The sequence below is a fragment of the Camellia sinensis genome, chromosome 1, assembly GCF_055761805.1.
Source record: "Camellia sinensis isolate YWXY chromosome 1, ASM5576180v1, whole genome shotgun sequence".
NCBI lineage: Eukaryota > Viridiplantae > Streptophyta > Magnoliopsida > Ericales > Theaceae > Camellia > Camellia sinensis.
The window spans coordinates 200,583,557-200,655,094 of NC_138961.1; the positions used below are offsets into that span (position 1 = coordinate 200,583,557).

Sequence of the window (71,538 nt, forward strand, 5' to 3'; positions counted from 1 at the left end):
ATAAATTTTTTTTGTTGGTTTTTTAATTTTGTTGGTTTTTTCGTTATTTTAATTTGAGACTAAAAGTTTATTTGGTTTGATTTTTTTGCCCTTTTTTTAAGATAAAAAGTAAAATTATTATAATTTGAATATAATATTTTATGTTATTAACTTATTTAATTTATTTAATTTTTATATTTTTTAATCAAACAATAAATTGCCAAGCAAAGCCTACATGGCTTTCCACCTAATTTATAGGTCACTTTAAACGGAACTCCTGAAGTCCGCTGTGAATAATTGAGATACTATTATGCGAAACGAAGTTATGGTGTGGGCCATAAAACCGGCCATTTGGTAGAGGCCTCATTTAATGGATTCCACGCAGTAAGAGCATCCCATTCGATTTAAAGGGATAAAAAATAGAAGAAAAAAAATTAATTGCGAAATTAATAAAACGGCTTGTTTTTATTTATCCACAAGCCAAATAAATAAAAAATAATCGTAAATTAATAAAATGCAAGTGAGAGATATTAGGAAACATAATTATCTCAGGCCTCGTTTAGGAAGTGGCTATTTTAGTAGGTTATCTAACTTTTTAGTTATTTTAGTTTTTGTATTTGAGAAGATGAGATAGATTTTATTTGAGTTGTTGTATTGAAAAATGTGTTGAAATGATGTTTGAAGTTAAAATGATAAATTTGTCCATAAAATTATAATTTTTTAAATTGATGTGAAGGGGCAAAATTGTAATTTCTCACGTGATGCAGTAATTTGATACTTTGACAGTGTAGGCTGTGCCTACACTGTCACGACAGCTAAGGCTATTTATTTATTTTTTTTTTTAGTAAAAAGGGGTGAATAGTAAAGCTTTTTGGCTTATTTTTCATTTTAGGTTATAATAGCCTCCAATGGCTCTTCCCAAACAGCGCCTTAATATCACTTGCATTTTTATTAGAAAAATACAAAACAACAAATAAAAAAGATAAAAACAACTCGAACAGTCAATTGATAAAATAAATAACTAAAATTATAATTTAACAATGAACAGTGCAAAAAATTATAAAATAACAATATTGCTACAACAGTGAAATTGTTATTTTTTAGCTTAACCGAACGACTAATCAGCGACTAGCGAGCTTAAAAATTCTACAATGCATTGCACCAAGTGGTCAAGCACCCAATCATCCACCCCGTCGATTACTGACCTCCCCAAATTATTGCATTGACAGCTTTAACTAGGTAAAATTGGTGCCAAAATTTATGAAAGATATATCAAAAGTATAATTTAATAGCTCTGATAACTCATTGTTAAAGATGAAAAAGTAAGCTTTATGCTACTTTATAGCAATAGCAACTCCAATGTCTCACCATTGGAGTTGTTCTAATATGTAACAAACAACTCGTACGAACAACTATATTATGGCTATTGTTGAAACAATGCACCCTTTTTCTTTTTATGAATATAGAATTAGTGCAACACAAAGGAAAAAAAAATTATCAAGGTAGCTATTGGACCCATGACAATACTTGTCACGGTGCAAAAAACGTAGCAAGAGTTGTATGGTGCAATAACATAATTATCACATGCACCATGTACTTTTTTAACGGAAAAATTACAATTTTTAAAAAAATATTTGATCCTTAAAACAGAATATGTATATTTTTTAAAATTATATCAATTTAAATCATAGTCTTTTAATTTGCTTTTAATTTAAACAATGAACCTAATTTGATTAAGTAAAACTAATGAAATTTTGTCAAACTTTGAATTTTATTGTGAGGGCTAAATTTTGAATTTTAAAAAATATATGTTTTCTTATTTTTTTCCGTCCCTCTTCTATTGGTAATGATAAAACTCAAGACTTTTGCAATATTTTATTTTTTTTGTTTCGTATCCGAACGATGCATCCTCCAAAAAGGGATATTTTGCAAGCCATTCAGGCTCCGTTTGGCAAGTTAGGTTGGGTTTTTTTTGGCTATTTTAGCCACAAAAGACAAAATAGGCTATTTTAGTCACAAAAAACAAAACATCACATCTAATCCATAATCATTACACTCTTCTCTCACAAAAAAAGTCAAAAAAGTCAAAAAGCCAAAAAGCCCTTCCCAAACCAATTTTTTTAGCCCAGGCTAAAATAGCCAAAAAAGCCAAAAAGCCAAAAAGCCAACCCACTTCCCAAACCAAGCCTCAGATAATTATCACAACTTCTACACTAATTGAAAATAAAATTTTCAAACCCAATTTGTTGTCAACTTTTTATCGAATCCTAATAATTTTTAAAATTGTATGTTTAAAACAAAATTTTAAATTTGAAGTTATATTTAAATTGGATAAATAATAACACGTCACTTCACTACTTAAAGTTGTTTTTAAAAATGACTATTTTAATTGGTGTCTTAACTTTTTACAAAAAATAAATATAAAAAAAATAAAGAGAAGAGTTGAGTTTTTGATAATAAATTATTATTTTTTTAGCTATTTTATGTGCTTCTCAAAAACACCCATTAATTGATCAAACATAAAGAGTAATTTTCTTTCTACCAGTAAAAAAAATTAAATTTAAGTCTTATTTGTCATGATTTAAAAAAATTAAAAAGTCACTATCTTCTTTAAGTCACATCATCTTATTTAAGTCACATCACTTTTCTAACACATCACATCACTTCAAATCTAATCCATATTTCATAAAAAATCAAAAAATATATTTGGGAAATGTGTTATTTTTTAAATCACAAAAGTCTGGTAAAAAAAATAATAATAATGGTGATTACATCTTATCATGTTGGTCACCGAACTGTCCTTTGGCAAAAGATGGGGGTCGAGGACCACCTCTTTTTCATCCCCCACATTACTAATTACAAATGGCAGAAATCCAAGGGCACTTGCAGCCAAATGCGAAACTACTTCATAGGGTCCCCTCCTGCCCACTGCCTGGCTAACCCCAAGATTGAAGTTTGTTTAGAAGTTATCTTTCAGTTTTTAATTTATTTTAAATTATGTTTATTTTTTTTATATATTTTATATATTTAAAAAAAATAAAAAACCAAATTTTAATCATAGTTCCAAGGCAATCCCGAGTCAATCCCTCTCATTCACAGGGGCAACAGAGTCCTTTGCTTGTCTGTCTCTCACATCTCATATGTTATGCGTGAATTGTGACGACTCTCTCTCTCACTCTCTTTTATGTTTCTCTCTCTAGAGCGAGCGACTCTTGACTCTGACTCCTCCCACTGCTAAATGCCAATCACGTGTTGGTAAAACTCGGAATCTCATTCCCCATTCCCATTCAATTCAATCCCGCAACTACGAGAGCCGCGTTTGACGCTCTCATCCCGCGAGTCTTCGTCTCTTCCACAATACCTGAATTGAATTACAGCTCACCTCCTCAATCGGAATCTCTCTCTCTCTCTCTCTCTGTGCTGTTGTTGTGGTTTCGTCTCCCTCTGAGCTACCTATATCCCCCACTCCAAAAACCACGCCGGACGCCCCACCTCAATGTTTCCGCGATCACACACAGGAAATCTAGGGTTTTTGCGATAGTCTCCGCCTCTCCTGATTCGATTCTTTTCATGAAAGGAGAAGATTCTTCTGGTCCGGCTCTATACAGGTCTTGTAACCAAAGCTGTGACGGAATTGCGACTGAGCCGATTGATGAAGTGGACGACTCGCGGCTCGTAGGAGTTCCGGCGATGGTTGACGATGCCGGCGGTGGGGGGGCTTCTGCTGTCGTGGATGTGGAGTTGAAGGCAGAGGTCAACGGCGACGGCTGCGGGGGGAATCGGAAGCGAGGCCGACCGCCAAGGGGTCAGGCCAAACAGCCGCCGGTCAAGAAGAAGAAGGAAGAGGAGGATGTCTGTTTTATATGCTTTGACGGTGGGAGTCTCGTGCTATGCGATCGCCGGTGAGTCGATTGCTTCAATTGTGTTTTGGTACCGTTTACCTAACACATTTCAAGAAGTACTAGCTGTTTTTCTTCGAAAATTGATACAAAAATCTACTGGTTTATACTAACAAAAACAACAAAATGCTTTAGAAATGAAAGCAGAAGACTACTTTTATCTACTTATTTATTCATTCATTTTTTTGTTGTTGAATGTTAGGGGCTGCCCTAAGGCATACCATCCAGCTTGTATTAAGCGGGATGAGGCATTCTTTCGATCGAAGGCTAAATGGAATTGCGGTATGTTGATATATATATATATATATGCATACTACTTGTAAAAGTATTTACTTTTATATCTGTTGGTGTTTGGTTTGAATTTGTTTGATTTCTCTTGCATGATATACTGAGAGTTTAAGCCATTAAGTACTCGTGACGTTGCCGCATTATCTGACTTGAGTTATATGGAAAACAAGACTTCAAAAAGTAATATAGAGGTCTGATAAATAATGTTCATCTTCTTTTGTTCCCTTAGGCAGTATAGGCATGATTAAGGCTTTAATTTCTGAACTTATACAAATGTAAGTTATTTAAAATATCATTAGTAAACTGGATCAGAGGCAATGATTGTGTGCTGGACTGCTATGCGGAAAATGTCAAGGAGACCAATTTAGTTTTGACCTTGTGATGTTTTGATGAGTTTGATATGCAGCAACAGATGGTTGAATGTTCCTTACTCTTTGTGGTGCTATATGTATATATATATATATGTATCTTCTGTTAGTTGTACAAAAAGAGAGGGAAACAAGAGAAACGCTAGCCCAATTTAGTTTCATATGATACACGTGTCTAAGTGGCAACTAAAGAGTGGTTTTGCTATTTGTTGTATCTGTATGAGTCTTCTATAGGGCGTTATAAGTATTTTCTATGAATTAATGGATGATGTCAGAAAAATTCATGCATGTCTATAATGGATTATCAACGGATTTGGGAATCTGTTACCAATAATTAAACTAGAAGAGATGTCAGTGTCTTTTCAAAAATCTAAGGGGAGGTCCTGAAATTGTCAGAAACCTCAGGAGAGGTCAGTGTAATTTACCTTTGTTATTGTTATTATTATTTGTCAATGACTGTATTCTTGTGTATAAGAAACTTTTGACTTACGAAGGTGTAGTGGTTTTTGTGTGTTATGTTGTTGTGCATGTTATTTAGAAGTTTCAGCTCAGGATGTGAGTTATTTCTTTATATGCATGTCCAGTGTTTTAAAAAGCTCAAGCCGCATTGAGGTGCTAAGGTCTCCTGGAGCTTAAGCGTGAGGCGCAAGTTGTTGAAGAAAACCAAAATATTAATATAGGCAAAGTTTTTAACATAAAACAAATATTCTAAGAATTTCAAAAAAGAAAAAAAAAAGAACGACGTTCAATATTTCAAAAATCATGAAAAATAACATTCAACGTTTCAAAATTTTCTCAAAAATAACATTCAATCTTACTTTACCCTATACTATTTATCTTTCTTTATCAATTTATTAACGTGATTTATTTATTTATTTTATATAAGGAACTCACACCATACCTTAGTGGTATTAAATTTTAAATCGGGACCAAATTGCCTGATAGCTTCAATCATTGGCCTAAAGCTATTGTAATTTACTACATTGAAAGGAATCCCAAAGCAATGTATCCATCTTGTAAACCCAAAGCTTTTGCTTAATGCCTAAAGCTTTTTTTGATATGAAAAGTGGGGCTCAAAGCATGTATTTACATTTTATATTAAAGGGGTTGTAATTCCATATGGTTACACACACAAAGAATGTGGAGTGAAAATTTAAATGAAGCGCATAAGGCGTGCACCTCAAGTGCCTCAAATGCACCTCGCCTCAAGCTGTCTGAGGCGCCTCGGTGCGCCTTGCGCCTAAGCGCGCGCCTTTTAAAACATTGTGCATGTCCACTTCAACTTCCCCTTGTTGAATGCCTACATTTATTGATCATTTTTCTATCTTTATGTTGGTTGATGCATGAGTGTGTCACAACTTTCACACATATTTGTTACTACTCAATGAACTGGCATTCTAATGAATTTATTTCTGTAGCTAGACATGCTTATTGCTGCACCTCAGTATTGAGTTACTATTTCTTACTTGGATGTCACATTATCAACACGAGTGCTAATCCTAAGGTTGCATAATTTTTTAAAATTCTTGTCGGTGTTATGCATTTCAGGTTGGCATATATGCAGTATCTGCCATAAGGCTGCTCATTATATGTGCTACACTTGCACATATTCATTGTGCAAGGCATGCACTAAAGATGCTGATTACTTGCGTGTGCGAGAGAACAAAGGATTTTGTACAACATGTATGAGAACTATTATGTTGATTGAAAACAATGACCAAGGAAATAAGGAAATGGTAGGCATAATTTCTGTCTCTTTGCGTACTTTTAAGCTTTTCACGTAGTTGCTTATATGAAATATGCTCTCTGAGCCTGGTTCAAGCTCGTCATTCGGATGAACGTAGGCTTAATGTTGGTCTTTTTCTATTCTCATGATTTCTTTCTCATCCCATGTATTTGAAATTTGGCCCAATCAGGTTTAGCTTTGACCCGCCGTAGTTTCAAAACCGAAAATAGAAGGATGGTTAAACTGCCTGAATAATCAACTGGTACTGTGATCTTAAAGCCAAATATTGAGCATTTTTCTCTGATTGTTCCGAAGGGAGAATAGTTTGATGTACTTGCATTCCTAATTCAAACTAGATTTTCCATTCCGGTTATCTCAACACAAAAGGTTTACTTTTGTTCTTTGGGGTTTTGTGCTTTTTGGGCCACCCAATTGAATTCGATGCTGAAGTGATATAGTTTGACTGCCAATCAAGGTCTTAAAACGTTGCTAATTAAGGCAGTTGTGTTGTTGGCATGCTTTTGCCACAAATTTGCAGGCTGCTGATCCAATTTAATAACTAGAATTAATCAAAAATGCTTATGCTCTAGCAATTTATGTTTTGGAATGCACATTCTGACACAAAATGTAGCTATTAAAATAACCTTTCCCTTATTTTTGTTTTTGATTATTTTGGTTGTACAAAATACACAAAAAAATTATTTATTATTGTAATCACAAGTAAGGTAAAATGATGTAGCACTGAGAACAATATGTAAGAAGCACAAAGGAGAGAAAGCAGGGAACCAATTCCAAATTGATCTCGTTAATCAATATCCAAAGTCATAGTCTTTTAATCCTATTACATATCAATGTATTTATGGGCAACTAAGCTAAAGAGCAATCCCACAACGAAACAAAATCCCACTATAACTATAATTCTTAAATAAAACTACCTTAATGAAGAAACTTATAAATTAATTAAAATTCCTGAAGATAATCATAATCTTCAATCATTTATCCATATAATGGCTTTTATGAACCCAGTGATAAAGTTTCTAACGAAAATTGAGGAAAGGGGCATGTCGCATCAAACACCAATATCCCTTAGGGCACACTTAATTCAATGTTTTGGAAATTCACTTGTTTCTCCACCTACTATTCTCACGCCATCATGCTCTAATGCAAATTAGATCAATTTATCTTAATGATACTTTTTTCTTTTCCAAAACTCTCCATATTATCTCTGTAGGAACCCTATCATATGCTTTTGTAGGTCAATAAACACATACAGAGGTCTTTATTTTTTTCACTATATTTTTCCATTAGTTGCCTAAGTAGAAAAATAGATTCCATAGTAGATTCCCCTACCATAAAACCAATTAATTAAATTTTTTTTTTTTTTTTTGAAAATGTTGTAGAAGCACAAACAAAAGGAGAGAGGAAAAGTGTAAAGAGGGGGAGAAGTCTAGTGCCAGTTTTTACTGAAACTTCTTTGTCTAACTTTCAATTTTGAACAAAAAAACACTACAGAGAGGCTGCTGAGAAATGAAGTGACCAACAAGTGCTGTAAATTAGCAACTAAGCCATAGCATAAAGGAGAGAATTCCAAGTAATGCATAATTTTAGGGTTTTGTTAAGAGTGCTCTTAGGGCACTGGTTAAGAAGCTTAAAATGCTTGTACATAACACATAAGAGTCCGTGCAATAAGAATGTACAACTATTTAAAACTTTGTTAACCAACGCCCTTAGAGCACTCGTTAACTAAACCCATGATTTATTAGCCGAAAGATTTATTCATATATAAATCTATTGAGTTACTAGGCACATAGTCAATAGTCTACTAATACTTATTGACCATATTATTACTATGCAGGTTTCTAAAACAGGTTGGTATAAAACACTACTTAACTTTCCAATTGACTGATTATCTAAATATACTCTATCTATCCAAGTAAAATTTATCCTTTACCACTAATTAATTTTCTGATGAACAAATGCATCAATTACTACCTCCCAAAGTTTCTTTCTATAATTCCTAAGTTTAATACTACAATGGTTAGTGCAGTTTTGAATATATTAGAACTAATGCATTTTCCTTCCATTCATTAGGCATTTTTGTAGGATTCAAAATTTTATCAAACGAATTAGTTAACCAAACCGTCCCTTCGTTACCTTGAAACTTCCAAACTTCAGTAAGAATTACATTTGGTCCTATAGCTTTTCCCACTTTCATCTTCTTCATAGCCTTTTTTCTCTTTGCTATTCTGATGTTGCACAGGATTTATAGGAAAAACACAGGAGGGCTCTTGTCATATTGAGGGCTATTCTTGTTTGTCCATTTACAGAAAATAGCAAAAGAAAGACACAATAGAGCAAAATGAAGAAATAATACTCTTTGTTTTTTTAGGGACTGTAAGGCCGTTTGTCACTTGTAGTTACATTGCTCATCTTTTCATCTTTCTCTTCTTGGTGGACTTTCTTTATTATCCTTTTTAATAATATATATATTTTTTGGTTGCGGGTAAAGAAAAAAGTAGTACTCTTTTACAGAGAATTTGAGTTGGTGATTGGACGATACTTATTGTTTGAATCAGTAGTATCTGCCTTAAATCACCATCTCCCCCAAATATGCATCTTGTTTTGTTTCTAGTTCTTTGCATCTCTGTTAGCCATTTTAACATTCTGTTTATGTTTATAGCTTGGGCAGGCTCAAGTAGATTTTGATGACAAGAGTAGTTGGGAATATCTTTTCAAGGTGTACTGGATTTACTTGAAGGAGAATCTATCTTTAACACTAGATGAGCTTACTCAAGCTAAAAATCCGTGGAAAGCAGCTGGTACTGTAGCTTGTAAGGAGCAATCTTTGGATATGCATTATGGTGGTGGTGATGGCAAATGTTCTATTTTGGATAGCCCTTCTGGACACCTGGAGGCAAATGATTCCAAAAGGAGGAGGACAAGACAACAGCCAAAGTTACCTAACTATGAGGACTCCCTAAGCACTGATAAATCAAGTAGTGACAAAGTCACAACTTCAACTGGATCCACAGAATGGGCATCTAAAGAACTCTTGGATCTTGTTGCACACATGAAGAATGGTGATACGTCTGTGTTATCTCAGTTTGATGTACAGGGTCTTTTGCTAGACTATATAAAGAGAAACAATCTTCGTGATCCCCACCAGAAAAGTCAAATCATTTGTGATTTGAGGCTTAAAACTCTGTTTGGAAAGCCACGTGTGGGTCACATTGAAATGTTGAAGCTTCTTGAGTTTCATTTTCTTATAAAAGAGGATTCTCAGAAAGATGTTATTCAAGGCAACGTTGTTGATGCTGTTTTGAGCCAGGTGGAGGGTGGTGGGAACAATGAGAACCTACTGATGATTGGAAAAGATAAAAAACGAAAAACTCGGAGAAAGGGAGAAGAGAGAGGGTTACAAACAAATCTTGATGAATATGCTGCAATTGATGTTCACAACATTAACTTGATTTATTTGCGTCGTAATTTGATGGAAAGTTTGTTTGCGGATAAGGAGAAATTCCACGATAAGGTCGTTGGCTCAATTGTACGAATAAGAATTTCCAGTAGTGATCAAAAGCAAGATATGTATAGGCTTGTCCAAGTTGTAGGTATGCATGCATAACCTTCTATAACTAGACTTTATATGCACTGTAAATTAGAGGAGAAAAGGTTGAAAAATCATGCATTATCAGATTCTAAAATGTGGATATTTTTCTTTCAGGTACATGCAAGGCAGCTGTACCTTATAAAACGGGTGAAAAGACGGCAGATGTCATGCTGAAAATATTAAACTTGGACAAGAAAGAGACCATATCAATTGATGGGATTTCGAACCAAGAGTTCTCTGAGGTGATTAAGCATCTTATTTTGATCTCATGTTCATTCTCTGATTTCTTATCTCTTTGACTCACAACAATATTTAGACAACAACAAATTGCTACTATTTTTGCTTCTTTTTTTTTTTTATAAAAAAAAAAAAAAACTTCTAAAGAAAAGGTCCCCCCACTGATAATATGCAGATAACAAAAGGCCCTCCCCAAGGTAACAAACAACATCACTTTATGGTATCTTTTGGTTTTTAATATCATTATATCACATATTCTTTGGTGGGAAGGAATGAAATTTTGGGATTCACATTCTATTGCTGGGAAATGAAACCAGAGATTGTCACCTTAAAGAATAAAAGAACGAAACCCCATGGGGTTTGGCTTAGTGGGAGGAGAAGGTGGCAACCAAAGGGCTTACCACCCAAGAGATCGCAGGTTTGAATCTCACGAAGGCCAAACATCCCAAACCTTGCGGCCACTGGAGGTTTGCCCGGTCGTTAACTTCAGAGCCCCGGGATTGGTCAGTATGCATAAGTTGGATCGGGCACCCAGTTATAAAAAAAAAAAAAAATTAAAATAAATAATTAAAGAACGAAACGACTCAGTGAGAGCATGATATTGATTTTAATTTTAAAGATTTATTCGTATGTGTTAGAAAGTGGTTTTTGTTTCTTAAGGACAACTTCAGAGGCTTCTTTTTTTGCTAAAAAATAAGCTGAAAAAGTTCATTCAAAGTATGTTACAGACGTGAAATTTAAACTTGGTCTTGAACAACAATTATACTTGGTCCGTCTAATCCCAAAGCTAAGATGTTGATTATATTTGGTAACAAATGCCTTACAACTTTTACTTGTTTCATGGTTGACTAGTCCGGGATATATGAATCTAGACTCTGTTCAAGTGTGTTAATTTGAAGTTTTGTTAAGTTACAGTTCTGTGGTGTTATGCATGAATTGTTTGTATTTGTCATAAAATTTAATTTTGATCTCTGCTTTCTCCAGGATGAATGCAGACGTCTACGTCAAAGCATAAAATGTGGGCTTGTTAAACTGTTGACAGTAGTACGTATACATCTTAATGTTACGTCATATTCATCAAAATATGCATGTAACTGGTTTTTTCTAACTATCCATACATGGTTGTAGGGCCAAGTACGGGAGAAAGCAGTGGCATTTCAGGAAGTTAGACTGAATGATGTAAGTTTTTTTTGCTTTCAATTATGACACATAGGCACCGCATACTGGTGCACATTTGATATCTACTACTTTTTCCATCTCTTTGGCGTAGTCTTTGCATAAGCTATCCATTGTCATGGTCACTGTAAATTGAGATACTTGATTTCTGAACTTGTTCTGCTACTTTGACTGCTCCCCCCCCCCCCCCCCCCTCTCTCTCTCTCTCTCTCTCTCTGTGTAGTGGCTGGAAACAGAGGTATTGCGCCTCAATCATCTTCGGGATCGAGCAAGTGAGAAGGGGCATAAAAAAGAATATCCTTTGTTAATGGAATGCATTTTGAGTTTTTCATGCCTTATATCACAGTATTTCAATAACTTATATCATGATAGAAAGGTTACCACATCAAATTGGACAGTCATGTTAATCAAATTGAACTTTTTGTTTTGGATGTAATAATATGGCAGTTAGAACTTAGGAGAGCCAGCTAAAGCACTCCTGAGCAGAGAGAGAGAGAGAGAGAGTGTTGAGACTTCTGTCTCTATCTGGAAAGGAGAATAAAGATAGGGACTGGTGACACGAGTGTCTATGGCCTCAGAAGTAAGGTTGTAAATTAGCCGAGCTGACTGAGCTTTGGGGTGTTGGGGCCTGGCTCAGTCACTTTGAAGGTGTGTTTCAGGCTTGGCTTAAGCTCAATGGCCTAGCTGCTCAAGCTCAATAAGTTTAAGAAATGCTTTATGTGAAACGCGTGCCATGACTGTATGAATATAAATGTAAAGGTCTGTTACTTGAAGTGACAAGATATTTAGAGTGTGTCAGGCAAAAAGTTTGAAATTGCGCCATTTTTTACTCTGTATTATATCATATTCATTTCTTTGCAAGAGATCTGAATTTTTCCACACATAATTTTACTGAACTAAGGATGCTGTATGGATAGATGGCTTTCACCTTTTATACATTTCCAATTATGGCTGAAATTCCTACATAGGCTAAACTAAGGCAGACCTTAAGGTTTATTCACTGTTAAAATTAGCATTGCTAGATCATGTTCTGATGGATTTGATTCTGGAGAACATAGACGTAGCATATTAATAGGATTAGATTCGGTGGTTTATTCATTTCCATTGAAGTTTGATAACTGCAGTGCTAGTGATGGTTCTTAAACTATAGCTGTTCCAAGGTCCTGGGGAAAGTGAGCATGGAAAGGAAAGAATAGTGCCCAATCTGTTTCCAGCTCTGAATAGTGCCGAGCCCAACCTGAACCCGACATGCTTAGTTTGAGAACCCAGTCTGAGACAAAACTGACACACCCGTTCATTATCTGGCTGACCTGTCAAACCATTTTTTTCTGTAACTTATTAAATTAAATATTATTCAAAGGAGTGAAAGATTATTTTCAAAATATTAAATAACATTATGTGGTTAACTGGTAATGCTAATCAAGTTGAAAGTGGGTTGGTAGCTTCAGGTGACTTATTCTCAGAGAACCTGTTTATAAATGGATTATATGGATTTTGGATCAACTCGTTACTCCCACATTTCATTGTTTGATGAGAAATGTTGTGCAAACTATCTGCCTCCAGGTTCGAATAATTTTTATATTATTAATAATTTCATGGTTTTGAAACTATATCCTCCATCGTGTGTTTTAATAATATTCAACAACTAATCTTCACTTTGTCTTTGAGCTAATTTCCAATAGGAATACCTTGTATTAGTTTATAAGTTAAATCAGGGTGTGCCTGCCTTTGAGAAATTATTGTAAACATGAGCTTCTTTCTGTGGTGCTTTTTAATTTTAAAGAGGCCCCTTGTTTCTGCTTGTATGGTTGGTGTGCCTTTACGAATTGAGTGTTCAGTTGGAATGTCTTTCCCTGATACTTTCTAAATGACTATTACGCGTTCGTAGTCATCCATTTCTGCGTTATTGTACTGGATTTGGGGGTTTGGTTCACCATGTGAGAAAGTGTAAGAGAACTTTTAAGAATTGCATGAAGAAACCAACGTTCCTGACTTCTACTCATCTTGCCCTTGATTGTAATGCTAGTTTATGCTCTTTTGCTTTGCTTGATACTTACCCACACTCATTCGGCTATCACCACCATGATTCACTTTTTGATGACTGTCCATCATTCTCTACTATATAAATTATTACCCTGGAGATTGTAGGGAAAGGAAAGAAAGAAAGCTTGGAATCACCGACTACCATTCCAACAAATAACCTCCATGACCTTAATTTATTTTCTTTATTGTACTATCAAACAGAGGATCAGCTGAAATATTTATGTTCTACTTAAGAGTAATGAAATGGTCATATTAAGTATTCCTTGACCAAGTTCACGCTTAGAGAATGTGTAGAGAAATTAGAGCTTCTGAAGACACCTGAGGAACGTCAACGCAGGCTGCAAGAGATTCCTGAGGTACATGCTGATCCTACTATGGATTCAAATTGTGAATCTGACGAGGATGCTGGAGAAGTTAACAACAAGAAACAAGGTCCCTTTCATTGACTAGTCGATATGGAACTTTACCTTTTAACCCTTTATTTCAATTTTCTTCCTTCTTTCAAAAATGTCTGTCTCATAATTACTTTTGCTGGTGATACATGCAGATGAATATGTGAAACCAAGATTTTCTGGATTCCGTAGAAATGGGAGGGAGCCAATCTCTCCTCGAAATGGAGATATTTCAAATGATACTGGCAATAGGGCGTGGAAAAAGTTAACTACCTGTGGCCAAAGTAGAAGCATGTCTACCAAATTTTTTGGGGACAAAGCAGCTCTGGGCAGGGTTGTAGAGAGAGTGAATAAATTCTCCTGGCATGAGGGAAAAGATGCATGTCGATCGAATAGTTCGGAGAAACCAGGAAACCAGGTTGACTCCTCTGGTTCGGTGGTTGGAGGTTGGAACAATCAAGCTGCACTGAGGTCTGGATCTTTTCCTGGGGCTGCATCAGAAATTTCTGTTGCATCTCTCTCTACTGGGAGTGCACCATCTGAAAATGATAGCGAAACAGAAAAGTTGTGGCACTACCAGGACCCACATGGAAAAATTCAAGGTCCATTTTGTATGGTGCAGTTGCGCAAGTGGGATACAACTGGATACTTCCCACCTGATATGAGGATATGGAGTATAAATGATAAAGAAGTTGACTCTTTACTCTTGACTGATGTATTGAACGGAAAGTTCCATAAAGTCTTTCCATTGCGGGACAACATCTCTTTACAATCTCAGGAAGTTAAAGGTCCCTCTGATAGTAGATTATATTTCTGTGATGATAGCCGAAGCGGCAGTATGAATACCATCTGCCATTCTAATGGTAACAATGAATTTGTAAAGGGGAATGGCTCTCATTCCTGGATAACAACTGTTGTTAATAACAATGATGTACAAACTGGAAGTTCTTCTCATTGCGGGGACTCAGTAAAGGTTAACGATTCTTATTCTGACAAGCCCCAAGTGCATTATCCAGTAACCTCACCCAAATTTACAGAGTGTCAGAATGACGTTTCTGTGCATCAAGAGAAGGGTGAGGAGGGCAAAAGATGGACCTCTGGTTCAAATCATGGAAGTTGGAGTTCACATGGAAATTCAATATTTCAGACTGCTGGTGGCCACAGTCATGAGAACCAACCTGATAGTCAGGGCTATTCAGGCCTACCTGTAAATGTTTCTTCAAACGACTGTGAAATCAACATCCCAAATCTACCTAGTCCAACACCACAGACTTGCAATGGGGATTTGGAAGCTCAGACTAATAAAGACCAGCAGTCTCTGCCATCAAATATTCCTGTTCAAGAATCAGGTATCGATAACCTGCCAAGTCCCACACCAAAGCCGAGTGATCCGGACGAGAAAGCTGATTCAAGTATTCAGCATGGGACAAGTCCCCCACCAGAGCGAATGGATGGGGACTTCAATGTGGATTCTACTGTCCAGAATCTACCAAGTCCCTCGCCAAAGCCAAGGGATGGGGATGAGAAAGTTCAGGCTATTGAAAACAAGCAGTCTGTCTCGTCATATTTGCCCGTCCAAGATTCTGGCCCTAGCTGGAGCAGTGGTTCCAGTCTGGTGGTGAGTGGTGGGACACAAGCTCCTGATGAATGGGGTGGATATTCTCCTACTCGTGCAAAACCTTGTGTCGAGGAATGGGATTCGGGTCTCGTGTCGTCTTCTTTGAAACCGCCGGATGTAGCCAACAATGATCACGCTGCCACTCCAACTTCTAAGTATGACCAACTTACCCCTCCTTCCCCATCGCATCCTGCAACAAATGCATCTAGTTGGCAACTGATTGATCACGAACTCATCGAGTTTAGCACTCTGGATGAAGAATCAGTCTCAGATCTGTTGGCTGAAGTTGATGCAATGGAGTCTCAATGTGGCGTGGGTTCTCCTACTTCAGTGATGTACTCTGCCGAGGAATTGTTTGAGGATTCTAAAAATGATTGTTTTACTTCCATTAGCGGATTGAGCCCTCCACTTGATTCAGGAAAAAGTGATGCTCTGAGTTCCACTGGGGATATTCATATACCGTTATGTCATCAATCTACCATGACAGACGAACCACTTGTGGCATCTCAGGCTGATGTCCTTGATCCTGTAAAAAGACCTGGTGGGCAATCCTCCACGAGCGTTGAAGTGGAGGTAGAAACACAGCCCACTGATATTTCAGCTAATCAATCAGAATCTGGTTCGAACAGCCAGCTTCCTGCATCATCCCCCTTGAGTCAGGATATGATCGATTCAGACACTGATCACATAGCAGGGCCAACTGACTGGGGAACAATGCAAGGGAATATGAACTTGGGTTTGGGAGGATTGTCTCAAGGAATGATGAACATGGGTTGGGGAAATGACATGAACCGGAGCACTTCCGCTGGATTTATGTGGTGGGAGAGCCAGAACCAGCCGAAATATGGTGGGGAGAGATTAATTGGTACGAGAGATTGGAATTTTCAGAGTGGTGATTCAGGGTTTGACAAGGGTAGGCCATTGTGGAGTAGGCAGTCATCATATGGAGCTGGCGTAGGCGTAGGCGTAGGCATAGGCGGCGGTGGAAGTTACTCTAGGCCTTCTCCAAAAGGGCAGCGAGTATGTAAATTTTACGGGAGTGGACATTGCAAGAAAGGAGCATTTTGCAGCTATCTGCACCCATCATGATGAGAATTCTTGCCTGGCCATCTGGTGCATTCAAATTACTGTACAATCAATTTTTTCTAGAAGAAAAACTTTTATTAATATGTTACTGATGTTCTTGTAGTGTAACTGAAAATTTATTAGTGATAGTGACATAATACAGAATTTCCCTCCAAGTAGGTAGGCTGTTTTTTGCAGTGTATATCATATGGTTGGGTGGATTTAATTGCATTTGTTGAAGAACAAGCTATATTGATGTAAGGAACATTCTTGATGTGTTTGACAAAGCTTTTATTGTCTTCCTTGAGCTTTTTCTTTGTTTTTAGATGTCTAGTAAGGTCATTCATGGATATTGATGGCTCTCATAGACTGGTTCCATATGTTGCCCCCCCTCGGAAATTTATAAATTTAAAAACAAAAGCTTTTCAATAATTATTCTTTGTTTATTTAAGTTATAGTGTAAATCACATTTTGTTCTCTTAAAGCATCTCCAATGATTTGTTATTGGAGCTGCTATTGTTATAATTTGGCAACTGAGAAAAAAAGTAGTGCTTCAATGGTTACATATGGTAGTTGTCAAATTTTTGAGACGGTGGGTGCAATGAAGTGTTGAAGCAAAAATGAACATCTCTCTTTTATGGGTGATGACATATTGGGTGGACATTGCCTGTTGAAGCAAAAATGAAAAAAATATAAAGTATTAGAGATCAAAATGGGGAAAAAAAATTTAAAAGATAAAGTGAAACTTAAGATGATAAAATATAATTTATCTAAATTTGTAATAATATAATTATGTCACCTGGAGCAAATGTGGTGTCGCATAACATTTTTAGGTATAATTGAATATGTTAACTATTTAAGCAAATTAAAAAAATAAAAATGTTAGAGATATGAGTGGATGATATACTTTCCATTACAATATTTATGATATTTGGTTATGATTGAGTTTCACAGTCCTCATTAAATTTTGAACATTGCTATTTAAGTCTAAAAATTAAATTTATTTTTTTGATTTAGTAATATATTAAGAATAAAATCAATTAATAATTCACTAATTTGAAAAGTTAACGTCTACATCATTTTGCTTAAATTTTTATTTTTGTTGCTGTTTTGTACCTTTCTTATCATTTTGTTTTTCTTCTTCTTCTTCTTACTTTCTCAGTTTAAAATATATATATATATATACTATTTTTAATTTATTACAAAATTGATTATATAAAATCTCACTCTCTTGGCGGTGAATAAATTATGTGTTTTAAATCGGCGCTGTTTGGGAAGCACCAAATAAGGCTATTATAACCTATTTTGACAAATTAGCCTAAAAACAACACTGTTGCAACCTTTTTCAAAAAAAAAAAATAAAATAAAATAATTTTCTGCACAGCCGGCAGTGTAGGCTGTGCCTACACTGTCAGCTACAACCTTTGTCCCATCAATAAATAAATTACCATTTTACTCCTTGATATCAATTTAAAAAAATATATTTTTAGGGATAAATTTGTCATTTTAAATTTAAACATCATTTCAACACACTTTTTAATACAATAACTCAACTAAAAAATCATCTCATCTTCCCAAACGCAAAAACTAAAATAGCCACTAAAATAGTCAAATAGCCAAATAACTTACTAAAATAGCCACTTCCCAAACGAAACCATCATTAGTAATAGTAATTAAGAATAAGAAGCATGTTACAAAAATAAAATAAAATAAAAAAAAGTTTGTCACGTAGTTGGTCTGTACATCTCCGTCCCGTAGTTTCGTCCGTAGCGCTTACGGTGGTGCAGCTGCAACCAGCAGAGACAATTCGAATAGTAAGCCTCCGTTTGGGAGGTGGGTTGGCTTTTTGGCTTTTTAATTTTTTTGGCTATTTTAGCCTGGGTTAAAAAGTTTGGTTTGGGAAGGGCTTTTTGGCTTTTTGACTTTTTTGACTTTTTTTGTGAGAGAAGAATGTAATGATTATGGGTTGGATGTGATATTTTGTTTTTTGTGGCTAAAATAGCCTATTTTGTAGCAAAGAGCTAAACGGAACCTAAGTACATCAATGGAGTCTTACATATATGGTTATTAATCTCATCAATCTCTATTATTCAAATCAAAACCCTAATTCACACACATTTCAGTACTTTTCTCTCATTCCAATACTTCAGTCTTCTCTCATCTCATCTTCTCCTAAATTTCGAGTCAAGATGTCGTCGTCAATGTTGTCGCCGACGCAGAGGTACGCCGCCGCAGCCCTGTTCGGGTTGGCCCTGCATCAAGCCCAGACCCACCAGACCCACCCACTGGGTTCTTCCTCCGACGATGACCCTTCCGGCGAGCGAATCAGCACCGGCAGCAGCAGCGATTCTGTTTCCGATGATCCCCAGCTTTGGGTCCACCAATCCTCCTCCCTCCTCCGCCCTATTTTCAGGTGAATTATACACTCATATATGTGTATATGTAACTATGAAGATTGATGAATTTAAGTGCTATTTTAGATGATGATGATGATGATGATGATCGTCATTGTGGAAATTGCGCAATTGGGTTCTTTAGTTTACGCTTTGTTGATTAGTTGATTGTTGTATCAGTGGTTGCGGGTTTGGTTGCTGTGAAAATGTGTGAAATGGGAAGAAGCTTAAAATTTGATTATTATTAGGTTTTAGTTATTTGGGAACCAGAACTTTAAGATTCTTAATGATTCTAATACAGCTATTCTTCTTTGTTTAGTTGACTTTTGTTTTTCATTTTGGTATTTTGACTTTTTGGAAGTTACAGTAATATCAGATTAACATGTTTATATCTATTCTATCTATCAATTCTATTGTATAAAGCACGCACAACTCATTCGGTGTGAACGCTTGCACAATTCTGATTCCCAAAAGGTCCCAGCAATACTATATTTTTCCCACATATTTTCCTTGTTACATTGAGGAACAAGACGTAAAATTGATCAATCAAAAATTGCTACATACTACCCAGATTCTCTCTCTTCTTGCTCATGATCTCAACAACAGTTCCAATTGCACACACTTGCACACGTATTGTGCAGGCTCTTCCAGTGTATATGTATGTGTAATCAGCATTAAGCATCCTGGTAAATGTTAAACTTTATTGTTCATTTTGGGGTGGTTATTGACGTTTTATAACAATTTTGTCTAGAACAGATTCCTAGAGATAGATAGTGCGGCGTGGACTGGGCTAGAGGAAACTGCTGGCTCTTCTCCTGCTAAGCATCATATTGGAGCGGTATGTTTAGTGTCTTTAAACAACAATTTATGTAAAAAAGAATAACTTCATGAGGCGTTGACCTTCAGCTTTTAATATGTTCATGTCAACTGGAGAACACATCTTGCATATATGCATACATGGTGTGGGCATACCACCTTTTGTTACTAATTTTAGCTACCAATATCTGTGGTAATGTTACTATTTGAAATTTGGACCCATAAGTTTTAGAAATACAGCAGTTAAAAGTTGGAATATGAAAGGTTATTGTTTAATATCATTTTTCACCCTGACGTATTTAAAATTAAATTGAATTGGTGATGGTTTTCTAATTTCTGATTTCTAGTTGCCTTTTCTTTTTCTTTTTTGATTGGTATAAAAATTAAAAGGGTCAACAACAGATGTATAGAAGCAGCAATACTTCCCTGACCAAAGAACCAAACACTTGTCGCTATGGACATTTATTGAATAAGATGGCCTAAGAAAATGATGTGACTTTTGATCTTTGGTTATCCTTAACCATGTGCATGGCATCAAAGCTTAATGCTAATATCTAACTGCGTGATTAGTACAGATCCATCTTGAGTTTTTGGATTCATGTCACACCACTCCAGGTTAGATCCTTTCATTTCAGCTGGTTAGACATTTGGTGTGAGCTGATGGTGTCATGGATGAATTTTGAAGTAATCTCGGTAGAGATTGTGACAATGGTCGTTTCAATCATTATTAACTTTAGAGCACAATGATAGATGCAAAATGAAATATTTAGAAATTTTTTCCCCGTAGTTATAATTTCTAGTAATTTTTTGTTAACAACCATTATTATTCATCTTATCGCAGTACTTGAGATTACTCTCAGAGGAAAGTGGTGATACTTCCTCAGAAATAACGGATAAGGAACTTGCCTTGTCGAAATCTGTTGATGCCATGGCACGCAGCATGGAAACAACTCCTTCTGATATTGAGTCTAAGACCGAAAAGCATCGTGAGTATGAACAGGAATGTCGGCAGAAATTTTCCAATGAGATAAAATCAGATTCAGAAGTGGAAAATATGCAGTTTAAAACTCAACCAGAGTCAGATCGCAATACAGTTAGCATTGAACAGGCAACTAATCAGTCCGGCAGTCACATGGATGAAAAACCCTTAGAGGAGGTAACGATGCTTAGTCACCAGAGGAAAGTGACAGTTATGTATGAACTTCTTTCAGCTTGTCTTGCAGATATACCTGAAGATAATAAAAAATCCAATCAACGAAGAAAGGGCTATGATGCTCGACATCGTGTAGCTTTGCGGCTGCTAACAACCTGGTTCGACATCAAGTGGGACCAAATGGTTTGTTTACCCATGTAGTCAATATTTATGAGTTGCCAATTGTACTCTAGACGTATTCTCTCCTATATGTTGTCGTAACTTTATTCACCACACAACTGGACAACATCATGTGGATTTTATAGCATCTAATGATATGATGGATCTTTATTTGAAGGTTCTTCTTGTATGAACACAATTTATGAAAAAGTCCAAATTAAATGTTACCAGACTGAAGGGAAAGATGAATTAGTTTGATGCATTGCAAATTATCGTCATCTTTCTCTTTATGACACAGGATCTTGAGGGGAGATCTAATAGACCACACTAGTTTGATTTTACATGTTTGCAAATAGGAGGAGTGGTTCAGTCGCCTCTCCATCGTGTCATTGTGAAGCATGACATACTGTGTTAGATATATATTTTTTATTTTTTATTTTGTATATGTTTGCTTAATTGCTTTTTATCACAATCATGAAGAGTCTAAAAGAAATTGTTTCGTTGTTTTCTTCTGTTAATGAATCATGTGGGGTTTGACAAGTCTTAAAGAATGTGATATAACTGAAGGGAATATTTTTACTAATCCTATCAAAATGGGAAACTTTTTACCCCATTGCAATTTCCTATTCAACTTTATGAAACAGTCTGCCGCTATGAACGTGATCTCAACATGGTACTTCAGAATTTTGGAGATCATGCATATGCTTTAGCCATTGTAGTAGAAGCATCTGTGCTTTATATACTAGAAAGGCTTTAACAATCACTACCTATTAAATTTATTTTTTGTTTCTATATCAAAACTTAAAGTTGGGGAAGTCTTGGAAGTTCTCCTCAAAATGTCATAGAAAGGAGGCACAGGATAGCACATTTGTTTAACTTTCTAAACATGTTAGGGTTTCATTTCCTTCCAAGTCACCCAACTTATCAGAAGGGACTTGATTACTGTATTGATTTTGTTTCTCTTCCCTCTAATATATATATATATATATATATATTAATGAGGAAAGTGGTGGGGTCCATAGATTTATAATATAAAGGGTGCGGTTGTTTTTCTCTTTTCTTTCCTCTTTTGGTTGGGAGTGGGGAAGGCTGGGATTAACACCTCTAACAGCCTCCCAGATTTTCTCACTATCACATATCATACATCTAGATGGTACTGCAGTAGTTGAAGTGGTTGGATCCTGGCCAAAATACTGGCTAGCCTTTGTGCACATGGAATCAAGCATTATTTGTGAAATCCCCTTACTCTTTATATTTTCTTTCTTTCTTTCAACTTCAGATTTGTACCCTCCGTAAATAGAAATTATCTGTTTGCAGGAAGCTATTGAGACTATGGTTGCTTTCTCTGCAATGGCTTTAGCGAAAGAGGAACAGTCGAAGGAAGAAGAAACCCAATCGCCAAAAAGCACTTGGGCCAAGTGGAAACGTGGAGGTATAATAGGAGCTGCTGCATTAACTGGAGGAACCTTATTGGCAATTACTGGAGGTATGATATCCTCAGTATTTCTTAGGTTTTTAAATATTTTAAATGTTGTCAAACAAGTTTCTTATGACATGAGTGTTATTGACCATTAGTTTATGTTTTGTTCTGCAACAGGCTTAGCTGCTCCAGCTATTGCTGCAGGTTTAGGTGCTTTAGCGCCTACATTGGGCACTCTCATCCCTGTGATAGGAGCAAGTGGGTTTGCTGCAGCTGCAAGTGCTGCAGGAACCGTCGCTGGTTCTGTTGCGGTGGCTGCATCATTTGGAGGTGATTACATTACTACATTACTACATTTCTGGAATTGATTTTTAAGAATCCACCATAGAAAGAGTCCTCTGTGTGTGTGTGTGGCTAAATTGCTTACAAATCTCAAATAGTTGCACTGGATGTTCATTTATACAACATTTGGATGCATTACCAAACAATTCTGATAGCTTGATAGAGAGGTCTTAAATTTGGGTTTTATGTTTTTTTTTTTTTACAACTTTTGTTTTACCTTTGATTAATAGATAACAATGTATTAATGGATGAAATGGGGAAATCTGTTTCTTGTGCAGTGTTTGCTTCTGTCATAAGTTTAAATTAATACATGAAGTATGTGAATGCTGGGGGTGGGGACAGTTATGTTTTCATGCTTTAAGGTTTTTTAATACAACATGAGCCTTTGTGCTAATACTTTGATCAAACCAGCTGCTGGAGCTGGACTTACGGGGAGTAAAATGGCTAGGAGAACTGGAAGTGTTGATGAATTTGAGTTCAAATCTATTGGGGAAAACCACAACCAAGGTGTGAGTATTTTGGCTTCCATTTTCCAATTTAGATGCCTCTTGCTGGCTCCCCCCAAACAAAAAAGAAAAGAAAAAAAAAGAAAAAAGAAAACTGGCTCTTCCAAATCTTGTAATCTTTCCAGTTATTCTGTCATACTTCTATATTTTTTTATTTTTTTTTTCATTTCTCATACATAAATGCTTCTATTAGAATAAATATGGATTCAATGTCCTATTCTCATTAAAAAAATTTTGTCAGCGACTTGCTGTTGAGATCTTCGTCTCAGGATTCGTTTTTGAGGAGGAAGATTTTGTAAAGCCTTGGGAAGGGCAACACGATAACTTAGAAAGGTATACCACATATTTGGCACCTTCCTTAACGTTGGAAACTCTTGCTAGTTACTTCGTTACGCATATCTCCATTTGGAGCATTTATTTCTGGAAAAATTAATGTGGTAACCCATATATGACCTTTTCCTGGCATTTGTGTTTATTTCTGTTCATTGCCTGTGCGTGATTGATTAGTATATCATCTGATTTTTATTATTGGCTGGTCCTGCATGTTACATCTTCTGGACAAGATTAAAATTTAATCTTTGAAAAGTAGACAGGCTGTACAGAATTTTTTGACTGTAATGCGGAACAAAATATTTCTGCATTGTTGTAATGTGTATATTTTCTTTTGTTTCTTTATGTTAAACAGTCTTTGATTTATTATTGTATAGAATGTAAGTAGCTCAAGACTAGAGATCAGCTGAAGAGGTGAGTTCTTTTTTTTTTTTGTTTTTTTTCTCCTCAATCTGGTTGTTGGCTTGCGCTTCTTGGAGTCCAATTGAGTCCATAATTCATCTTTGCTGATAGATCAATGGTGGCTTATATCTCATTGAAGGGTCTTCCATACCTTCTGCTGTCCTTTAGAAGATTTGTGTTATTACTTGGTAATATATGGGCCATGTATCCCCATCTAAATTCTTCTATTAATCTAAACAAAAAAATCAAGTCATATCTATTAACATTTCAAATACTGTAGGGTTAATAGGACATGAAATAATGTTACTCTCGTTTCCCTTAAAACCACACTCACATATAGAGGTTTGCCCTTAAATTTGAAGCTAGTAACTGTCGAAGCTAAGGGTTTTTTTTAACAATGTCTTTGGTGCCTATGGTCTAGTTAATCAAGGGTGGGAGTAGTGTTAAGCTGAGGCTGCTTTGGGAGTTTGTGCTAGAATGTCTGGTGTAGCTTCTGCTTACAACTTGTTGGGCAGAAATAACTTAAATAAAGTTGATTGTTTCGAAGTTGAGGAGGGGTGCTTTTAGCTTGTGTTTTTTGATTATAAGCTTTCAGCTTGCAAAATGCTACACCAAACAGGCTTATGTCATGCAATTTGGGTATACAAGAATTTGAGGGGTGGTGGTTCTCTCTCTTTTTGTATTGCGTGCTCTTCGTGGGAGGCTCAGCTTCATGAAGTTGCTTATTTTGTTTCATATTTTCCTTCTGTCTGGTTTTGGTTTTCATGTTGTCTGGTTTTGCTTTGCAAATAGAACTTGCATGTTGTGGAGCCTAGAATAAACAATTATTTCTTTCATATTTCTTACATCCTGACATTTCTTTAGGTATGCACTGCAGTGGGAGTCCAAGAATTTGATTGCTGTAAGCACTGCAATTCAGGACTGGCTTACTTCAAGTAACTTGATCACAGCCTTGTAGTTGCTCTAGTTAAAAATTAGCTATGCTGTGATGGCCAGTGTATAATGTTGGCGTTGCTGCTACTTGCTGCAGGAGTTGCAATGGAGTTGATGAGAACAGGTGCCATGATGACTGTATTAAGCGCACTTCTGACAGCATTGGCTTGGCCAGCAACATTACTTGCCGCTACTGATTTTATTGACAGCAAATGGTCAATTGCTGTGGACAGGTTTGTCTTGTCACTTTGACAGTAAGGGGAAGACTGAAAGAATAAGGGAAGAAACTGTTCTCTAGGCTCTAGGTTAATTTCATACGATCTGTAGTTATTCAGTTGTACAGTTGTATTGAAAAAGAAGGTTATATATCTTGAATTTGATTTCAATATAAAAAAACGTTTTTATGGTGAAGGTGAATGAGAAAGGTGGTAAGATTGCTCGCAATGGTAATTTGAAGGTTGTCACTTCTTGTCTGTTAGGAAAATTTACTTCATTCATTAAATTCTTGGGTTTATTTTTCTTTATCCCCATAACTATTGTCATTTTTCTATTTCATCTCGAAAATATAAATTTCATTTATCTAGTCTCTAAAGTTTCTAATTTTAGTCATATGGTCCAATTGGAGATAGTCCGTTTAAATCATGGAAACCTAGCTCAATGGCAAAAGGGTAATTTTATAATTTCAACAACCGAAATCATATAACCAAATTCTCATCTTCTTACTCACATTATATTAGACAGTTTACACTGTACAACCAAACACCCATCTTCTTCTCTACCCTTCATTTAAAATTGGTGAATAAAAAATGAGTGTTTGGTTGTATGAATTAAGTTGCTCAAATTTTGAAATGACCCTTTTGCCCTTCAAATTAGGCTTTAACGGTTACTGATTTGGACAACTATCTCCAATTGGACCATATTAGCTGAAATTAGAAACTTTAAGGACTAAATAATAAATAATAGATGAAATAAATTACTAGGGTTGAAATAGGAAAAGTGACGTAGTTTAGGGTACAAAACTGAAATTATAAGCTTAATTTCTTTGGGACAAATCTAAAGTTCACCACCCTACCTTGCTGCAGAATGAAAAAGGTTTTCATTGTATATGATTTGTAGGTTGGATCTCACTTCTAAATATGTCCCATACGGGAAGAACAGTGTTTTCCCTTTCTTCCATCCCAACTCTTACGTCTTTTAGGAAATTTCTTGTTAATCTTTTGGCATTTCATAGATCTGATAAGGCGGGAATGCTGCTTGCTGAAGCGTTACAGAAAGGATTGCAAGGGCAAAGGTAGATGAGGCTTTTCAAAATTAAACGTCTGATTGTGCAGTTATATCCAATTCTCTTAGTGGCTGCTAACATAATTTTCAGGCCTGTGACCCTCGTAGGTTTTTCACTTGGAGCACGAGTGATTTATAAGTGTCTCGAGGTTTTGGCTGAATCTAACCATAATGGTAACTGGTGCCAGTCACAAAGCATCCTTCTTTCATGAATTGTTTTGGCTTGTTTGGATGATCTTAATGTACTTCTGCTGAATTTGGCAGCTGAACTTGTTGAAAGAGTTGTTCTTCTTGGAGCACCCATTGCAATTAAAGATGAGAACTGGGAAGCAGCTAGAAATGTAATTGGATTTATATTTTTCTCCCTGTTTTCTTGTTCTTTTATTTTGAGGCATCTTCTTAGATGTTTTTCCGTACTTATCAATCCCAACCCTCTGTTATGTTTAGAAGTTACCTCCCTCCTGTTTTTCAGGTTGTAGCTGGGAGGTTTGTGAATGCATATTCTACAAATGATTGGATGCTAGGACTTGCTTTCCGTGCTAGGTACGCAAGCACACTAAATAGAAGTCTTAAGCTATGTTTTGTTCACTAAAACGAAAGCAGAATGAAATGAAATGTTCATTCCTTAGCCTTCCTACGGAATGACCATTCACTTACAGTGGTGGCTGATGATTCTATTTGCAATGTATTTTTTATTTTATATTTTTTTAATCATTTTTTTAGTGAACTAAACATAAAATGAACATTCTAATGGAATGATCATTTCATTCCACTTTCATTCCAATGAACCAAAAACTATCTTAAAAGCTGTTTAAATATGGTATACGTTTACCAGTCAATGCACATAGATAATGTATAGAAGCATGTACATATGCGAGAATGTATTAGGTCTCAACTTAGTTGTCCTTCTACACGGGCATTGGCAAAATAATTCTTTTAAGTTGTATCAACACTCAAAACTGTTTTACTTGAACAGCCTACTTACTAAAGGCCTAGCTGGAATTCAACCCGTTGATGTTCCTGGTATTGAGAATGTAGGTATCTACTAGCAATCAAAATTTGATACCAGTGATGGTTTTCTCTTTCAGTGCTGTGCTTCTCTTTCTCAAATTGGAATATATTTTGCTTTGGTTTCACAGGTTGATGTAACGGGACTCGTTGAGGGTCACTCTTCTTATCTGTGGGCTACCCAACAGATCCTAGAACAGCTCGAACTAGAAGCCTATTATCCTGTTTTCAGTAGCATTCTCATCAAACCCTAGAATGGTACTTGGAAATTGGAATCTAGTTCAGCTATACTCTCCCTTGCCTCAAATCTCTAGTGAGATTGCTTATCCATTTACAAATTCCTCAGCAGCAGAAATTGATACGAGAGTGAGAGAACTTTTAGCCTTGTCATGCGTGTTTAATGTAAAGAAGGTATAATCGATCAGCTTGAATCTTCTCAGCCAGATTTTTCTCGGCCACTTTTGATCTTCGTTTGATCATAATCCTCCATTTGAGATTGGAAGCATTGAAGGTTAGTTCATATTTTTTACCAGCTGGGGAAACTCATGCAATGAAACCATACAAATATATATATATATATATATAGGGAAGGTCAGAAAGCTTTTGAAGGAGTGGTATCATGTATTTCTATTCCAGAATTTGTCATTGTATTTTCTGTTTTTCGTTTAAATTATTGTTTTTATCAAGAGATGTAAAAGTTTACTAGGAAGCTCGTGGATATTTACTATGTTTGCACATAACTATGAACTGAACTGTCTTCTAATCAATTCTTGTTCTCTGGTAAATGTTTTTCTGAAATTCTTTTTTCATGCCTTAAAACTTAGCCCTTCTGACTACTATTGAGGGGTTTAAATTACTTGAATATTTGTATTCAAATTCTTTTGTGTCACATAGTTAGGTTTTCATTTTTATTGGGGACACAAGTTTTCTGTGTGGTTTGGGGTTTAGGATGAGATTGATCATGTAAAAGTGGACAGTAAATGAAAGACCATGTTTGATTTGCCAATAGGGGGACAACATAGGACTATTTAATTTTGAATTTTGTGTTTAGTTAACTTACCAGGGTTACTTTATTTTGATTATTTTCCTTTGCAGAATAATTAAATTACCTTACTTGGGGTAACTCAAAACTAATGTTACCATAATTCAATTCGGGAAACCAAAGATTATTACAATCTCTTGTTTAAAGCAAGAAAAAAAAAGGGGATAAAAAGATAGGTGATTTTTATTGAAAATTATATTCACACTACTTATTTATTTTGTCTTCTGTGAATGATTTTAGTTTAAAGTTTTTTAATAGTTGTTAGCTGATTTAATGTCAAATAAGAAAGTAAAGAAAAATAGTACTAATAAATTTCAGAATAGAGATGCCAATTTCACAGTTACGCGGGTATTTGCTCTCATAGGTTTTGTATATAATCATCAAAATTATAAATTTAATAATTTTGAAGATAATTAACTAGTAAAATTTTAATTTTAAATGTGAAAAAAAGAAAAAGAATTTTTTTTAATCATTTTTATTGAGTTTTCAAGTAGTTTTTAATTTTTTTTTATGTATAGAAACTTGTTTGATAAAAATAAATACCAAAAAACATATTATTAAAAGGCTCAAAAAAGACAAATCATACTGTATAAAATAATAAACAGTTTTAATTTTTGTTTTTTTCACCATACTAATTTTTATTTTTATTTTTTTCAGAAATAAATTGTGTTTCTTACTTTGGACTCTTAAGAAGACTTAAAAAGTTTCTATTTTTTACAATTTGCTCGAACCATTGGTATAAAATTGGACAGATTGTCGAGATAAATAAATTATAATAATAATAATAATAATAATAATAATAATAATAATAAAAAAGCATCCTTAACATTCTTGCAAGAGTGTTACTATTAGCACTCATCAATTATTGTGGACACTCTATTTCTTTGGACATTATTTATAAATTATAAAATCCTTAAAATTTATTTTATTCTCATAAATAATATCAAAATTATCTTTATAAAAATATTACGCCCATTCAAATGCGCAACCCCCACACCCTCCACACCAAAAAATCTATCTCCCAAAATCCTAATAAAACCCATAACGGTGGAACCTCTCAAAATTAGTGGAAAAAATTATAGTAATTAAGAAGTTTTTTCTCTGCTTCATTAAGAGGTTTGTCAATCTGTTTGATTTTTTTTTCTACTACTTTTTGCATACAACACAATCCACTTTCATGTTTCTCTAGTTGATTTTCTATCATTCATCCATAGCTTCATTGTACTTGTATGCTCTCTATATGAGCAAAATTGGACAGGATTTCACCCAATGGTTGACCGACCGGTTGACCACCCAGGGTGGTCCAACCTCTTTTGTTTGTTTGCTTTTGCTTTTGCTTCTATTTCTACTTTTACTGTTATTTCGGTTATTTGTTCCTAAATAAATAAAAAAATATTCGATTACCTATTCCCGAACAAAATAAATAATGTTCAAACCTATGTTCACGAATTTCGGTCATATATTCAAGAGTTTAGTTTCAAAAAAATGACAAACAATTTTTATTATTTTTTCTATTTCTTTCAAGAAACTTAACTTTATATGACCAATCTCCTCTGAGTTAAAAATACTATCAAAGTTATGAATATCTTCTGAATTTTTATTATTTTACTCTTCTCGTTTCATGGAGTTGTGGTTGTTGTAAAAACTTTCACTCATTATTATTATCAGAAAAGTATATGTAATCAAATAATTACCACCATTGTCACTAGAATATTGCCGCCAAGGAGTTTTCAAGATTTTAAGGGTAAGTAGATTTTGAAGGTGCGATTTGGAGAAGATAGATGGGTGGTGATGGAGATGTGTGCTCTCATAAACTTTAACTCATGATATAGTTGGTGTGTGAACTTAATTATGAGATGAAATGTCCAAAAATATCAATTTTTAGTAATTTTATTTAAAATTATTATTATAATAAGAAAAATTAAAAATAATTAATGAAGTGTTGATAACAGCCCTTTATTTGAAAAGCTAAAATAAAGCCATCATCAACGAAAATAAATAAAAGAAAAAGAAAAAGAAAAACAAGGCATGATCATCCCGAGCAGACGGCAACGAGTTGGTGCTGCGGCCTTGGAGTTTCGTATCGCGCTCACTTTGCTCTGTACAATACAACACGTTGGAACAAAATCATCAAGCCCATCATACCATCCGTCGAGAGAGAGAGAGAGAGAGAGAAATGGGGGAGGAGATGGGTAAAGAAAATGGAGAAGATAAAGAAAGCCCTAAAAACAACAGCAACAGCAACAGCAACAGTGAAAATCCGAAGAAGAAGAAGGCAAAGTCATGCAAGGGATGTCTGTATTACTCATCCTCTTTCAAATCCAATGCTCGCAACCCTCTCTGCGTCGGCATCACTCGTTCCCTCCCCCAAGGTCTCTCTCTCCCCTCTTTCTGTTTCTGTATCTATCTGATGATCGTTTTTATTCAATTTCTTTGCACCTTCAATCAATTCAATTCTCCTAATTTGTGCTATTTTTATGCGAATTGCTCATTTATTTGTCAAAGATCGCCACTTTGTGGAGGACATGGGTTGGTTCATCTGCTCAATCTTGAATCTCTTTGGCTATATCAAACAACAGTTCACAACTTTTTTGTTTCTAATTAATGTTGTTTGTCACCTTTATGCGCCCTAATGTTATTCTACATCTTTGATATTCGGATCCTGCAGTTTATGTTTGAGTAAATTCTTTTTTGTCATGATGGTTTCTGGTTTCATTTGATGGTTTTTGCCTGTTGAATTGACTGCAATTTGTACAATTATGTATAGAGTTCATTTCAAGTAGGGTTTTATCTAGTTAGTGTCTGGGTATGGAAATAAAGCTCATTTTTTTGCAGATTTAAATGGGTTGCATTAATTTAGGTTGTGTTTGGGGATGGGATAGGACTATTGAAGAACTAGGGAGCCATCATCACAATTGATGGTATAGGATCATTTAGGTTGAATTAGAGCCTGGTGTGCCACCCTTAAATAAAGAAATAAGGAGAAGCTCTTATATGGAGAAAGTAACAAATTAGCACCAAAAGAGGTTGCAAATGTTTGTATGAAAACACACTAACAAAACTTGCAAAGAAACAAGAAGCAACCACACTCAAGCACATGTGCATAACGAAGCACACAGAGTGGGGGCCTCAAGCAAAGATCTCAAAACCCACCAATCGAACGCACACTCAAAGAAAATGCCTCCAAAACTAGTGATGTGGCCAGTACACCTTGCTCAAATCCCTTGGTTATGGAACACACTCAAGGGAGACCTAAATTCTCCTTTTATAACTTATTGGCCAGTGATTCCTAGCCAACTTTGGCAAATTGGTTTGTTTCTAGAGATGACGCAATTGATCTGCTAGGTCAACGGTAACTTCTAGAAAGACAAAAGAGAGATTAAGGGAGTTTGAGGAGAGTGTTTGTGAGAGAGAGGGAGTGGATAGTCAAAGAGAGATAGTGTTGTCTCACAACATCCCTTTTTTTGTTTTGTTTTCTATTTTCTTCTTCAATTTTATTTTGTACCATTTTTACTAGGGTTGTGCCTCTTTGTCACCACTTTCTTTAATACACTTTTAATTAACCCCCAAAAAATCTTAAAATTCTTCATGTATTAGTCTGAGTGTAGAGACGTTCACCTCTTCCCCTTGTCTCTTTTTACACAATCAGTACATCACACACACCTAGTACGTGAGATAATAATGCTGTTTATAGTTGATAATTTGATATTTAAGATTCTTGGCTGCTTTGAATTTGGTTTCTTGCTTTTGATTCTTATGTGAAAATTTGTCATCGACTGCAAGTAACTTGACTGGCTTCAGATCTGCCAAACTTCGGGAGGGAAAAAGTTTTTGCTTCTATACCTTTACCTTTTAAACAGGAATGATATGTCTCATTTCCATTAAAATATTCATTAGGTTCTATATTTCTGGCACTAAATTGTTAGGGACTCATGTCTTATGATATAGATCTAAGAAGCATGGACATGGATACAGATGTGGACACAGACACGGGATACGGCGATTTAAAAAATGGGGACACTAACATGATGGAGACACGGCAATAAAATATATTTTCATATATTTTTATTTGCTATCTAGATTAATATTATATCCATAACCAATCAATATTAACAAAACTAACTCTAATTTTATATATATATATATTTTTAAAACACTTTTAAATTAACACTAACAGTTTATGTCTTATTTTTTTTTAGATGATCCATTAAGTATTTAAATTTAAGAAAAAAATAATAAAACATTCAACATTTGACATTTGACATTCAACATTCATCAAAAGTACTAAATAAAATAGGGGTAAAGACAACTTTGACATGTTCCTAGTGTGTCCCCGAAGTGTCCACAATGTGTCTCGTAAAAATAAATTAATTAAATAAGGGGACACGCCATGTTGTGTGTCATATACGCTATATTACATAGACTCAGGTACGACCATCGGGTGTGGATGTATATCCAAACGTTAGACTTTCATAAATTTAAATATTAGAATCTTGGGATACGTATCGAAAATTAGATATGAGTGCGGGGGACACGTCATATACACATTATGTAATATTCTCAAATGAAACGTTGTAAATTATATAGAAATATACTTGATATTGAATAGGATTCAGAAAAAAATATAAAATTTCTATATCTAATTTATGCGAGAGGCTAAAAATATTGCTTTACTAACAAATGTGAGTTTTTTCTTCTCATATATTGTAACAAATTAAAGGATCCTAGTGTCTAAATTAGGTACTAGTGTCAGACACATATCTCATACCTTTACCCATGTTATATCCGGTAGACAAGGGTAATATGGGAGAAATAGAAAAGTCCATGTAACACAGCTTATATGTGTCTCCGAGGTGTCCACTCGTCTCCGAAGTGTCCGTGTGTCTGATATGGATATGGCACTTCTTTGGATTGGACAATGCATTTCGTATTGGTTTACTACATACTGGAATAATTGAAGATCAGGTTTTTATTTACTTGGGAAGTTAATTTTGGTTAGAACTTTATTTCTTAGTATTTGTTTCTTTGTGTGTGTGGGGTGGGGGGTGGGGTATGTACCTTATGTAATGGTTTTATCATCCTAGACTTGATATAATATGATTTGATCATATGATTAATTGAGATATTTGTCTGGGGATTGTGTTCCTAGTCCTCTTTCTTATTGTCCTCTTCTTCTCTTGGTGCTACATGGCATATGTTTGGTGGTTGAGATGTTTGCATTGCAACTATGGATGGAAAATGATTTTCCCTTTTGATGATTAGCACCACACTACATTGTTGGAGAATCTGAGATGGAAGCTTCTAGAGATGGTAGAAGCTTTGCAGATTTCAAATATGCTTGTGTTGGTTACTCTGTGTACTCAAATGGAAAAGTTTCTTCAGCGGACGTGAAAGAGACACAAACAGAACTGCCAGTGTGTGTTGGACTTGAGGTTATCAACTCGAAATTCTCTTCTTCTACTTCATGTTTTTTTTTTTTTTTTTTTTGGTTCTGTCAATGTTATTATGTCAGTTTGTGTTGTTGGACTTGAGGTTATCTACTCGAAATTCTCTACTTTTTTTTAAAATTTATTTATTTATCATGTTATTTTGGTTCTGTCAATTTGCATTAGGTTATTATTTGATCTATCAAAAACCAATGAAAGCATATACATTTCAATGTTATTATGTCAGTTTGTGCGATGTTTCTCCTGTCAATTATCATTATTTATTAATTTGTTATTAGAGAGATGTGATGCTTATTGCATATTGATCATTTGGGAATTCGTCAAAGTAACTTAATCCAACCATGAGTATATATTTTTTTATTACATAAAGCATATATATTTTGAATATTTGGTGCAAATAGTAGGATAGTATTGATAGTGTTATGTGCACAACTTTCAACTCCAGCCAAGTGAGGTGTCATGTATGATGATGAGATTGTTGGATGTTAAATTCCAGCGGTGTCCAAGTTTTGGGTTTCATGGAGCAGGTGTGGTTTTAGGGGAGCAGAATAGGAAGGAGGAGAAGTGAGGAGTGAGGGCTTGTTATGGAGGTGGTGGGTGTTGAAATGGAGAGAAGGGTATATGATCCGGACACTGCAGTGCCAATCAAAAACAAAAAAAAAAAAAAATGGGAGAGAAGGGTAGAGGGAAGGATAGATTTAGTAAAGAGAGGGAAGGTGATTGTGTAATGGGTGGGTTAGGCTGCTGGGAAAGAGAGAGATTGGAGACTTCGGGTGAATCGCCATAGGTCTTGTACGTTGGGGATGGGGCACTGTTATGTAGAAGGTGGTTGGTGGAAGTAGTGGGGGTTGAGATAGAGGAGAAGAGAAGCAAGTTGGGGGGAAATTGTAGAGATGTAGAGAGGAGAAGGATTAGTTAGCAGGCATCAAGGAGTGGCCGCAGGTAAGACTAATGGGTTTGTTGGACTGTTGTGGATGGGTTGGCGAGGAAGCCGCAACTGAGTATAGATTTTGAGCAAGAAAGCTTTTTTGAAGCTGGTGAAAAAATTGAAGCAAAACACAGGCCTAGATTGGAAACCAACAAACAACACCCCCATCCTCCCCCCCCACCCCCCCCCCCCCCCCCCCTACAAGGTGTTGCCCCTTTGACATGTTCTCTAATACAATTTTATTTGCTTATGACAAAAAAAAGGTGCCAAATGTCTAGGTTTTAGATTATCTATCTAATTCTGTACTTTGCCTGCTTGTTTTATAGATGTTATCTCACTGACATAATTAAGTCTTCATGCAGGTTTTGGTAGACAGAAGAGTTAATACTGCTGACCCTGTTCCGGCTCATGTTCATACCAAAGAAGGTAATTTATTAAGATGTAAATTTATGATTTTGGTTCAATGAAGATGGAGTATTTTGACCGGCTAGGTGTGTCGTTGGTTTTTCCCTTGTTCTCGAGCATTTTTCACGTAGGTAGGTTGTTACATTGTGTTTACTTATTGCAATTTGTTTTTTTTATTTTTTTATTGGGGGGGTAGGTAACTTATTGCTGAGATGAGAATACTAAGGTGGATGTGCGGCAAGACTAGAAAACACCGAGTTAGGAATGAGTATATTTAAGAATGGGTTGGAGTAATACCGATAGAACATAAGTTGAGAAAGAATAGATTGAAATGGTTTGGTCATATATAAAGGAGACTAACAGAGGCAGTAGTAGAGAGATGTGATACAATAACGGTAGATAGTAGTGTTAGGAGAAGGGATAAACCTAGTGTAGTAAATAGAGATATAAATCTCCTTAATTTGATTAGCGAAATGGCTTTAGATAGAGCCAAGTAGAGAAGAAGGATTCGTACAACTGACCTCATTTGATTGGACTTAAGACTTGGTTTGGTTTGGTTTAGGTAACTTATTGCTATTTGTTTGGTTGCCGTTGTGATTAATTTAATTATATTAATTGACATATTGAACTGAACTTAAATGATTAATTGGCAATAAAACCCCACTCTCTAGGCATAAACTGGTCTCACTCTACGATTTCTGCAACACATGCATTGACAGCCTTTGACTGGTGATTGGGCTGTCCTTTTTGAGCAGAGCCAAAAAGTTAAGGTCAGATGAAAATTAATGTAGGTAAAAATATATAAGATTTGAGAATATAGGAACACTGAAAATTTATCTCTGACCTTACAATTAAGGCCAAGTTTGGGAAGACTAAATAAGTGCACTTTTTGTCTTTTTAGACTAAAAAGTTGAGGTTGAAAATATGAATGTTTGGGTTAACTTTTTGACTTTTTATGAAAAAATGTGTAATAAAAAATTGTAAAAATTGATTTGTAGGAGAAAATTAGAATTGGGAGTTGTGCAGCCGTAATTGTTGACTTTTGATAAATAGTGATAACTTTTTAACTTTTTGAGTAACTTTTTGGCTTTTTGGCTTTTTGGGGTGTTCCCAAACTTGGCCTAAATAGAGAGGACAGATGAAATGAAGTACTTCTTTGAATACCAAGTCAAATGCAGAAATGTTATATTCCTTTAAAATGTGAAATGAAAGTTGGGAAGCTTAGTTTGGAGCAATTATATTGACAATGGTGGACAGTTTGACTTGCAATTACATTAGATGGACAAAATGTCAGGAAATAGTTATTACTGAGGTGAAATAAAGGCATTACTGTGTCTAGGCATCTCTTTTTATCTTGTGCTTAAGCCATAGTTTAATATATATACATAAAAGGGGGTTGGTTCAGTGGTAAGACCTTCGAATTCCTTGCTTAAAGTCTGGGTTCGGGTCTCCATAGTCCCTTGTTGGGGTTAAACATACTTTTTAGCGCCCAGAGCACGTAGGGGCCTTAACTTTGGCCCCGACGTAGGTGTGGTGGGGTTCCTTGCAAATGCGCTGTGGGTGCTAACACTGCTAAGGGGCAATACTCTCTGGTGGGTATGTAGAGTAGCCTATCTACGTATCTATTTTATTTAGCTGTTGGATATATACATAAAATGGATTTATCTTTTTAATCGTCTAATTGGTAGGCTTGTTTCCTAATTTCATATGAAATTCTCTGTGGTCATTTTATTTGATGATTTGAATTTGTTATCTGGAATGTTGTGTGGCTTGTGCTTCATTAGTTACCATCAAACTAATATATGGTGTGTTTCATTCTTGAAAGATACTCGTGGATTTCCACAGCCTCGAACACATAAACCTGCTCATTCTGTAGGGGATGAGTTCTTGGGCAGGCAAGTTGATGATTTGATTTTTCAATCTGTTGGAATTCAATATTATAGTTAACTCCCACAGAGCTTGAATTTGCATTATTTTGTTAAAAGTGCAGATTTTCTAGAAATGCGACCGTGGTTGCAATGGGGGTGGCGAAGAACCTGCGTAGAGTAGGCAATCAAATGAAAGAGCGCCTTGACGACATTTTATATCCATACCGGAGGCGACCAAAGTAAGATTGCTAATCTCGCGGTATGAGAGTACGGAGAAAATAAGCAAGAGAAACAAGACCCGGCTTTGACCTAATTATGCATTCCTTTAGACCACAAACACTCCTCCCTCTTGTCCTTTCGGTTCAGCACACTGAACCGATTGCTCAATTGGAAAGGGTAGAGAGGGGACATTTTCATTCTGTTTAATATTGCACTACTTTTTTTAACATACCTATGTTGGTATTTGTGTAGGCATCTGAAAGCTTGGTGGGAGGGAGAGTCTTGTTCTTCTGTACAATTACTGATATAAGCTTTTTTTATTTTTATTTTAATGAAATAGAAATGCCAACTGTGCTATTACGATCTCGTTTCTGTACAGAGTGATTGGTTTTTATATTATTATGAAGATGGTTCAATCAATTGAGGTAAGAAAAATATAATAAAATTGATGGTGTGGTTGAAAATTTTCTGGCAGCTATTAAAGGAGACAACTATTCATTTTATTTTGGTTTTTTTGAAAATTTCTCTGGCTACCAGTTGCAAATAAAGTGAGCTATTTGTAAAATGACTTTAATTTGATTCGTTAAAACTCGTTCAATTATATATTTGAGTCAAGTTTAAGATTGGATTCAAGCTCAATTAATAACATATTATTCAATTTGAGTAATATTAAAAATTTTAAATATTTTGTTAAATATTTCGCATGAGGTGAAATTTATATGAAATTTACGGAAGTGTAAATTTCATATCAATACGAGACATTTCATTTGATAAAACATTTTTCACTCAACATTGGCTTTTGTTCGTAATCTTGTACATGCCATTGCATTGCTCAATATCTACATCCACGTGGGTATGATGCAGAGATGTATATATCATTTTGTCTTTTCTTGAGCTAGTGGGTGGATGTTATTGGGCCTAAAGAAAAGATCGTAGTGCCCTTGCTTTGCCCAAGTCAACCTATAATAAAATCAACTATAATAACAAGATAATGAGAGAAACTAATTAAATATTTAATGTGTGATGTGAATTTAATTGTTAACGTCTTAAACATGGCAAGGTCAAGGTCAAGGTCATTTGTATTGGCAAAAAGCCAATCCCTCTCTAGTAAAAACACTATCATTAATAAACGTGAGATAAGAGGAGATAAAATATTACTTGAATAAACATCTTAAATAATGCATTAATGCTACTTATGTAGAAAATTATCAAGAATTTGAAATTGATTACTTTTTGGGAGGCAAGTAGCATTTTTGTACAGAGTAAGGCCAAGTTTGGGAAGATTAAAAAAGTGCACTTTTTGTCTTTTTAGACTAAAAAGTTGAGGTTGAAAATATGGATGTTTGGGTTAACTTTTTGACTTTTTATTGAAAAATGTGTAATAAAAAATTGTAAAAATTGATTTGTAGGGAAAAATTTGAATTGGGAGTTGTGCAGCCGTAATTGTTGACTTTTGGTGAATAGTGTTAACTTTTTAACTTTTTGAGTAACTTTTTGACTTTTTGACTTTTTTTGAAGTAGCCAAACTTGGCCTAAATCTACAAGAATAGATTATTTTTATAATGGGACACAAATATAACAACAAAGGGTTAGGTTTACTGTTATTTTTTAAACTATCATCATTTTTTTTTTCTATTTCATCCTTAAACTATTAATTTTGTTTGTTTAGTTGCTAAAGTTTTTTATTTCAATTCATATGGTCTAATTGGAGATAATCTGTCAAAGTCACTAACAGTTAAATCCTAATTTGATGGGCAAAAAAGTCATTTTAAAATTCAAACAACTTAAACTATACAATACAATCTATTTGTTTTTTTTCACTGTATTTTGAAATAAGGATGGAGAAGAATATGAATATGAATATATGGTTGTAAAATTTAAGTTTTCTACTACAGTATGAGTAAGAAGATGAGAGTTTAATCGTATGATTTAGGTTAGTCAGATTGTAAAATTATTTTTTGCTCCATTAAGTTTGGCTTTAATGATTACTGATTTTAACAGGCAATCTCCAATTGGACAATATAAACTGTAATTAAAAAATTAAAAAAATAAATAGACGAAATTAATAGTTCAAGATTGGAATAAAAAAATGACAATAATTTATAGGATAAAATTGAAATTAACCCCAAAACAAAATGGTGGATCCCATGTACAAAAATTTTGTCTCTATTTTTTTTTTTGATTGGAATTTTCAATGTCATGACGCTCCAATATATTGCATGGAATTGAATTATTGGGAATTGATTTTAAAAAACCATATTGTTTTCATAATTAATTATTATAGGAGAGGAGCACATCAAGCCCGTCTAGCTCAGTTGGTAGAGCGCAAGGCTCTTAACCTTGTGGTCGTGGGTTCGAGCCCCACGGTGGGCGCTTGAGGAGTGTGTTTTCTTTTATTTTTTTCCAAAAGTGCGTGTTCTTAAATATCTTTTATGTTTTTTTTCAAACGTTTAAATTTACAAAACAATGAGATTGTATGTAGACGAGTGCAATGTAATTTTGTATATATGGGCAATTTAATAAATTTTAACTTGAAAACTCATTGACCCGTCAATTTTTATCATCCAAACCGCTCAACTGCAAAAATTGATTGACGCAGTTTGGATTGTTGTGAGTTGATGGATTAATCATTTTTTGAACAAGGTGTTGATAAATGACAAGTTGACACGTCCAAGTTCAAGCCAAAGTGAGCTAACATTCAGCAAGCTTAATTACAAAGTGAAAGGCTCTTTACTCCCAAAACTAATCAAGAGTATTATTAAAAAGGGGTGAGGCTGATTAATATTGTTAACAATAGTTGTGTTCAAATGGGAATGAAACATGTCAAATTACATCAAATGGTATGTCTGACATGTGAAGTATCAACTTGAGAAAAGTATATATGTAACTGCTAACAACGTCTCTGTGGCTGATTGATTTCAAGTTGTTGGAAGAGTGAAGATGTGTGGGCAAACAAAAAACAAAAGCCTTATGGGCCCTTTTTAGAAATTCATGATTGAAGAAGAGACACCTTGCTGACAAACAACACCTGCCCACCATCTTCTTCTTCTTCTTCCTCCTCTTATTAATGAAAGGGATATTGAAGAAAAAGAACAAAGGAAAAAAGCCTCCCATCCTTCTCAACCCACCTCTCTAACCCATATCTCTCTCTCTCTCTCTCATGTTCACAAAAATAATTAGGACAAAATACAGAAATGGTCCCTATAGTTTTCCCGTGGTTTCATTTTAGTCCCTGCACTTCTAAATACATCAATTTTGCCCATGTAGTTTGGTTTTTGGCTCGAAATGGTCTAATAGTTAACGGTGGTTAGACTTTTGAACGGAAATTTCACGCATATAAGGCACGGGACAATTTTTACTTTCTTAAACAATTTTGACTTTCTTGACTGTTTTTGTAACAATTCAATTTGTTCTTTAATATTGTAATTCAAATTTAACTCATTTAATAGATGTTTTATTTAATTTTATTATTTAATTATTATTATTTTTTAAAATAAATTTATTTAAAATTTTAATTAAAAAATAACATAATTTTTTATTGATATTTTATTTATTTAATCTTTAAAAATAAATTTATTTAGTTGTGTAAAAAATAAAATAAAATAAATTTTATTTAATCCAGCTAAAAATAATTAAAATATTAAAGATATGTTTAATAATAATTAAAGATATGTTTATTTAATTAAGCCAAATATTAGATTTACTAAAATAGTCATTTCTAGACATCTAATCCTATGAGAAAACAAACATGGGATGCACATCTAATCTAACCAAATAGTCCGAGGGATTCACAGTCCTAGAATTTAAGTCCGATGGATTCTAATCTCCCATTTTCTAATTGTCTATTAAGTAATAGCATGACGGTAAAATAGACATTTTACACATTAGTTCTATGAGATACCAATCCCATTGAAATAATCCCCTCCTAGGATTGTTTAGTCTCTCACATGAGGGATATGGAGTCTGGCTGGACTCCATGTCCGGCGGACTAAATTATTAATAAAAAATAATTTATTATTAAAATAGACATTTATAAATATATAATTAAAAAATATAGACATTTATAAATTATTTTTTTGGTGTTGTTAATTTGAAATTATATATTAATAGGTAGTTCAGCAATGCAAAAAACACTTATAAATAAACAAACATACCAAGAGAGATGCTTGCACATCTTTTCCACCGCTTCGCAATTCACTTAATATTGTACTTAATTGGTATAGTTGTTAGTGTTTCTCACATTAGTATTATCTAACTTGTAAAATTTGTTACTATATTAATTGAAAATATCACTTAAATAATGATATGTGTGGGTGATTTTCTGACCACACTGCCCGCTTAGTAACCAGCTGGAGAGCACTGGCAGAATAGATGGTACCTGACGGACCTGCAACAGAAATATAAGAATCCCGCGGTGGTTTCGACCACCCGGGGCACTCCGACGATCAAGTCAGTATATCTCTCAAAGATAAATCAAGTACTAAACTCACAAGCTTGAGTATCAAAAGCATACCTCTGACCCATGGGGGTGCCTCTCTTTTATAGCCAATACAATCCTAGTCCCAATAGGAGCCTGGCCCTAATGGACTTAGGATTACTGCTAACTTGGGACTCCCAGTGAGATTATGATAAACTCTCTAAGAGTCTTATCTTTACCCAAACTGAAGTCTTCTCCCAATCTAGGACTCTTGTCCATATCCAAGTTGAGTTCCCTCTTCATTCTAGGACTCTTGTCCCTTATCCGCTTATCTCGGTTTCCGATATCTTCGGAGGCAACCTCGGCCTAGCCGAGATGACCTCGGCACAACGACCAAGACACGTGGCACCTCGGCTGACACGTCGGCGTCACCTTGCCACGTGTTGGTACTCAAAAAATATATCCCCACATGATACATTATGCACCAAAACTATTAAATAACTATCCATTTCTTATCTTTAGATGGTCACCTCGAATCAAATGGGCTTTGCTTTCACTGGTAAGGACACCAAAGATTATGGTTTTAAGTAAATAATATCGGTTGATATATTAATAAATAATAAAATGAGAAAATTTAAAATACCAGTGCGTATTGGGAGCATATATACAGAAATATATACCATGCAACTGTTAGTATATGCGTAATATGAAGACATGGAGAATGCAAGGTCGATATATCAACCAATTGCCAAATGATAACCCAAAGCCTTGACAATGATACTCTACCCCGTCCCTGTTTGAGTGACTTTTTTAGTGATTTTCCTTTTTTCTTTTTTTTCATCTCAAGTAAACTTTTCAAAAAAAAAATAAAGAAGCTTCTTTTGAATTTTTTCTTTTTCTTTTTTTTAAACTTTTCTTCAGAAAAGTTAAAAAAAAAAAGCCTTTTTTTTCATCTCAAGTAAACTTTTCAAAATTAAAAAAAAAGGGGATAAATTTCTCCATTTTAGGTTCTACTTAACTATACATACTAGAAAAGTTAAAAAAAGAAAAAAAATCAAAAGAGGCTTTTTTTTTTTTTTGAATTTTGTCTGAGAACATTTTTTTTTTTTGGTTGTAGTTTTTTATTTTTTTAATTTTTTTAAAAATCCTTCTACAATAGTTGAAATTGAAAAATAAATTTTTTGACACAATTTTTTTTTTAAAAAAAAACAATGTAAACAAAATTTTTTTTTTAAAAAAAGTTTCGTTTTTATGTCGATCCCAAACACTTAGAGATTCCCTATTAAATAGTGGCTAATAATTAATTTTACTTTTTAGGCTTTATAATAATGGTTTGGCAGAGGAAAATGTAATTTTTTAAAATTAAAATTATGTGACAAAATTTATATTATATTGAGTTGCATGATTTATATGATAAGATAAATATACACATATATGTTATACTGTGATTAATATAATCAATTCAATTTCATAATTGGGGTTTTAGAATTCAGTGGGTCTACAAATTAAAAAACAAGCATACCAACAATTTATTAGAATATGAAATTTATCTTTAAGATTGATTCATAGAGTTAAATTTACGCCATCAATTTAAAATTCAGATTCAGATTCTGAGATTTTTTTTGGTCTTTTAATATTTTCCTTTAGGGCCATGCCTTTATGAGAGAAAATTATTAGGTACTCTCGGAGTATTACGTGGTCATACTTCTTCATCAATTATTATTTATTATGCTCTTATGTTTTTTAATCACCTAATACAAATAATTAATATCATACATTCGTTACCAATCATACTATTATAGAACATCATATAACTATACTCTTGAACTACCGAATAATCACCCATTGCGAAGTGGTTATTGGGATCAAAATGTCACTATAATTAATGAAAAAAATTAATTTATAATTTTATATTAAGTAATTAAAAAATATAAAAGAACATGATCTACGATGGAGAGGGTCGGCCAATATATCCTGTGGGCCTTCTCACACTGCTCACCAGTCACTTTGTCCATACAGACATTGAGTCCTACAAATCATTAATTAGCCCCGCATCTAACCACAACCAAACCTTGATTGAGACAATAACAAGTTAACAACCATCATTTAGGGTTTGTTTGGAGTGTCCTAAATAAGTGTACTTTTTGTCTTTTTAGATTAAAAAATTGAGGAAGAAAATATAGATGTTTGGGTTAACTTTTTGACTTTTTATGAAAAAATGTGTAATAAAAAATTGTAAAAATTGATTTGTAGAAGAAAATTAGGATGGGGAGTTGTGCAGCCGTAATTGTTGACTTTTGGTAAATAGTGTTAACTTTTTAACTTTTTGAGTAACTTTTTAACTTTTTAGCTTTTCCTGGACATGCCAAACTTGGCCTTAATATCATAAAATAAGCACACTCGCAAGGCCTTTTGTGGTTGCAATTCAATTCATGCCACCTATTTTTTCTTTCCCTTAATAGATAGATGATCAGAGGCGAAATTAAAATTTTATCTTTTTGTGAGGTTAAAACATATATAAAATTTTTAAATTTGAACTAGCATTTCAATCCATCAACGACTTGCAATTTTTTCTTTACAAAAATTCATCAAGGAGATTAACTTTAAATATCATAACACCATAATTTATTTGAAATTTATGATGACACAACAAAAAAAAATATATATTATATAGGGAGGGAGATCAAATAGATGAAAACGATTCATATTTTTAAAAGTAACATATCATGTCAAAATCTCACCTTTTTACTTTAACTAGCAATTTTTCAATGTACACTAGAACAAAGCTCCCTACTTAGAGTCTCTCTCTTTTTTTTTTTTATTTTTTTTTTTTTAATATAACTGTATTTTCTTCTGGTGATCATATTTTTGCCACGACTATCTATTTCAATGCTGCCAATGATTAATTTTCAAATCTTGAAAACAATAAAAAGTGTTATTGATTGTTCAAAAGTAAGGACACAAAATATTAAAAAAAAACCAAAGTGAGGACAATGGAAGAGGTTAAGACATAGAGGGAGAGAGAGATTGCACAGCTAGATGGTGGAATTAGACGAGGGGAGTCCTTAGATTCTTTAATGGAAGAGTTGGGACAGGTTAAGAGATTACAGAGACTTTGGAAAAATGCTTGGAGCACTAATTAGTGCTCCCACTAATTAGGTGGCAGTGGGTCTCGTAATTAATGATGTGATGTTTTGGTCTTGGAGTAGTATTTTTTTTTTTTTTTTACTTTTTTAATGCATTAGTGCTATTAGTGGTGATGCTTTTAATGGGATGAATCATTGTTGGAGACTTTGTGAGTTAGAAAAAATAAAAACAATAGGTTAACTAATTTATGGGGGCTCAATGCTTGTAACGAATGGTAATTTGTCTATTTCTTTTATGGGAATAGCGTATTTATGGCTGACCCATCAGTTCACGGACAGTCTATTCCTAAGTGACCCATCATTTAATTTTATTTTAGACAAATTATCACATGTCTTTTTTGAAAAGATTATATTTTATTTAATTTTAAAACCTTTTAGATAGATTTAAAAATTTTATACCTATTTATCTTCTCATCTTTCTTTATACTTTGTTTATTCTCTTCATCTCTTTTTTTCGGCGAGGACCACGATCACGACCACGCATTTCTTCTTTTATTTTTCTTTGTAATCATAGGCAACGACCGAGCACTAACTTCTTCTTATTTCGTGCTCATTGACGGCGAAAGAGATGAGTTTTCGATGAAGAAAATAAGTAGAACAACTCAAATCTGATGTAGATCTAAGTTAAATCCGACTAAATCTAAATCAAAAAATAGTTATCGGAATACAAGTATCTCTCTATATCTGTCTCTTTCCTTCGATCTCTTAGTTTTAATACTTTTTCTGTACTAAACACTTTTATTTTCCTGTTATAATGGAGAAAATTTTCAAATTCTGAATAAGTTGTTTTCGAATTTTAATTACAGGCAGCGAAAACTGTAAAATTTTACAGTTTTAGTATTTTTTTCGTGTGAATCATTCTTTAGAACTGTAAAATTTTGAAATTTCATAAATTTCTTTAGAACAATAAAATTTTGTGGTTTTATAAAATGTTTTTCAGTTTGATTAATAAGGATAAATACTTAATAAAATCATACTTTGAAAATATAACATTTTATAGTTTCAAAACTTATTTTTCAGTTTGATTAATATTGAAATTTTTTTGCTTAAATCTTATAAAAATTGAAAATAACATATGTCTTTTTCCATTCTTGCTATTTGTTGTTGTTGTTGTAGTTTTTTTTTTTTTTTTTTTTTAGTTTATCAATATTTAACACATTTTGTTATATTTTTTTCAATTTAATTTCTTAGTTTATTTTTCTTCTTTTTTTTTTTTTACAATATTCTAAACATTTTGGTGAGTCTCCAACAATATTCTTGATGTCTAACGAACATTCTAAACATTCCGGCGACTTCCGGTAATGTTTAGAACATTTCGACGATACTATGGCAAATTCTGGTGATATTTTGACGATTTTCTGGTGATGTTAAATATTCTGGTGAGTCTCCGGTAGTGAAATGTAGCAGTGTCTTTAAATTAATTTTTTTTAATTTTTTTTGGTAACATTTAAAAATATATAATACTAATTGGTGCAAATTTTTTGTTTTAGGACTGGGTAGATCTTGAAATTTGTGTATGGAGCTTATCAATAAGTTTCCTATTTATCTTAAAGAAGAAAATAATTAGTGCACACCCATAGACTTTTATTGTACCTGATCACCTTCCTCTTATTCCCTCTTTTCGCAATCACACACCCTGTGCGTACTGAATATCGCACTTGATGATTGTGGATCGAAGCTCCGCACTTGCTTTGACTGTCTGGGAATTGAGGCTCTGCAACAAGGAGCACCGTCAGAGCTGCCTGGCCGGGGTTGGCCGGATAACCCCTCCGGTGTGGGAATGAGTAATCGGGGAAGGAGAAAGATGCTCCCTCAGTGTAGAGAGTTCAGTTTTAGTAAGTAGGGTTCAGCTTAGATCAGTTATCTTCAATGTGAAGTTAATGTGGTTTATATAGCACTCCTTGCTTGTTGTCCAAGATGGTTTCATGGAGCTCTGGTGCTGCCAAGTTTCCTTTTAGCATTGCCCATGGTGGGGGACTGTCTGGTAGTTGTCAAAGGGGTGCATATACTCATTGTTGTCAGGCTGATAACAAACCACATTCTTCTGGTTTAACTATTTTCGTGATTCTAGGTGTAGGGGACCAGCTGAAGTGGTAACTTGCACATGCATATACTCACAGCTTCCACGTTTCTCTGAGAGGTTCCCTCAGCTCAGTACCGTTGTATCTCAGCTCGGTACCGTTGTATCTCAGCTCGGTACCGTTGTGCCTCAGCTCGGCCCTTTGCGAGACTACTATAGAGATGGGCTGGCTCATTCGGATATCTATGTATGGACTTGGCCCACTTTGGTTCTGATGATGGGTTCGATCCATCAGTTCGGCCATAGAATGAGTCCTGCAGCTCGGCCCTAGTCTAGTATCGCAGCTGGATTGGCCTTTCCACTGCAAGTTAAGCCCAAGTGCTTGAGGACTTGGGTGGACTGTTGATAATGAAGTTGGGCTTAGTTGGGTTGCCCACATGCTCATCTGACCCATTTGGATTTGGGCTTAGGAGATTGGATCGGCCCAAGGCTTGGATTTGACCCATTTCATATTTAGCCTCTTCATTTGCCCCCTAGCCCGCGCTAAGGTTCCCCTTGGGGAGCTTTTATTCTGTACTCCAAGTGTCGCGTCGCTTCGGATCTGCTCCAGTTCGGCCTTGGTGACGGTTCAATCCTGACACACACCCTCTGCATGTGTCTTTTCATGGTGACATGGGGCGGCGTGGGATAAGTGCGCAGAGATAGTGCGCCGATTCCATACCGATGGTTGTGCTTCGGGTATCTTCACGCCGGCTGGTCTCTGGGGCTATCAATCCAAAACCCTTTATCTGCTTTTAATTCTTTTGGAGAGTTCAAAAAACCCTTTCCATTCCTATGAGCTAGTCTCGTTGGTGCTCTGTCCAGACGTTTTGCTTTTGTTCTTGTTTCAGCGCCGCTTGTTCGCCACTACTGCTCTGATCTCTGTAAGTTCTCTTGTGATTCTTCTTTTCCTATCTTTTTATGTTTTGATTGTCTTGTTTGGCCCTTACGCCATTGTCTTCGGCATCTTGTTATCTGAGTTTTTCCCCTGGCCCATTAGGTTTGTTTAATGGAAAAGTTTCGTTCATTGGTTGATACCCCTGAGGCTATGCCATGTTTCGCCGAGACTATAATATCCCCGATGATGTGACCCTTTCGCTGGCAAAGGTTGATGCCAAGCATATGGGCACTAGGAGTACTGTCGCCTTCCCAGTTGCGTCCATTATTGAAGGAGGGATTCGGTATCCCCTCGACCCTTTGGTGCGCCGATTTTTGCACCAAGTTCAGCTTACCACTATGCAAGTGTTTGTTAATCTGTTCGGAGTCGTCTGCAGTGTGTCCATTCTTAACAAGCGGTTGGGTTTGAATCTTGACATCTGGGATATTTTGGGTTGTTATACTCTTTCACACAACAAGGATCACAGCACGTACTACCTTCATGTTCGTTCGATTGATTGTCATCTTGTGACTAGTCTGCCTAATTCAGACAAACATAATGATGATTTTCTGCAAGTCGGTGGTAATTAGGAGTTCCCTGCTAGGACCGAGTTTCAGTCCGAACGGATGCCACAGAAGGATGGCTACCCAGGTTCGAGTCTTTCCTTCTAGTGCCTTTTGTATTTCTTGCCTTGTTTTGAATGTTGCTTTAATGTTGCACTTCTTTTTTGCAGAGGCTTTTCATTTTCAGCGCAGGCCAAACCAGGAGAACACTGAGGCCATCAAAGCCATTTTGAGGTACAAGCAGAGGTCCGCGCCCAAGCTATTGGATTACCAAGCGACTTATCGCTCCACCATTCCAAAGAAGGCGAGGCTTGCTGCATCCCTTCTAGATTCTGACACTGAGACTGATACATCCGTCACCCCTCTGGTTACGAATCGCCGTTGAAGCAGGTTGCACCATCTGAGAGGATGCCCTCTCTTGCCCCCAATTTCGCAGGGGATGGGTCTATGTCGAAAAGAAGAGTGCTAGTGGATTTGGAGGTTGAGGTTTTTGGCTCCTCTGATGCTTTGGAGGCTCCATTGGTGAAGGTCGAAGCAAATAGCCTCATGGATGTGAAATTGGAGGTAAGAGCTTCTGGAACTCATGCTATTGCTGCCGAACCCTCTGCTTCAGTTGCTGCAAGAGCAAAGAAGAGGAGGAGGGAGACTGGTAAGACGGTAGTTGGAGAAGCTTCTGAAGATCCTATTGAGGAAGAGGCATTTGAGAACTGGGAGCCGCCAATGTTGCATCAAGGCAGGCCCATTTTTACTTCTGATTCGGTTGTTGCTTCCAAAGATTTTGCTTTTGACCTGACCAAGACCTTGTTGATGCCGGTGGACATGGTTGATCATAACGGGCCCTGCGATATTCCAGTTCTGAATGGGACTTTTTAGATGATGACTGCTGTAAGTGTGTTCTTGTTTTGTTTGTTTGTTTGTTTTTTTTTTTTTTTGGTGTTACGCTACTATTTTCTTTCCCTTAATACTTTGTAATCCGTCGTAGTGTATCCAGAGGATGCATCTGTCCATCACCAGAGCGGAGGAACTAGAGAAGGCCATACTGGAGGTCGCTATGAATGCTAAGAGATTGACAGTGATCCTAGAGGCCGAGAAAGAAGGATGCAGAACTGCCGAGAGGGAGGTATTCCGTTTGAACAAGGTTGTTGCCTCAGCTGAAAAGTCAAAGGAGGTTGTCATTGGGGTACAAGCTCAACTTGACGAAAAACTAGCAGAGCTGGAGGCTGTTGTTGTGGTGATGGCCGGTGAACGTTTTACGTTGGAGGCCAAGTATTGGCAACAACGTTGGGATGAGGCTGGGGCTGCTTATAAAGAAGAGGTGTTGGTGCTGCGGGACAAGCTCTAGCCGCTGCTCAGGTTCCTGAAGGGTCTCCCTTGTTTCAGGATGTCCCTGTTCCCTTAAGGTCCTTGGGTTCAAAGATTGTCTCTACCCCTGCAGTTCTTTCGGTTGAGGTTTCCCCAGAAATTGATTCTACGAACAAGACTCAGAAGAGTGACATTACCATTGAGACGGTGAAATTGAAAAAGGTGGGACCCTAGAGACTGAAACCATAGGAGATGTGGTTAAGGAAACTTCTACTTCTCAAGAAGTTGGTGCTGCCTCTACTTTTCCTCCCTAAGACGGCCTGGACAAGATTATGGATGCTGCTCCTGAGGTTCGTTCTGTTGATGAAAGCTAAAGTCTTCTTTGGAATGATTCGAAGTTTTTATTTTTTTTGACTTTATTTTGTTTTCATGTTTCTAATGTACTGCGGCTCGGTCTTCCTGACGAGTTGTCTCTTTATATTTGCCAAGACAATTTTCTTCTTTTTTATTGCTGTTTGTTAGGCCAGCTGTGCCTTTTGTTGGATGATGGAATTTTTCTTTCGATTTTGAAATCTGATGCTTTCTTATTTTTGTCTGAATGCTATATGTACTGTTTGCCCCCGGCCGAGCACTATTGGGACCTCAGGGCCGAACAGATGCTCGGTCTGGTTAAGGAATATGTTGCATGGCTGTACTTGGTTTTGTAATGAAAGAAGAGGGTCTTACTTAGGTCTAGGTTGGTTTTGAAAAACAATTGTTTGCCCTCACCTGGAGCTAAGTAAGATCTGTACTAAAGACTGTGTTCTTTAGGCAGAACTGCTTAAGTCTGTTGCAACTTTGATAGCATAAGTGCATTTGAATGGGATAAAGGTATAAAGAGGTGTCTTACTCAGGTCCAGGTTGGTTTGAAAAAATAATTGTTTGCCCCCACCTGGAGTTGAGTAAAACTAGTGCTGGAAGTTTGCTCCTAATAGAGTTTAGCCAAGTTTGTTCCAACTCTGGTTGGTCGTAGCAATACTGAAGTGTTGATATGACGATACTTAAGAAATTCCGTTGACTCAGAAATGTTTACTTAAAATATGTTAGTGCGGTTTCCACCAAGCAATTCCACTTGGCTAAAGTCCAATTTAGTTGCCAAACATAATTCTACCAAGCAATTCCACTTGGCATGTTTGAGTGCTAACTAAAATTTAATTCCGTTCAGTCGTTCTGAAACAAAGTTTGTTTGGGTTAAGACCAAAGCTGAGTTCGTTTGATACACATCAAAGCTAATTCCGTTTGATAAACAACAAAGTTATTTCCGTTTGGTAAGTACCAAAGCTAATTCCGTTTGATAAACATCAAAGCTATTTCCGTTTGGTGAACACCAAAGCTAATTCCGTTTGATAAACATCAAAGCTATTTCCGTTTGGTGAACACCAAAGCTAATTCCGTTTGATAAACATCAAAGCTAATTAGAAAAATTTGATAAATTTGAGAGAAGTGGGGAGGCATTTGCATTGGTCAAAAGATAAATGTCTTTACATTCTGATAGAGAAGTTGGGGTATAATTCTATTGATAATATTTCTTAAGATTTGCAACATTCCAGGGCCGATGTATGGCTTGGCCTTTAAGATCCTTTACGTAGTAAGCTCTATTTCCAGCAACGACTGTGACTTTGTACGGACCTTCCCAGTTAAGCTCAAGTTTTCCTCCGCCAGGAACCCTTTTGTGATCCATAACTTTTCTCAAAACGAGTTCTCTAGGTGTGAATTGCTTTGGGAAGACTTTTTGGTTGAAACTTTTGATGAGCTGCTGCTGATATGCTACAAGTCTAATCAGTGCAGCTTCTGTTTGGCCTTCTGCTATATCCAGTGCTTGTGCAATAGCTTCCTTATTACTTGTGCTTTCAAACAATTCAGACCGGAGGGTTGGGAGATCTACTTTGAGTGGGATAATGGCCTCCATTCCATAAGTTAAGGAGTAAGGTGTTTCCCTCATTGAGTGTCGTGCTGTGGTTCGGTAGGCCCATAGCACGTGGGGTAACTCTTTAACCCATTTTCCTTTTGCATGTTTGAGCCGTTTCTTTACTATGTTGATGGTGGTTTTGTTCGACGCTTCTGCCTGCCCATTACTTTGTGGGTAGCCTGGAGAAGAGTTTCGATACTCGATTCTGAGGTCGGTACAAAAATTTCTGAAGATCTTTCCATCAAACTGTGCTTCATTATCTGCAATCAGTACTCGCGGGATGCCGAAGTGGACCACGACGTTCCTTATGACAAACCGCTTTGTGTCCGCTTCTTTGATACTTGCCAGTGCTTCGACTTCAACCCACTTAGTGAAATAGTCGGTTGCAGCGATGAAGAATCGCTTGTTCCCATTACCTCATACCAACGGTCCGATAATATCCAGACCCCATTGGGCAAAGGGCCATGGGCTGGTGAGTGGAGTGAGAGTTTTGGCTGGTTGATGAATTAGTGGAGCAAAGCTCTGACATTTATCGCACTTCTGAACGTACTGTTGTGCATCTTGTTGCATCCATGGCCACCAGTACCCGTGAGTGAGGGCTTGGTGCGCCAGTGACCTTCCGCCAACGTGACATCCACAAATCCCATCATGAATTTCATAGAGAATATTTTCGACTAGATTTGGATGCAAACATAAAAGATAAGGACCGAGATAGGAACGTCTGTATAGCTTCCCAGATGGTGAGACCCAGAACCAAGCTGACCTATGTCGAATTTTGTTGGCTTCCTTTTTATCTTCGGAGAGAGTGCCAGATTTCAAAAAAGCAAGTATCGGATCCATCCAGCCTGGCTCTAGGTTGCTGCAGAGGACTGGAGATGCAATGCTTGGTTCTGGCATGAACTCAACCCAAACTTTTCTAGTGTCTTTGGTATTTACTGATGAACCAAGGCAGGCCAAAACATCAGCATGGCTGTTTTTGTCTCGACTGATTCGTTCCACTCATATGAATCGAATTTTTTTGAGTAGATCCTTGGCCTTGCCTACGTACATAGTCATTCTTTCGTTTCGTGCTTCATAGACCCCAGAAAGCTGGTTTACCACCAATTGGGAATCGCTAAAAACAAGAAGTTGCTTTGCACTGAAGTGTTTGACACTGCATAAGCCAGCCAACAGTGCTTCATATTCCGCCTCATTGTTAAAAGCCTTCAAGCCGAGCCTAAGAGCCTGCTCCCAAATAAATCCCTCTGGTGACATAAGTACTACTCCTGCTCCTGAGCCTCGGTTATTGGATGATCTGTCGACATAGAGCTGCCAGATGTTTCCAATGAAGAGTTTTCATGCTTCTGAAGCGCATTGCTTTCCCAATTCGATGGTGTGTGGCGCTTGTGCTGAACTGGGATTCTCATGCTCAGTACTCTGGGTGGGAGCGAATTCTGCGACGAAATCTGCCAAGACCTGGGCCTTGATTGCTGTCATGGATTGATACTGAATGTCAAACTCACCAAGTTTTACCGCCCATTTTGCTATTCGACCAGAGAAATCAGCTCGGCTGAACATAGATCTGAGGGGAAATTCAGTGAGGATATTGATGGTATGCCCCTGTAAGTAATGTTGTAACTTTCTTGAGGCGATAAGCAACGCGTAAGCTAACTTTTCTAAGGGTAGATACCGTGTCTCAGCATCTAATAGAGTCTTGCTAACATAATATACTGGCCTCTGTTCCTTGTTAACTTCTCGAATCAATACCGCGCTTACAGCGTGATCTGAGATTGCTAGATATAGGTACAGCTCCTCCCTAGTTCTGGAGTAGATAGAAGATGTGGTGTATTGAGGTATCTTTTGAGACTTTACATTGCTTCGGTATACTCGGGACTCCATTCAAACGCTGCCTTTTTTCTCGATAGCTGGAAGAGAGGCTTCATCCGATCTGAAGACTTGTTGATGAACCGATTTAGGGCGGCCGCCATTCCGGCTAGCTTCGGTAGCTCTTTAGCCTTTGTTGGTATTTCAAGCTCTTGTATTGCTTTGATTTGATCTGGATTTGCCTCGATTCCTCTGTGAGTGACCATGTACCCCAAGAATTTCCCTATTCCTACCCTGAAAGTGTATTTCGAGGCATTAAGGCGAAGCTGATGGTTTTTCAGGATACCAAAAACTTCTCTTAAGTCTGTAAGGTGGTTTGTAGCGAGCTTGCTTTTTACTACCATATCATCTGTATAAGCTTCCATGGTCTTTCCGAGTTGGTCCTTGAACATTCGAGTGATCATTCGCTGGTAGGTTACTCCGGCATTCTTGAGGCCGAACGACATTACTTTGTAGCAATAAGTGCCTCGTGAAGTGATAAATGCTGTCTTCTCCTGATCTGGACCGAAAAGTGGTATCTGGTGATTACCGCTATAAGCGTCCAGAAAGCTCATACGCTCATACCCTGCTGTTGAGTCTACCAGTTGATTGATGCAAGGCAAAGGAAAACTGTTCTTGGGACAAGCTCTGTTTAAACAGGTGAAGTCAACGCAGACTCTCCATTTTCCGTTTTTCTTTTTGACTACAACTATGTTGGGCAGCCATTGTGAGTACTGAACTTCTCTGATCGCTCCCGATGCTAGGAGTTTTTCGACTTTAGTAATTACTGCTTCAGTAGGGATGGCAATTTGAACCCGGCCAGACGGGGACTAGATCCCCCAACCCCGATTAGAATGGTTTTTTCCTGAAAAATACCCACATGGGAACGGGGATGGTATTCAAAATTAAATCCCTGATCAATTTCGGGTCAGGGGCGGTGATAAGTTTCCCTTCCCCAGCCCCGGCCCCGGCCCGCCCCGAAAAATCCCTGTTTAGGTTATATTATATTATATTTATATATTTATCCCAGCTCTCTCTCTCTCTCTCTCTCTCTCTCTCTCTCACTCTCGTTCTCCTCTATGTACTTACTCTCTGAAATTGTCTCCCCTCTCTCTCATCTCTTCACTTGCTTATCCCACTGCTCTGAAACTATCTCCTCTCTCTCATCTCTCCACTCTCTCATCTCGCCGCTGATCGCACCATCCATCTCCCCCGTGATGTCTTTAATTTCGTCCTTTCTCTTAGTCGCCAGAGTTGCTCAACCACACGATCCAGATCCACCGCCACCACTGGCCGTGAGATCAGATCTGATCTGATCTGATCCGTGTGTACAAGACCCAGATCCACCACCACCACCACCCTACCTCATCTCTCTCTCTCTCTCTCTCTGTGTGTGATCTGATCCGTGTTTTTTTGTTTGTAAGTTGATGATTGTTGTTGATGATGAAACATTAAAAAAAAAAAAAATTTGTCCGTTATACACATACTAATTAATTTTTGTTCATCAAACATAAATTTTTTTTTAATCTGTTTTCATTATACACATATTTGTTATTCTACATATTTGATCTATTTCATTATACACAACTTTAATTTGTTTGCATTATACACATTTGTTTTCAAACTTCATATTTAATCTAATTTACGCATATATGATGATGCTGATGATGATGAACAGATATGATATTGTTGTTGTTGATGAGTATATAAGATCTGCTGTTGTTGAATATGGATGTTGTTGTTTCTTTTCTTTTCTTTTTTTGGCTAGGAAATTTTCGGGGTCGGGGAAACCCAATCCCTGTTAGGGGGAGAGGACGGGGGCGGTGATACGCTCCCCGTCGGGGATCGGGGCCAGGGACAAGGAAATTTCTACCATCGGGGATCGGGGATCGGGGACGGGGAGTATGATCCCCGGGCCTGTCCCGGCCCGTTGCCATTCCTATGCTTCAGTGTGCTCAACTGAGGATCTTTGACTTTTCTGCACGATAGGCCGAGCGGAAGGGTTAATGTTGAGTTTGTGGCAAGCAAATTATGGGTTCAACCTCGGAGTATCATATGCTGACCACGCGAATACCTCCATATTTTTCCTCAGCAGTTCCAACAGCTGAAGTTTCTCATCAGCGCCTAGCGAGGTACCGATAAGGAAATAATTTTCTGGATCATACTTCTTTACCAGGGCTTTCTCCAAATCCTCTACCATCTTTTCCTCTAGGGCTCCCTCTACATCTTCCAAGACTAGCTATTCAGCCACTTCCACTGTCTGTACCCGGTTACAAAGTTGTTTAGCCTTCAATGCCGCCATGAAGCAATGTTTGGACGCAACTTGATCTCCTAAGATCTGCTCTACACCGTGTTCCGTTGGGAAACGGATGAGCTGGTGGTACGTTGAAGGGACTGCCTCCATTTGGTGAATCCATGGACGGCCAAGTATGGCGTTATAAGGGGAATGTGTATTAATAACTAAAAAATCTATCTAGAGGCGGTCCTTGTCACAATTGGCAACACTATTCTGCCAAGTGGCCATTCTGGCTGTGAATTGAAGCCGACTAATGGAGCTGCCGCTGGGGTGAGGTGCTGCTCAAAGAAACCGAGCTTTCTAAACAAGTCATAATACAATATGTCTGCTGCACTGCCTTGATCTACCAGGACTCGTTTTACGTCAAACTATTTCCTAATTCCCACAGTTATAATTAGTGTATCAGTATGTGGGTGTTGTATGCCTTCTAAATCCTTTCTAGTAAATGAAACAGTGCACAAGGGGGATTTGGGTACCGTGCGTACCTTTTTCGATGCGGGCTCTACTGACATGATCTACTGAATTTACACAGCCTTAGTAATCTCTTCTTTCAGTGCCTCTTCGCGCTCCTGGGTCGCTTTTCCATGATTATCAATTGAGGTGGGTGCTCGATGTTCGGTTCTGATGGTGAGTTCCCCGGTTTGGCCACTGCTTTATCCTAATCAATGTAGTCTTGGAGGTGTCCCGCCGCTATTAAGTCTTCCAGGCGTTGCTTTAGTGCTCTGCAGTTCTGAGTCATATGCCCCCTGTCTTGGTGATAGGTGCATCTGTGCTTTTGATTACGCCGAGCCGGATCTCCCAACATTTTCGGCGGCCAAACAAAGAGGGGCTCTCTCTTGATCTTTTCCAAGATACGATAGATTGGTTCTTTGAATACAGTCACGATTGTTTCGTGAGATTTGGACTTATCCATCACATTCACTATGAGTCCTCGGTGTCCCCCTCGATCTGTTCTCTTCTTGTGCCGAGCTGTTTGTTCTGCTGATGCTACCTCGATGGGGATTTTGTCATCTTCAAGGAGAACGTACTATTCAATCCTAGCACGCAAATTTTTCAGTGCTATGGCCGGGCGCTTGGTAAATGACTGCCTTAACTTACTTTCAGGGCACAAACCATGTTTGAAAGACATAACAGCCATCTGCTCACTGCAAACGTTTTCCTCTAGGTCATTGTACTCGTTCTAATACCTCATAGAATAACTGCACAGCTTTTCTTCCTGTTCCTTTCGGAGACCGAACAGTGTATCCGGCTCTTTCGGGATCTTAGTGTTGGAGACAAATCTAGCTAAGAACTTTTCAGAGAGCTGCTTCCAGTCATAAATTGATCTAGCAGGGAGTCGATCGAACCATCAAAGTTCGGATTCTCCCAAGCTGGACGAGAAGACTTTGCACATTAGTGCTTCGTCTCGACTCCATAGGGACATCATCTGTCTATAATGGCTGATGTGCGTCAATGGGTCTGACTTCCCATCGTACGACGTGAACTTTGGCGGGGTGAATTTTTTGGGAGGTCTCATGGCCTCGATTTTTGGGGAGAATGGGAAGGAGACAAGCCTATCTAATGCTCAGTGCTCTCTCTGGTGGATGCTACGGTCTAGATAATCTCGATGTTGCTCATTCTACTTGTTGCCAATCAGCCAAGTACGAAGGTCTTGAGGAGGGTACTCAGTCTATTGGCTAACCGTTTTCTGCCTCTTAGCCTTTCTCCGGCGTGGCCCACAAGTGTGGTTGTTCACCGGCTCACTTTGTACCAATATTGGCTGGCTCTGTTGCCCAGACTCATTTCTGGGGAACTTTTCACTGGTGGTTCTCTGGACGAGCTTCTCTGTCGTAGGCAAGAGGGCTCTGCTTCAGTCTTCTTCTCCGTCAGATCATCCAGCACCCTTTTGAGTTGCGCTTTTAGCTTCTGTATCTCCATCCCCATGAAGTCTATGATTCGATCTCTGCAATCCTTTTCCAGAAGAAAGTGATGAGAAGAACCTCGAGCGAAGGCAATCGATGATCAACGGATTCGAGGGTCCATTATTGTTTCTGGTTTGTTCTTCTAAGATTGTTAGGAGTGCCAAGCCTTTGTCCTTTGTCTTCTCCGTCTGTGGAGTATGTGTCGAAGGTGGGATGTCCTCAATCCCCATCGCCGGAACTGAGTGCAGAGCTCAGAGACAAAGCGTTCACGCTTACCGCACCAATTGTGCGTACTGAATACCACACTTGATGATTGTGGATCGGAGCTCCGCACTTGGTTGGACTATCCAGGAATTGAGGCCCTACAACAAGGAGCACCGTCAGAGCTGCCAGGCTGGGGTTGGCCAGATAACCCCTCCGGTATGGGAATGAGTAATCGGAGAAGGAGAAAGATGCTCTCTCAGTGTAGAGAGTTCAGTTTTAGTAAGTAGGGTTTAGCTTAGATCAGTCACCTTCAATGTGAAGTTAGTGTGGTTTATATAGAACTCCTTGCTTGTTGTCCAAGATGGTTTCATGGAGCTCTGGTGCTGTCAAGTTTCCTTTTAGTATTGCCTAGGGTGGAGGACCATCTAGTAATTGTCAAAGGGGTACATATACTCATTGTGGTCATGCTGATAACAAACCACATTCTTTTGGTTTAACTGTTTCCATGATTCTAGGTGTAAGGGACCAACTGAGGTGGTAACTTGCACATGCATATACTTACAGCTTCCACGTTTCTCTGAGAGGTTCCCTCAGCTCGGTACCATTGTGCCTCAGCTCGGCCCTTGCGAGACTACTGTAGAGATGGGCTGGCCCATTCGGATATCTGTGTATGGACTCGACCCACTTTGGTTCTGATGATGGGTTCGACCCATCAGTTCGGCCCATAGAATGAGTCCTGCAGCTCGGCCCTAGCCCAGTATTATAGTTGAATCGGCCTTTCTACTGCAAGTTGAACCTAAGTGCTTGAGGACTTGGGTGGACTGTTGGTAATGGAGTTGGGCTTAGTTGGGTTGCCCACATGCTCATCTAACCCATTTGGATTTGGGCTTAGGAGATTAGACCGACCCAAAGCTTGGATCTGACCTATTTCATATTTAGCCACTTCATCCCGTTCAATCTACCAAGCCCTACCGAGCCCTCCCTTCCCAGCCACCAACACCGCTCACCATGCTCCTCCTTTTCCCTTCTCTCTAGCCTAACTACGACCACCATCATCAAATGCACCCTCAAGACAGTGGGATTGCAAATATCTATTCATATATTCATGTATTATGAAAGAATAAAGCAACGGATTTTTGATAAAAAAAAATTAATTCTTTAACCCAAGTAAAGCCCCATTTTCTTTCCTGTGAATCTTCTTTTTATTTTTAAAAAAATTTAAATTTATAAACTAGACCAGTTTTTTCATTGTGGTTCTTTTTTATTACTAATTTTGAAATTTACCATTGACCATTGAAAAGAAAACCTCTACTGACTTCAAATCTAAACCCACCATCACCACTACAAACACACAATCACCAACATCAAACTCACTTTTTTCAGCACAAACCCAGCATTATCGTTGTCATCAGTTGAGTAATATCCAAGGTGGTTTCCCAAGATAAGGAACAGAAATAGAGAACCAAATGGAAGAAAGATTTTTAAGCACACCTCACAATTTGGGATGACGTGGCAGCTCGTGATTGGGTGTTCGTACCGGATTCTCTTATTGCATTCTCTCCTTCAATTCCTCCGTATAATGGTTAAGATTCATCCTAAAAGAATTTAATGGCTCAGATTACTTTATTAAAAATTAAAGAATAATTTTTTTAGAATGGTCTACACCATTAAATTTTCTTAAAATGAATCTTGATCATTGCAAGGAGGAAGTGAAGTAGGAAAGATAAGGAGAGGATTCTTGCTCGTAGAGTCGATGGTTTGCGGGACGCCCGGGAATAAGTTATGAGTAACGGTGGTACTATATATACCAATTAGTGTACTAACACTAGTTATGACATTATTATTGACCTCACTCGTTATACAAATTACAAATACCAAAAACATCTTAAATTATGATACATCATCAATTGGTACACTAATTAGTACACTATTTTGTGTATATAGCATTATTCTATGAGTAATGCTAGAGACCTCAAAAGTTTTACTAAATGTCTCACATGGGTGTGGAACCCATATCATGTGGGTCCTATGTTGGTCCCACACTCATGTGAGACATTTGGTAGAACTTTTGGAATGTCTAACATTTTTGATAAGTTATTCTCTTCTTTCATAGACGCTCTTAAATGTTATTCATTGAGTTTGATTTTAATATTTTGGATTTAATTTTTTAGAAATTAAGTTTTTTGTTTTTTGTATTTTCTTTTTGTTAAATATTTTTAAAAATTTAAGTAATTTTCTTATATTTTTTTAGATGCACCTTACTTAGATATATATAAAAAATAAAATATTTATAAAAAATCAATAAATACACAAGAATATAAAAAAATATACTCAGGTCTCGTTTGAGAACAGATTTTTTTAGTAACTTTTTGACTTTTTGGCTAAAATATGATGTAAAAAAAACTAGTATGTTTGGAATGACTTTTTGACTTTTTAAGAAAAGATGTGCAAAAAATAGAGAGAAAAAGAAATTTTTGACTTTTTGGTATAGGTTGTTGACTTTTTGGATTTTTTTTGCAACTTTTTGATTTTTTGACTAAAAAAGATTGTTGCCAAACGAGGCCTGAATTCTAATATTTTTTTGGGCAAATTACATATACACCCCTCGAGGTTTGGCTAAATTACAAATACCCCCCTGAGGTTTGAGAAATTACGAATTCCCCCCTGAATGCTATATTTGCATAAGAAATTAGGGGGTAATTTGTTATGAAATATAAACCTCAGGGGGTAAATTGTTATGAAAATACAAACCTCAGGGGGCGGGATGTAATTTCCGAAACCTCAGGGGGTATCTGTAATTTAACCAAACCTCGAGGGGTGTATATGTAATTTGCCCTATTTTTTTGTATTATTGATATTTAGTCAATTTTCTAAAAAAAAATTTCACAAATATTATACTTTTTAAGTGTATATATGTTAGTTGTATCTAAAAATTAAAAAAATATATATTTAGAATATTAAAAAAATTTAATAAAAAAATTTAATTTTAAAAAATATGAATCTTGAAAATTTAAACCAAACAAATCGATTACAACTCTTATTAAAGAAAAAATAAGGGTAAATTACATTGACACCTCCTGAGATTTATGTTTATTACAGCTTCTCCCTTTACCTTTTGAAAATTACATCCCCCTTCCTGAAATTTAAAATTTCATTACAAATTACTCTCTAAGGTTTAAAGTTTTATAACAGTTTGCCCCTTCACCGTAATGATCATCATATAAAAAATTAAATTAACAAAAAAAATCAGTGTAATTTCTTAAGTATGTCAATATAATTTATCCAAAAAAATTAAAAAAAGAGTTGTTAAATGATAAATGAACACTCTCCCTATCATGGCAATAAAAGATTACAACCCAAATGTACAAAAGAGTGTGTACAAAAAACAAAAAATTGGACCAGTCCCTACCTAGGATCTTACCAGAATAAAAAATTAATAATGAAGTACCCACGCAAGTAAATAATAGAATAAACTGAACATGAGTCACTTCATAAACCTTTGCATCAATTAAAACAATTTATGGTTGGTTTGTGATGTGAAGGTTTTTTTAATTTTTTAATTAATTTAATTTAAAATTAAAAAATCTTATTTAAGATAAATTTTTTAATTTTTTAAACTTTCATAAGGGAAAAAAATAAAATTATTATGACTTAGATGTTGAATTAAAAAAATTATTTTATTTTTTTATTATTAAAATAATTAAAAAATCAAAAAAATATAACCGGCCAAACGAAACTTTAATTTGCTTTCAATTCATATGAAAATTTTCTTTCTGACACTCTTTATTTGTTTAGTGTGACAGTAACATAAAAAAAACAGAAGTAATATTACAAACCAAATGTCCACATACAAAACAAATGAAAGATAAAGAGAGTTTATCAATATCCACATGAGAAAGACAAATTAAAATCCCCACTTTTCCTTTTCCTTTTCCTTTTCCACCTCTTTTGTAGTTATTTCTTGTTTCTTCCCTCCTATATTAATTAATAAAAAAGGAAAAACCCAAACACTCCCTTGCGTTGGGGCAATCACTTTGGATCCCTCAACCAAATCTTTTTGCCGGGTCAATAAAGCGGGCACAGGAGTCGGGGCGTGGGCACAGCAACGAGTCGGGTAGCTCTCGGAGCGGTGAGTCCGAACACGTCACCCATATCAAGCTCGCTGGGCTTCATCCCGTCCGGTAGCTCCCAAGTGAAGCAGTGGAGAAGATGAGCCACGGACATGTCCAGAGCATAGAGTCCGAGCTGCATACCCGGGCAAGACCTCCGACCCGACCCGAAAGGAATGAACTCGAAGTTGCTCCCCTTAAAATCCGGGACATTCTCTTTGAGGAACCGGGCGGGCCTGAAGGTTTCCGGGTCTTCCCAGGAGTTCGGGTCGCGCCCTATGGCCCAGGCGTTGATCATGACCCGGGATCTGGCGGGGATCCGGTAGCCGGAGATTTCGGCGTCCTCGGAGGTCTCGTGGAGGAGGAGGGGAATCGGAGGGTGGAGTCGGAGAGTTTCTTTGAGGGCGCACTTGAGGAAGGTAAGCTTTTCGAAGTCGGACTCTTCGACGCGCCGGTGTAGGCCGACCACGTCAGCGAGCTCTTGTTGGACTCTCTTGAGATCTTCGGGGCTTTTCATTAACTCCGACATGGCCCACTCGATCGCCGATGCTACCGTTTCTGTTCCTCCAAACATTACGTCCTGATGACAACATCAATACAACAGCAATATCTATCAACACACATTATATTATTATTTTAAATTAAAAGAAATTTATAAAGCCTTTTATGCATTAATTAAGTAGGCCAGCCAAACGAATAGAATAAAAATTAAATGTAAATGAAATTTTCAAAAATCACTATTCTTGACTTTTTTTAATGGAGTTTTTATTTTGTTTTGTTTTGTTTTGATTTTACGATTCATCTTGTTGAGTAAAATTTAGAAATTTAAAACTTTTTAAAATTTTAAAAAGAAATACTAAAACAAAAAACAAGTCAATAAAAAAGTAAATCCCAAATACTCCATAGTCACATGTGTGTGGTATCCATGTAGGTCTTACACTACAGTTTATAATGGTAACAAAATTGTTTAACTTCAGATCAAGGATTACAAAAGATAATTTTATGCTGTATAAAATTTATGTATAAAAATTTTGTTTTTATATCGTTACTCATATATAAAATTAAGTTGGAATAAAAAAAGTATAACTCATGGCCACCTTTAGAAAAATAAAATAATTGAATAAGGATAATTTTGGTGGATTCATCATGCTTACATGTAAATTCTGAAATAATTTTTTGTATTTTAATTCTATATTTAGGCTTATTGAAATAAAAACTGCACAAATTTAACTCCTTCCATGGTTGGAAAAATGAGATTGCCATAGAGGGGGAGAAAAGAAAAAAAAAAAATTTGAACATAACATTTTATAAATAGATTAGAGTAGGAAACATTTTTAAAAAAAAATTATTAAAAGGAAAGGATGAAATGAATAATCACCATTTTTTTTTTAAAAGTCGTTTTATGTATAGTAAAAAAGCAATAATAAAAACTCTATTCATAGTGCTTTTTCCTTTGTTCAAAAAATAAATAAATTATGGTGCTTCTTCCTCACTTGACTTTATCTTTTTTTCTACCAAACTCAAAGAAGTGGATGAAAATCACATCAATTTTGAATAACAATTCTCTCACCACAACAATTTCGATAACATTTTTTTGCCAACACAGAATTATTCAAGACATATATCATCACAATTATTAGTGATGATCACACGTCACAAATGTTGAATTATTGCAAATGAACATTAATTATAGTGAGTCCCTGACAAGTTGGTTGGAGTTGATTAAGATTAAAAACACGCACACACACACACACAAAAAAGAAGCTAAATAAGTCAATAAAATATAATATTACATACAAATCATAATTATTTTACCTTTTTTTTTCATAAAAAAACAATAGTTAAAAAACTCTTACCAAACTAAAATAATTTAGTCAGACTAAATTAGTCAAAAAATAAAATAGTCAGATTAAAATTTTTTTTTTCAAACGAACCCGAAGGCTGTTGGTTAAGAAAATAATTTTTTTGAGAAAAAAGTATTGCATTTATTTATTTATTCCAAAGACCTAATAAATAAGTATATAAAATTAAGAAAATTCTCAAGTGTGTATTACACGTCGTATGTAATTCTACCCCAAAATTACATAAATTAAATATAAATTTGTGTAAGTCTTAAATTTTTATGAACTTATACGAGTTTGCACTGTACTTATTCATTTTTATAAAATCACTTATATAAATTTATAAAAACTTATATAATTTCATAATAAAATTACATACTACATGTATGCGTGGTATATGGAAATATGCCCCCACAAAATTAACACTATAAACAAACATTATTTCACTACGCCAAAATTAGGTTTTAGCGGCGGTTTTTTACCGCCGTTTATGCGCGTGTCGGAAAAAGTACAACCGTCGTAAAAAGGTAAATTACCGTCGTTAAAAGTCGACCAAAAACGGCGGTTTTTTACCGCTGTAAATAAGTTCAAATTTTTTAAAAAATAATTCTTTCTTCTTACACTCCCCAAGTCTTGAACCCTCAACCTCTCATCCACCCACATTAACCACTCTACCATAACCACTCTTCATAAAATATATTCCCTAAATAAATATTTAAACATTACTATTTTACTTTATTGTAGATGGTTTCGCCGAAACTCGCCGGAGTTTCGCCGAAGCACGCCGGAGTTTCGCCGGCAAAAACCGCCGTCATTAACGGCGGTAATGATTGGGCATTAGCGGTGATTTTGTTACCGCCGTTAAAAGTGAACATTAACGGCGGTAATAAAACCGCCGTTAATGATACCTTTAACGATGGTTTTCGTTACCGCCGTTAATAGTACCTTTAACGACGATTTTCGTTACCGCCGTTAAAAAAATCACCGTTAATGCCCTGTTTTGACGTAGTGTTTGTTCATCACAAAATATCTTTTACTTTTTGTTGAGTACAATTTTATGAGAGAAACATGTGGCATAAAACAATTCGTAAAGGTGGTACAAAAATAACAAGTGGATATGAGTAAATTGCTAAAGGAGTATTGATGAGTGTGAGTGAGTGGACAAAAACTTTTATTTTCTACAAAATATTGACATATAATTTTAATGTTCGGGCTGCTTAATCCAGTTTAAATCTGAACTGTAAAGTTGTTTTTTTGAATTGCGCTAATTGGGCTCTTAGTATTTTGCGCTTGACAATAATATTTCGTGCATTAAAAATTTGGTCACATTCCAAAATTCTTGTAATAAAACTATTATACATATATAGGTTTTTACTTAATTTTCTTATTACTTTTTTAATAATTAGATATTCATATCAGTTTACTAATACTTTAACTAATTTTAGAATCCTAAAATTAAAAACCGAACAAATCTCTTACAACTTATTTAAATGATTTGAATTTAAAATTTTTATTACTCAGTCAATCCAGACAAACTTTCAATTTCCTTATCATTAGATCCAAAGAAATTTAAACCATCTATTAATCATACTATCTTCAATGCCATACCCTACTGGATAGCGGCTTCTGTGATATGTTATGTTGTTTAATGTAACTGTTCAAATCTTAAGTTGGAGAATAACGAGATTAGCTTAAAAATTTATTTAAAATAAAAAGTAATATTTTAAAATTATTTTGTTTAAATTTTATATTAGAACCATTAAATTATATCATTTGCTAATGTGTCTAGTTTCTGTAATTTTTTTATTTTTATTTTTTCATATTAGTGAAAGTCAGTTGTTAGTTGTTAAATTAGGACATATGAGAATTAGCTTCTCCACTCTTACAAAGCACTAATGCTGTGTTTGGTTAGAAGATTTGAGGAGGGATTTGAAAAAAAAATGTAAAAGGTAGATGAAATGTAAATAAAACATGCTTATATTTCACCTAATTTCATACACCTTTTCCCTTTCCCTTTCCAAATCCCTCTCTAAATTCTCCAACCAAACATAGTATAAGTGATTACACCCTAATTCAACTCCCCCTTAGATAAGGTTGAACACATAACCTCTCCCTAAGATTAAATCTTTAAAAGAGTCATAATGTGTAATTAAACTAGGCCTAGTTAGTTGCTAACGTGCAGGACGGAACTAGGATTCCATTACAAGAGAGGCCAAAAAGAAAAATAATTTTTTTAAACTATATATACAAAACACACATGTACGGATATATGATATATAAAATATATTTACATAGAAAAGAAATTTAATACTATAGAAGTAATTTCTAATAGGATGAATACATTTTTTTATTAATATAAAATAGAAAAAAAATTAAAATGAAAGAAGAATGACATTTTTTATATTGAAAAGTCATTTTATATATAAAATTATATATATATATATATATATATTTAAAAAAAAAAAACTCTATGACAAATAATAATATTTACATAGACAGAGTGATCATAACTCCTTGTATTCTTCTCCTAATTTTGTCCTTACTAACGTGTCTAACTATGATAAAATCATTTAAGTTCCCTCCTTACCAACCCCAAACGCCACCAACGGGGGGTGGTGGTCCAGTAGTATTTCGGGCACTTTTCATGCAAGTTGTCTGGATTCGACACTCACATTGTATTTGGGAATTCATGGGAGAAAAGAAAAGAATAAATTATTTAAGTAATAAAAGAAAAGAAAAAAAAAAATTGTGATTGCTCTCATTTTTATTTGAATAAAGAAGAAATAAAAGAAAAGTAATAATTATGATTTCTCTCATTCTTATTTAGTTAGATTTCATTGAAAAAAAAAAAGAAAAAAATTTATTTTATGTTATATTATCAAAATAACCTTTTTATATTTTCAATCATTTTGTTTCTTTTATTTTTATAGAGACAAAATTGATATTATAAAAATAATAATTTCTTTTCTCTCTCAATCTTTCTACTTTCTGGAAGATTCAAAATAAGACTTTATAAGAGAAATGAGTTTCTCTCTATTTCTTTTAATTTCTTTTCATTTCTCTCTATTTAAATTATCCAAACAAATAAAAAAAATACATATCTCTTCATTTCTTTTCTTTGCCCTCCAAATTACTCAATCCAAACGTAGCGTCAGGGTTGCAATTTTTGAATAATACATTGTATTCCTGTTGAAAAACTCTTACGACTCTTATTATAGATCAGGTGTGGAACTCACTATTACCCCAGTTGAAGATCCCTTCTTTTCAATTAGATTAAATCTGACTGTTAACAGATTATTCCAAAACTAGAGCCTGTGAGAGCTATTATGCCCCTACAGGATTTTTTTTTTTTTAATAATGTTAGAGGTCATGAAAAATATATCATAAATATTATTATGAAAGTTTCTCAATCTTTGGATTACCTATATAATAAAACATCACATACTAATCAAGACTAATCAAGGGATGAAAATTTTTTATGATATATTTCATGATATATTTTTTATGATCCCTAACATTACTTTTTTTGTTTTAATTGTTCAAAAATAAAATAAAATAAAAAACGATCGGCACCGCCACCACCACCACCATTTGTATGGAACTTATTTGGTTGGCACTACTCCTTTGTGATATATTATTAAACTATATATATATATATATAGTATTAAAAAAAAAAAATAGTTTAGTTATATGGTGTAGGACTAATATAATTACCATGATGATAGCTTTGATGTTATCTCTAGTGAGCTTGATAGCGTTCTGTAAATCGTCCGATTCAGTGACTTTGGCTTCATCACTGTAAAAAGCAAGCAAATCGTCCACCATATCAGTAGTCCCCTCATCATCGGCGCATGTACTCGTCTTATATTTATGCATGTGATCGTCGATGATCGAGTCAATAAACCCATCAAGCGACGCACGAGCCTTAGCGAGTCTATCCCCGAGTCCCTGCGGGTCAACCCAGCTCAACGACGGTATAAAATCGGCAATGTTAAAAGCGCCGAAAAGTTTCGAAAACTCCTGCAGTATCTTAATGAAATCGTCCTGACCCTCGTGAGAACTCGACCCGAAAGCAGCCCGGTACGTGATGTTCCGGGTCAGCGCGAAAACCATCTCGCCGATGTTCACGGCCGAGCCGGCGCTGGTGACTACGCTTCGGACCATGTAGTCGACTTCGTCTCGTACGGACTCCCACGACTCGGCTCGTTTGCGGCTGAAGAGCTTCATGACACAGAGCTTGCGCATCTGGCGCCAGAACGGGCCGTAGTGAGCGAAAGCCATGTCGGCTCGGTCGTAGGTGAGGTAGCTGATGGCGATGGTGGCGGGTCGGTTCGAGAAGATGTTGTCTTGGACTTGGAGAACTTGTCGGGCTATTTCGGGTGAAGAAACCGCCACCATGTGGAGATAACCCATCCGGAGGTGGAATAAGCCGCCGTATTTCTTGGCTAGCTTGGCTAAGCCGCGGTGGGTCAGCTGGTCCATCATCATCATGTTTCCGATCAAAGGCAAGCCTTTTGGGCCCGGCGGGTAGGGAAGCTGACGGCGGAGCCGAGTTAGGAGGAACAAGAAAAGTAAAGGGATAATGAAGAGCGCCATGGAAATGGGTTGGAAAGCTTCGAGAATAGAATTCATTTCCATTCTCTCACTCACTCTCTCTCTCTCTCTCTCTCTCTCTCTATGTAAACGGGCTTTTGAAGTTTTTCCCTCTATTGTGCAACTTCTGAGATGTTGCTGGCTTTTTGAAGATATTATGAAGTAGTTTATATACAAATTTGGCTGTGGTTCCTGTTCGTTGAGGTTGGTGGGGGTGATCCCTTCTTTATTTTCACACGCACTCTAAGAAATATTAATTTATTATCATTGTTATTTGTGTCCATTTAAGTCTGGTTTGGAAATATTTTAGTGATTTTGATAACAAAAATGATAGAGGTGCTAAAAATTTTACTAAAAATTTTATCAAATGTTTTATATGGGTGTGGGACTCACATGGGATCTACATTGTATGGGTCCTATACCCATGTGAGACATTTGATAAAACTTTTGGTAGAATATTTAGGATCTCTAGCATTATTCTTTTGATAATATTCGGGACCCCCTTTTCCTCACATCTTTTTTGACCCTCTCTTAATATGATTGGTCAATTTTTTTTTTTTCTTTTTTTTCCTTCTTCTTCAATCACTAGCCGCCACGTGTGTGTGGGGTGGTGGGGTGGTAATTGGAGGGGTCTCAATCATAACTTTTTTTTAATTTTTTAATTAAAATGTGATAAAAAATTAATATATTTGAGATGATTTTTTAATTTTTTATTAAAAAATGTGTGAAAAGTAGAATAAGTGAAAAAAAATCTTTGACTTTTAAATTTTTCTTTTGACTTTTTAATTATTTTTTAATTATTATTATTAAAAAATTATTAATTAATTTAAAGATATCACGTAGTTATATTCTTAACCAACTATGCTTTTACAATCTTTCATATTTTTTAATTATTAAACATAAAATTGAAAATCTTATCCATTTACCAAACAAAATAGGTATGGAACATCACATAACGATGCCTCAATACCTCAATACCTCAATACCTACAGATAACTTCTCATCATTACCAGCTACTAGCTAGTGCATAAGTAGTGGGGTCAGAGAGCAAAACAAGTTTTTATAAAAAAAAATTTAAATACACGGCTGGGTTTAGTATTAAAATAGAGGAACGATCTCCATAAGATTAAAAGATTTATTTTATGAGATTCAGGTTTTTAAAAATTAAAAAATCAATAATTTATATTAAAAAATTAAAAAAAAATCTTTCTATTTTTACGTATCGTTTTATAAAAAATTTAAAAATCATCTCAAATATATTGATTTTTTTGATACCATATTTTAACAAAAAAGTCAAAAAAATTATTAAAAAAAATTTGTTCCCAAACGAGGCCTCACTATGAATTCTATTTTGATAATTTGAATTGTTTATTTTGTCGAATATTTTGGATATTTTATCCACACGACAAATTAGGCCGATCTAATAATTGTAACTTGTTTAATTTTTAACTAAAAAACAGACAACAAGTCTGTTTGGTAACGTTTACGTTTTTAGTTTATATTTACAAAAATTTTATAAACTGGTTTTTGTATATTTTTTTTTATTTTTAGAAAAACATAAACTACAAACGCGTTTGGTAATTGACAAAATGTTTTAAAAAAATTAAAAATATAAAAAAAGTGAGAAATGGCAAGTGGTGGCAAGTGGCGGTGGAAGACGGTAGTAAAAAGTGGTAACTGTGGGTGGTGGGTAGTGGATGGTGGCGGTGGGTGGGTGGGTGACAGTGACGAGTGGTGGGTGGTAGCGAGTGGGTGGGATGGTGGTGGTGGTGGTGGCGGCGGCGGCGGCGGCGGCGGGGGGGTGGTGGGTGGTGGTGGCAGGTGGGTGGCGGATGGCGGGTGATGGCGGGTGGAGGCGGGTGGGTGGTAATGGTAGGTGGCTGGCAGGTGGTGGTGATGGGTGGGTGGGTGACGGTGGCGGGTAGCGAGTGGGTGGTAGTGGTGGTGGTGGTGGCGCGTAGTGGGGGTGGGTGGGTAGGTGACGGTGGCGGTGGTGGGTGGTAGCGAGTGGGTGGTAGCGGTAGTGGTGGCGGGTGGTGGTGGCAAGTGGGTGGCAGAAGGCAGGTGGTGGCGAGTAGATGGCGGGTGGTGGTAGTGGGTGGGTGGGTGGGTGACGGTGGCGGGTGGTAGGTGGTAGCAAGTGGGTGGTGGTGGTGGCGGGTGGTGGGTGGTGGTGGCAGGTGGGTGGTGAGTGGTGGCGGGGGGTGGTGGTGGCGGAAGATGGTGGTGGAAAATGGTGGCGGAGGGTGGCTAGTGTTAAGTGGTAAAAAAAAAAAAAATCGAAAATTCAAAATGGAAACACATTTTTTGAGTTTACATTTTTTGGCCAAATTTATAAACTGAGACCACTGATTTATAAATTAAAAATTTACCAAACAAGTTTTTATTTGAGTTTTTTAAATTTTTATAAATATAAACAGAAAACTGAAAACGTAAGTGTTACCAAACGGCACCTTATGTTTTTAAAAATAAATTATATTTTTTTAGTGACAAATGCAATAAATTAAACAAGTTATAATTATCGGATTGATTTAATTTTTTTATGGACGAAATATACAAAGTACCCAACAAATGAATAGTTCAAATTATTGAAATGGGCATGTGATAGGTCTCAAGGGTCTAAACTGCGCCCTCCAAATCAGAATCTGGACTGAAAATGATCCATTCTCATTAAAATATGGGTTATGTTTTGTTTTCGTTTCATATAAATCAATTTGATATACCCAACTGTTTTATTTGTACTTATATAATTACGAGGTCGTTTTTGCCCAAATTTTATCAACATTTATGAAAAATATATTCCTTTATAAAATTTGAAAGAAAGGAAGAGGAGGGACTATTTAAATACAATTTGAATAAATTAATATCAAATTAATGCAATTAAAATATTGATTATTGAAATAACACAAGAATATATTTTGAGAATCCCCAGTGTATTTAAGTCATACATAAAGTGGTATATTTGAATGAATTTTTAACATAATTTTATTTCATGGTTTACATATATGGTTGTGATTATTTTTGTTTCAATGAAATTATATAATGGGGGTGTTTGGCAACTTCCTCGTTTGGGAACATGTTAATTTAGTAATTTTTTGACTATTTGACTCAAATATGAGCTAAAAAAAACTAATATATTTGGGATGACTTTTTGACTTTTTACGAAAAAATGTGCAAAAAGTAGAGAGAAAAGAGAATTTTTGACTTTTTGGTATGTATTGTTGGCTTTTTGGCTGATTTAGTAACTTTTTGACTAAAAAAGATGGTTCCCAAACGAGGCGGTTTAAGTTATTTTTTAGTTAAAATTCACAAAAAGATAAAATAAGCTAAAATATCTAATAAGACAAAATGTCACATTAAATCCATAATTATTTCTTTTTTTTTTTC

The 71,538-nt window shown here is 35.9% G+C and overlaps 4 protein-coding genes and 1 non-coding gene across 7 annotated transcripts; 4 read left to right on the forward strand and 1 right to left on the reverse strand.

The window, feature by feature from the left end:
• The first annotated feature begins 2,843 nt into the window (after positions 1–2,843).
• LOC114296023 (zinc finger CCCH domain-containing protein 44) lies at positions 2,844–16,688 on the forward strand. Its single transcript, XM_028240309.2, has 10 exons — positions 2,844–3,881; positions 4,081–4,160; positions 6,083–6,270; positions 8,941–9,871; positions 9,985–10,112; positions 11,092–11,151; positions 11,236–11,286; positions 11,507–11,577; positions 13,604–13,758; positions 13,874–16,688. Exons 1-10 carry the CDS (start codon positions 3,550–3,552, stop codon positions 16,423–16,425), a joined length of 4,548 nt encoding a protein of 1,515 aa, XP_028096110.2. The 5' UTR covers positions 2,844–3,549; the 3' UTR covers positions 16,426–16,688.
• Positions 16,689–18,065: 1,377 nt separating this feature from the next.
• On the forward strand, positions 18,066–27,929 carry LOC114296031 (transmembrane and coiled-coil domain-containing protein STS1). Of its 3 annotated transcripts, none has more exons than XM_082892696.1 (16): positions 18,066–18,215; positions 18,525–18,814; positions 19,551–19,632; positions 20,452–20,946; positions 22,240–22,408; positions 22,520–22,672; positions 23,096–23,193; positions 23,432–23,523; positions 24,787–24,857; positions 24,953–25,088; positions 26,087–26,146; positions 26,228–26,310; positions 26,401–26,477; positions 26,609–26,679; positions 27,113–27,170; positions 27,276–27,929. In XM_082892696.1, the coding sequence occupies exons 2-16, from the start codon at positions 18,591–18,593 to the stop codon at positions 27,396–27,398; spliced, it is 1,992 nt and encodes a 663-aa protein (XP_082748822.1). In that variant the 5' UTR covers positions 18,066–18,215; positions 18,525–18,590; the 3' UTR covers positions 27,399–27,929. The 3 variants fall into 3 exon arrangements, with proteins under 3 accessions (XP_082748822.1, XP_082748829.1, XP_028096118.1); XM_082892703.1 differs by having other exon boundaries at positions 18,591–18,814; XM_028240317.2 differs by lacking the exon at positions 18,066–18,215 and having other exon boundaries at positions 18,396–18,814.
• Positions 27,930–28,351: 422 nt separating this feature from the next.
• LOC114296014 (uncharacterized) lies at positions 28,352–37,419 on the forward strand. Its single transcript, XM_028240301.2, has 5 exons — positions 28,352–30,558; positions 33,449–33,618; positions 34,924–34,987; positions 36,792–36,861; positions 36,957–37,419. The coding sequence occupies exons 1-5, from the start codon at positions 30,363–30,365 to the stop codon at positions 37,075–37,077; spliced, it is 621 nt and encodes a 206-aa protein (XP_028096102.2). The 5' UTR covers positions 28,352–30,362; the 3' UTR covers positions 37,078–37,419.
• A 1,934-nt stretch (positions 37,420–39,353) lies between these two features.
• TRNAK-CUU (transfer RNA lysine (anticodon CUU)) lies at positions 39,354–39,426 on the forward strand. Its single transcript has one exon. It is a non-coding gene; the product is annotated as a tRNA-Lys (tRNA).
• A 21,990-nt stretch (positions 39,427–61,416) lies between these two features.
• On the reverse strand, positions 61,417–68,366 carry LOC114296006 (cytochrome P450 84A1). The gene is made up of 2 exons (XM_028240290.2): positions 67,273–68,366; positions 61,417–62,297 (listed from the first exon to the last, which is right to left on the reverse strand). Exons 1-2 carry the CDS (start codon positions 68,194–68,196, stop codon positions 61,674–61,676), a joined length of 1,548 nt encoding a protein of 515 aa, XP_028096091.1. The 5' UTR covers positions 68,197–68,366; the 3' UTR covers positions 61,417–61,673.
• Positions 68,367–71,538: the final 3,172 nt, after the last annotated feature.

Bases quoted from the DNA above. Each gene is read 5' to 3' on its own strand.
- LOC114296023 (XM_028240309.2), top strand. From the start codon at position 3,550: ATGAAAGGAGAAGATTCTTCTGGTCCGGCTCTATACAGGTCTTGTAAC. The intron at 9,872-9,984 runs GTATGCATGCAT...TTTTTCTTTCAG, and splicing joins TAGGCTTGTCCAAGTTGTAG to GTACATGCAAGGCAGCTGTA. The intron at 10,113-11,091 runs GTGATTAAGCAT...TGCTTTCTCCAG, and splicing joins CGAACCAAGAGTTCTCTGAG to GATGAATGCAGACGTCTACG.
- LOC114296031 (XM_028240317.2), top strand. From the start codon at position 18,462: ATGGTTATTAATCTCATCAATCTCTATTATTCAAATCAAAACCCTAAT. The intron at 23,194-23,431 runs GTGAGTATTTTG...AAATTTTGTCAG, and splicing joins GGGAAAACCACAACCAAGGT to CGACTTGCTGTTGAGATCTT. The intron at 26,147-26,227 runs GTAGATGAGGCT...CATAATTTTCAG, and splicing joins AAAGGATTGCAAGGGCAAAG to GCCTGTGACCCTCGTAGGTT.
- LOC114296014 (XM_028240301.2), top strand. From the start codon at position 30,363: ATGGGGGAGGAGATGGGTAAAGAAAATGGAGAAGATAAAGAAAGCCCT. The intron at 30,559-33,448 runs GTCTCTCTCTCC...TTTGATGATTAG, and splicing joins CACTCGTTCCCTCCCCCAAG to CACCACACTACATTGTTGGA. The intron at 34,988-36,791 runs GTAATTTATTAA...CATTCTTGAAAG, and splicing joins TCATGTTCATACCAAAGAAG to ATACTCGTGGATTTCCACAG.
- LOC114296006 (XM_028240290.2), bottom strand. From the start codon at position 68,196: ATGGAAATGAATTCTATTCTCGAAGCTTTCCAACCCATTTCCATGGCG. The intron at 62,298-67,272 runs GTAATTATATTA...TGTTGTCATCAG, and splicing joins ACATCAAAGCTATCATCATG to GACGTAATGTTTGGAGGAAC.